The sequence below is a fragment of the Ammospiza nelsoni genome, chromosome Z, assembly GCF_027579445.1.
Source record: "Ammospiza nelsoni isolate bAmmNel1 chromosome Z, bAmmNel1.pri, whole genome shotgun sequence".
Lineage (NCBI taxonomy): Eukaryota > Metazoa > Chordata > Aves > Passeriformes > Passerellidae > Ammospiza > Ammospiza nelsoni.
In genome coordinates this window covers 28,545,849-28,605,110 of record NC_080669.1, presented here as the reverse complement: position 1 = coordinate 28,605,110, position 59,262 = coordinate 28,545,849, and the positions used below count along the sequence as shown (strand labels likewise).

The 59,262-nt window shown below is 39.4% G+C and overlaps 2 protein-coding genes across 7 annotated transcripts; both read left to right on the top strand.

Annotated features, from left to right (window-relative positions):
- Positions 1–29,456: 29,456 nt before the first annotated feature.
- CKS2 (CDC28 protein kinase regulatory subunit 2) lies at positions 29,457–31,957 on the top strand. The gene is made up of 3 exons (XM_059492529.1): positions 29,457–29,634; positions 30,443–30,570; positions 31,521–31,957. The coding sequence occupies exons 1-3, from the start codon at positions 29,576–29,578 to the stop codon at positions 31,571–31,573; spliced, it is 240 nt and encodes a 79-aa protein (XP_059348512.1). The 5' UTR covers positions 29,457–29,575; the 3' UTR covers positions 31,574–31,957.
- A 792-nt stretch (positions 31,958–32,749) lies between these two features.
- Positions 32,750–58,610, top strand: SECISBP2 (SECIS binding protein 2). Of its 6 annotated transcripts, none has more exons than XM_059492412.1 (18): positions 32,761–32,822; positions 33,954–34,099; positions 35,950–36,142; positions 38,134–38,260; positions 38,702–38,856; positions 39,969–40,056; positions 42,925–43,058; positions 43,589–43,747; positions 46,459–46,560; positions 47,881–48,000; positions 49,182–49,314; positions 51,737–51,906; positions 52,620–52,758; positions 53,202–53,331; positions 55,069–55,289; positions 56,011–56,165; positions 56,619–56,820; positions 57,550–58,610. In XM_059492412.1, the coding sequence occupies exons 1-18, from the start codon at positions 32,781–32,783 to the stop codon at positions 57,657–57,659; spliced, it is 2,526 nt and encodes an 841-aa protein (XP_059348395.1). In that variant the 5' UTR covers positions 32,761–32,780; the 3' UTR covers positions 57,660–58,610. The 6 variants fall into 6 exon arrangements, with proteins under 6 accessions (XP_059348398.1, XP_059348400.1, XP_059348399.1 ...); XM_059492413.1 differs by having other exon boundaries at positions 38,131–38,260; positions 39,969–40,050; XM_059492411.1 differs by having other exon boundaries at positions 38,131–38,260.
- The last annotated feature ends 652 nt before the right edge of the window (positions 58,611–59,262 follow it).

Sequence of the window (59,262 nt, the reverse complement as noted above, 5' to 3'; positions counted from 1 at the left end):
ATACATCCCAGTCACGTTTCCTTTTTGGTCCACAAACTGTGGCATGGTGTACAAAATGTACTGCATTGTGAATAATGTAATGAGAGGCCCATAACATGGTTCCATGATCCATTCATACTGATGGAAATGATGCTTCTTCTGGGCATATAGGCATCACCTTTTTGGTTCATTCATTAATGAACCATCAATACATTAATGAAATTTATTTAATAATTCAATAGTTTTCTTTTCTACATTGCAACAAGGTGTCTGTTTTTTAAGTTTTGATAGGTTTTTTGAGTATTTTATTTTTATTTTGTTCATATCTTATTTTCCTAGGAGTGGTTTGCAAAGTTGATTTTTAAAACCCCCTGTATATAAAATCTGACTTCACAAATTTCCTATTGATTCCAAGAGGAGTCAAATTTCATTCTCAATTTCCAAATCCAAATGGAAGCCAGAATTTTAACTGTGTCTGACTTTTTGTACAAGATTTCTTAGGTTTTTTGCCACTCATAAAGTATGTTTACTTTTATGAAAATGCAAATTATGGCTTTATTTATATTTTGCTTTTAAAAAACATTAAATTATTATTAATTACTTATACAGTATATATATATGAATATGTTCCTTACCACCACAAGAAAATGATGCTCTAGTATCTACTGATTTGTTAGGATGGCTAAATACTGGCAAGAAGGGCAGCACTGAAAAGGATATGTAAAAAAAGCATAGTGCACTTTGTTGCAACTCTTGGCATCAGGAAGTGCTAACTAGACCTCGTCTGAGCAGACAGCAGTCTATTAACAAAACGCAGACTTTCCCAAACACATTAGTTTCCCCTCCCCTAATTAAAAGGTTATCATCAAAACTGTAAGAACCAAACACCAACAGAGAGTATAAGTTACCATCTTTGTCTTAGGTCACACATCAGACCAAAATTCTGGCAGCATGTGTAGAGATCTAGGGACAGCAGTGCTGCTCAGACTCCATCACCTTTGCCACATTGCCACAAAGTGCACACTGTGTGTAGCACCTGGCAGAAGAATAACACAGAAAAAGCTGCTGGAGAGTTTTGGGGGTTACTTTCAGCTAGATCAGTTCTAGACTCCAAATCACTTCAGCGATGAACAGTGAAGAGGGGGACGAAATGAACTGCACAGGGCAGCACAAGTGTCTAATACCCACTCGGATCCACTTCACCCCGAAACAGAACCCATTAACTTGTGTCACCAAACAATACAGATGCTCTTGGCAAACATGGAGCTACTCACAGAGCTGCTATTGATCAGCTTCAGTACTAAAAAATTCTGGCAGTTCTGCAGTAGTGGATAACAGCACCAGTGGAGGGTTATTCACAGCAGCACTCACAGCACTCATTCCCAGTGAATTAAAAACAAGGACTATTTCTGCATATCATAGATTATATGAACCACCATACCTGTTTATGCCCATGCTACTTGTTATCTGACCTGAAGTAATGGTTCACTTCTTTCTGGGCACAGTCAAATGAAAGAGGCATCTGCAGACAAGTGTATATGTGCAGGTATGCCCACATGCCTGCATGTGTTAAGGATGCATTCTTTTCTTAATCGGGTTGCTTTTCTTCTTTGCATTTGAGTTGGCCTACCTTAGATACAACAATACATATGGAAAGCAGGATGGCAAATCTGTGAAAGACATGATAATGAGGCAGGGCTGGATGGAGGGATTTACATTTGTTTACATGTTCACTTAAATGTATTGAAGTTTACAAATTACATTGCTAGTAATGTAAGGAAAGGCACTAAATGAAATGGCTGCAGATGTGAAGCCTGAGAAATTCTGTTTTAAGCTCCATGAACTGAAGCAGAGCAGTAGGGAGGCAAGCATCCTGAACTCTAAAAGGGTCTCCAAGATTTAAAAAATGTTTAGAATGGCAGAGAAATGGAGATAAACGTGTTTAGCACCCTATTGTCATACACAGCAGCCTGTATATTTCTTTGTTGTAGCAAAAGTATATTTTTGTTGTAGCAAAAGTAACTTTCTCTAGGTACCCTCAGAAAATGTGTTTTGTTTGCTCAAGCAGGGCAAGCCCCTGACAAGCTTCAGTACAATTAAGGCTGAGGTGGCATGAAAACTGTTGGTATTCCATGGGTCAGCAGTTCTCCAAAGATCTTTGGGCATATGCACTAAGACCAGATTCCAGTAACAGCAAATACATGTAGCAAGGACATGCAGCAGAAAGGCTGGGGCAAAAACATGGTAAGTGCTTGCACAGACAAGCAGAAATCAAAGCCACTGGCCAAGCAAAAGGCAATTGATGGGTATCCAGGTCAGAGGAGATATTGGAATGGGGAAAAATAGTCAGCTATGACGGTCTGTGGAGAAATCTTACATCAACAGCCCAATCTCAGAACTGCCCAGTGCTCACTTTGAATTGGGTTTCAATGAAACCCTGGTGCCAGGATGAAGAGGTAGATGAGAAATGCCACTGGCAGAGACAAACACAGCTCACAGCTCCAGAACAGAGAGAGGAAAAAGGGATGCTGAAGCCACCAGGCAGCCTGAGGTATGCAGTAACAGTAAGTAAAGCAGAAGGAAAAATCCTACCAAGTGCATAGAGAACAGCCTCTGCACTACCCAGTAGCAACAGTAGTGCTGTTGTTGCCAGTTAGCTCAAGCTTAAGCAGCAGCACATCTGAGACTGACTGCACTCTGCCATTACAGTCAACTTTAGCAGGGCATAGATGTTGATTGTCTGCTGTTATTATTCACTTTGACTAGGATATGGAAGAGTAAGGATCCATACTGTTACGAAATCATCATGTGCCACTGAAGCAACATGTTACACATCTATTCTAACAGTTGTTACTGACCACAATGAACTGCAATTATCCTTAAACTAAGACTTTATTTTGAAAACTAGCATCACTTTATCTGTCTAGGACTACCAAGACATTGTCATAGCAATGCTTTGTCCTACTAAAACTGCTCCTCTAACCAAGTGCAAGAAACTTTACCAGTAAAAACACAGCTTTGCACCCAACAGTGTGCAAATACTAAGCCTGCTTTTGAACAGCACCTTACCAACATATGCTTGATTGGAATATCTAAACCAGAAGAAATCTGTTGTTTAGCTAAAAGCATGAGGACTTCATGAAGCAAAAAAATCTTTAACTGCAATTAAATTGAAAACTCAACAATTAAGGCAAAAGTAAGTCTGCTACATAAAATTTTGTACCAGAATACATATGTATTCTGTAATGGAATACACATACAGACCACCATGATGAGAGTCAAGTGACCGAACAGGAGGATATTGGGAGGTTTCAATATAGTGATGCAAAAATGGTAATGTTCCTGGACTGATACTCTTTCTTACCTTGCCAACACCATTTTAATTTTGTGTTTACCTTTTTTTGGCCAAAACAATAGTTGGGTTTTTTAAGAAAAAGCAAAATAATATTCTGCTAAAAAACCACTTCCTATATACACAAAAAAGCATAATATCTATTTAATTGCTCTATACTACATCTTCCTAACCCTTTCTAGTATGCAGATGGAAATGTGCACACACAACCATTCCACACGAGCTTTCAGTCACACAAAACTAACACCTGCCCTCTGCTGTCCAAGATGCAAACAAAGCTGGAAGGAACTCTTCCTTTCTACAGAGCACATTAATTCTCTCTAGAGCAATAGCATCTCCAGGTAGCTACACAACCTCCCAGTGCATCACACTCACAAATGGAATAAGTAGAATGAAAAACTTTAAAAAGTTTCTGCAAGGTCACATGTGCTGGTTTTGGCTGGGGTAGAGTAAATTTTCACCACAATGTCTAGTACGGGGCTGTGTTTTGGAGTTGTGCTGAACACAGGGTTGATAATGGAGAGATGTTTTTGTTACTGCTGAGCAGGGCTCACACAGAGCCAAGGCCTTTTCTGCTTTTCCTATGGCCATGCTGCTGAGGAGACTGGGGAGGGGCTGGGAGGAGACACAGCCAGGACAGGTGACCAAAGGGATATTCCAGGCCATGTGGCATCATGCTCAGGATATAAAGTGGAACAGAAGGGAAAAGGGGGGGATACTTGCCGTGATGGTGTCTGTCTTCCCAAGTAACCATTAAATTTAATGGGGCCCTGCTCTTCTGGAAATGGCTGAACACCTGCCCGCCCACGGGAAGCATTGAATTAATTGCTTGTTTTTAATTGCTTTGCTTTTGTGCACAGTTTTTGCCTTCCCCTACCTTTTGCCTTACCAGTTCTCCCTGATCCCACTTCTGGGGGAGCAAGCAAGCAGTGCTTGGTAGCTGCTGGGGCTAAACCACAACACCATGTTACACCAGCAAGAAGTGAGTGTGGTATCTCACCAAAAAGTAAGACCACAGTTTAAAAGGGCAGAAATGTCCTGCCTGTCTCATCTGTTCAGAAACACAGAGTAATGACCAGCAACCCAACTGTTCAGAAACACAGAGTAATGACCAGCAACACAATTTCTATTGCTGCTTCAGCTTTTTGTGCTCATGAAAGAAAGCAGTCTATAAAATTTCATCAGTTGATAAACCGTCTTCACTCACCTTTGGGGTGGCCCTTTGCAGCAGAAATTACCTCTCCATCACTTAAGGAAAAGAAGCGATATATACTGCCAGGAAAGGTGATGCACATGAAATATCAGCAGTGTGGGGAGGATCATATGGGTGGTCTTTCTGTAATTATGCCTAAAAAAACATCTTGTAGTCAGAAAACTGCAAATAGATCAAAAGGATGACTGAAAAACCCCTCAGGTAAATTCCTGTAGCATAGATAACCAAAAATAAAGAGGCTGTTTCAGGTTTTCCTTTTTATCATTAAATTTTTACTTCAAGATTAAAAAAACCTGAAACTTCTCAGTACCGTAGATGCCCATAATCCTATTGATACATAAGCACTGGGTTAAACCAGCAGAATATTCATCTGGCATCACTAGAGATGTAACTGAACTTCACCAAATGAAAATACTTTTTAACAGCTGTTAAGTGTTTTTTGGGAAAGATATTGATTTTCTAAATTATCATTAATTTGTTCATTTTGAATAGAACTTTGGCCAAAGAATATTAAAATTAGTTCCTACCATAAAAAACATCTACCATAAAAGCCTCTTTTACATATACACCATGACTAAGAGATTAATGACCCTTTAGCCTCTTTTCCATTCCTTGGTTACCTCTGCAGCTGCTCAGTATCCTCTATCTAGATACCATTGTTAGATTGACAGCCAATGAAACCACTGATCAAATTCAGCCAAAAACTACAAAGAAGGGGAGGTTTGGAAGATGGTTAATAACAATGCACTCATGGGATAAGCAGGAAGAGGAAAAGGTAAAATTATACTGATGTCTCCAGAGAGGAAGGCATCATAGTATTATCCTGTATTTCTTAAAGTCTAATGTTTTTAATAAACATGCTTTACATATTATCTGAGGTATTACCAGTATCACAAAACTTCATAGATAAATGTCAAGACACTGGCAGTATAAGCCACGTGGTTAGCAGGAGTTGTTTTGCTATCATTTAACTGGAGGAAAAAGATTTTGTATATGCCACAGAGAAGTGTTTACATTTGTGATTAGGAATCATAAACTCAATAATGATTTTATAATAAAAGTTTGAAATTTTACACATTTTCCTTTCTCTGAAATCCTAAGATTGTTCATAATGCCCTTAATCTACCTCACAAAGTATTTGAAGCTGCTTGTCACCCATATCTTCATGCAGTCTGGGATAAACCTATTACAAGTTCTTAAAAGAGGCACTTGAGAGTACCTTGGCACATCACTATACTTCAGCACACTTGCTTTTATTATGGTTATCTCATCTAGTAACTCTCAAGCTAACACTCAAAAATTTTAAATCCGAGTTTGCCAAGTTCCACATACAAAAGCAATTAGAACGAATTCAGTTAATCCTTCAGACATTCATCTCATCATGATCATGATTATTGCTCCTAGACAGAATACACACCACATGATTTCTCACTAGTTAGGCAAACCTCAACCACTGGTCCAGATGTTCAGCTGCACATTCAATTCAATAGAACTAAATATGATACTGTGCAATTTGCAGTTTACCAACTGGCTTGAAGTAAGCTTAACAGTTAACAATTCCTAGAACAAAAGGTAAAAAGGAGCTGCTGTTAGTGTCTCCTCTCTTCTTTTGTTTAACATAAGGAACATGTCTTCTGCGAGTGAATTCTTCATTAAACTAGTCAGTTACTTTCAAGGAAAATAGCTGGTGTTTATTAAAACTTCAGAGAGGCTGTCACAACTCTGGGAGAACTGCTGCTGTTATCAGTCACCCAGTTGCTTACTGTTTGTAGCAAAAGAAAACCACTGCACATTACACATTTGAGTCTGTTCCTAGCATGGGGAGATAAGGTCAGTATTAGGTATAGTTCTTCTGGGTAATTCTTAAGGCTGAAATCAATCATTAGTAGCTACCAGTGCTCAGCATACTCCTACATTATGCAGTCTGATGATGCAGACAGATTTGCTCCCACCTGCTGTGATTCATGCAGTCCAGTCAGATAATACAGTAGTGTTATTCAACAAGCTGCAGCAAGGTGGTCTAATATTGGCCTTTCTGGAATTGCCTTCTAAAATACAGCCACATCATATTTTTAGCATTAAAAAAAGTCACAGGAAAAATAATCTTACTGTTTCTTTGGTGATCTTCTTGCACTCAAAGCAAGGAGACAAGTATGTTTATAGATTTAATTTTATATATATATATATATATATATGCATACACACACACATGCATACGTATGCTTTTCTCCGTTTCTCTGTCCCTAGCTAGTATAAAGAAGTTACAGTCTATTTCCTAAAAGGCTGTTTCTCCTTTTAGTGTACATAGCTATACTGACTCCTACTATGCCTGTAGTTTTGCTTTAATTTTGAGCATATTTGGTAAAGATTAAGTAGCAAATGCTGCAGGTATCTTATGTAATTCATTTTTTCCTCATCACTATGCAATACTGCATGAAGGGAAACCATGCACATATTTTGGCTTATTAATTAATGTTGCTTTCCCCAATGCTCTCCTGAAAATATACTTCCATTGCAGAATGCCTGTGTCAGTATTTAGAGCATATCACACACTTCAGAATACCTCTTGAAATTAGCAAGAATATTAAACCAACTTTAATTTAATTAAAGACAATGTTAGATTAAAATATATACAGCAGTTAGGGATGCCAATTTTTTCCCTCTTAATTTGGAGTCACATCACTTCAAAATCAACATTTGATTCCATGAGACATTCGAGTGTACTTGACATAGAGATTGGTTCTGGTGTTTGTATGGTTAATCTGCTGAGTCGTGACTACTTGTAACTGTCAAATTCTCTCCAAGGATAAATAATTAAAGCTTCTGGAAGAATAAGCACACAGGAAGCAGTGGAGATTGGATATACGTAGGTGTTGAGGGCATTAATTTTTATCCAATCGCTGAATAAAAAGCACATTATTCATGCAACCTTGTTCATTCACTGCTACGTGACCTGCACCACAATAGAAGACTGCAGCATCCAGTGCTGAATTCAAGGCATTCAAGGCAATGAGGAAAGGACTCCAACAGTACCAGCACAGAAGAGCAAAATGCTACACTGTAGGTGTAGCATGCAGCCTTTGGTTAATGCTTTAGCTCTTATGACTAATGCTAGAGTGACACAAAAATACTTTTTCTCACAGAATATTTTTCTTTGGGTGCAGTAAAAGTAGCAAATATTAGCCTTAAGGTAGAAAGACCTTTTCACTTTCTTTTCAGCATGTATCTCCCACATGTTGATGACAACTACCAGATTAAAAATCCAAATTCATAGTAGCCAACAAACAAAAGAATTCATTAATTGGTGAAGCAAAACAAATGCAATGCCTTGTAGTATCTGTGGTACAAAACTTTTGACACCAAGTATCTCAATAAAGTGAGTACTGAAAGGTGTAAAATCTACAAAGCAATTTTAGCTGTGAAGCTCCAAAAAGCCTATTATAAGTTCCTGAAGGTTTTTAAAGCACAAGAACAACTCCCTGTTCCAAAATAGATTCCTCCACCTTCGCATTGCTATTCCTGTACCATGTTAACTCACTACAAATTCTATCTTTGGCTTGATGCCTCATATGCCTGTTAACTAACTACTTTCACATGTAATTGTTTATTTCCTTGAATATTTGTATACCACATACAAAGGTGAAACTCAAACAAGATTCTAGTGAAAAAAAAACAACACATAAATGCTAAAAATTCGAGTATCTATAAACATTCATTAAGGTCCATGGTTACTGGAAAGCAAGGCACCTGCTAAAAGTGTTCATATCATCTCCCACAACTGCCTACTCACTCTGGCATTTTTAAATACCAGATCAGTTACATCATTCTTAGTAGCAGATGCAACAGCTTCAAATCTTATATCCAAGCATAGGCACAAAAGATTTTAACTCTCATTTATAATGAAAAATAATGGTCTTTCAGAAAGGCTTGAAAGCTGCAGAATTCTCTAATGACAAATTTGGGGGTTTGAAATGTTATCAGAATAACATTTTATTTTTACACAAAAACAGAACTCTCCACAGATTTCAACCATACAGGAATGAGGGAAATTAATTAGTTTCTTATCACAAACCAAAAAAGAAACTGAAAAACAACCAAAAGTGATTTAAAAACTAAAACCCCTATAATTTAAATATATAAATAAGGTAATTTAAAAATATATATATATTTTATATATAAAATTCTTCAGAAAGAAATCTGCAGAGAAAAATGGATGCATGTGAGAAAAAGAATTAAGGCCCTCCCAGTACGAAAAGAGAAAATTGTATCTAGGCAGTCATGAAGAAGAAGAAAATGAAAACAGAAATTTGTACATATATATTAATGGTTGTAATAGGACAAATTTAATTCAGAAATAATCAATAAATTTGAAAATAGCTAAGTCCTCAAGAACACACATAAAGCATTTTGTTGAAAAACATGAAGTGTTTTATCCTACTGCCAGACTTAGAGAGGTTGGATAAGCTCTCAGAGTTGAGAAAAGTCTTTTCAAAAGCACTGCTATCAGACACACTCAGGAAACAGCATGGAAGTTTGGATAGCAGGTCACTCCTCCTCTCCTCTACCTTCATTAAAGCTAAGGAGAGCACTGCAGAGCACATGAAGTAGGAAATTGAAAATGGCAAAGATTGTTCTTTGTGCTCTTCATTGGTCACCCTCTTCACTGAAACTCCAGTACAAAAATATATTGCTACAGGACAGGACAACATGAGATGTAATTAATCAAAAGAGCATAAAATTGTCCTGTGTCCCAATGATGTAGTACTAATGGTTACCATTGTTGTAAAACATTTGCCTTACATTTTGAAGGAAATTAATCAACATTGCAATAAATCATATTATATAATTAAACACTATTAATGCTAGGAACCAAGATTACTGAGCTCCTAGGTAACGTCACATTTGTATGATGTTAAGGACTGTGTGACATTACTCAGGAGAAAATAGCTTTCCTAATGTCAATAAAGAATGTAATATAATCTCCCTCTGCCGTTTCAAAATTGAAAAATTATTAACTGAATAGAAGAGTAACACAGGACTAATTCTCCATTTATCATGGCCAGGTCATAAAATGCTGGTCATATCCATGATAGGTTCATTTCAGGGCTTAGCTCAGGAAAGGTTAGTTACTTGGGAAAAGGGCATTGCTGATACTGCTGTGAGACAGATTTTTTACTGCATATTTTATGGAAAAGAGAATATTCTCTCAATGTTCATGGCATAGATTAAAAAAAAAAGAAATATAAATATTTCAATTTTTAAAAACTGGTTAAGATCATATGGCTTTTATAATTCACTATTGTCATTTGTAGTATTTGTGAAAATTCAGTTCCTAGATATCTAGAGGTAGACCAACATAAGCTTTTTCTCGGCAACAAATAAAGGTGATGAATGAAATCTATGAATGTTTGCTTGTAAAGTTCAGACATGCCAATGAGAATTCAATGTGTTTAAAACAGCCACAGAAAGCTATCTCAAGTATTATTATGGAATCTCAGCAGAAATGCAACGTGTCCATAAACAGTACAACTGTTTTTATCCCGCCCATATATAGCACATGTTTCTGACACGTTAATATGCAGATTGCAGGTGGGAGTTTCCAGGTTCAAAGCTAATTTTTCCACTGAGTGGCATGTTCCCAAAATTCATTTTCAACCCACCTAATTTTAGACACTTAGTAGAGGGGCTAAAGTTAGAAACCAAGTCATCCTAAACTCTCTCTACAGGCTATGGAAAGATAGTGATAAAGGGCTGGTAAGATTTTACTGCAGCTGAATTACATCTAGTGAATGCCTGTTCAGTATTCAGACTGAAGCTATCTGCTTAGCAGATCAAATGTTTGAATATTGTTCAGAACAAACAAATCCCATCTAATCATTAAATAAGCTGCACACTTTCTCCCCTTACTCAATCTCCTCAATAGTTACTTCTGTGCACAGCAACTTGCTGGCCTTTTGATCATCATTCTTTCTCTGTTTATTATCTTTCTAAACAGATAATTCCTCCTCCTTTCTCCTCTTGTTTCCTTAGGTAGCAAATAAGTAAAAACTACTCTAAAAGAGTAGCACAACAGTGTTGGGTTATTTTTATAACTACAGGTGAATGAGCAACTTGTCCACCTAATGGCTTAGATTACTTTATTGCCTGTAAAATTACCCGTAGCTCCCAAATACTTTGATCAGTGTTCAATAATTTTCTATTCTCACAGCCAAAACCTCTGCTGGAAGTCTGGGAAGGTATCATTATTTATCAATTTTACTCCAAAAAGCAAAATCTATGCCAAAGAACGTGTTGACAGTCACAGTTAAACAATTTTACAGGATGAAACAGTAAGTATTGGAAAATGGTAATAGGAAAAGTAAGGGCATTTATTGCCTTTTGCATTTCAACAACTTAAAAATATGAACATAGGAAACCATACAGTCAGTGTACATAATGTAACGATACATTTTCCAAGCCAAATATAGTTAACTAAATCAAGGCAGAAACATGGGCTGCAACTGCAAAAATAGAACACAGGAAATGTGGGGGAAAAAAACTCAACAAACTCAAACCGACTTGAATTTTAAATGTCTTTATATATAATTATCTTCTGATTACTAAGTTTCAATACATACTTATTAAAACATTTGTTTCAGAAAAATTTTTAAAAACCCAAAAGGACATATATCCTGAGATTTAAAAAAATTACTCCTACAGTTTCAGTTCTACTTGCCATCATAGCCACTCAGAAGCCTACTGGTAGAGCCTTCCTTGTTACCAATTTTGATATTCTAGGAAGCCCATACATAAGATACTCCAGGTATTTGCCTTGCATATTAAAGTATTTGTCATACATGCAACACACTGCTTTCATTTGGGGAAAAAAAATAATGAAACTTCTCCTTCTTTATTGCATCCTATGAGAATCTGAGAGGGACCTCCACAGTCAGTTATTCAGCAGACCTTGTTTTTAACCTGTGCAGGGGCCCACCACATTTACCAGAACTAACTGTGGATGTATACAGATACCATAATCACTATTACAAATACTGCAGAAGAGGTACTATATTTTCTTACTTATATTGTGAGAAGAAAGCAAAGCTTTTGGACATGAAGTAATACATAAATGAATAAACTGATTTATAAAAATACATTTAATACAATTATAAAATGTAATATTTCTTAGGAAACTTGTACTTTCACTATTCCCTAGGACAGGATATGCTTTGTAGAATTATCTAAGACAAAGATGAGAACTAAGTAAATGCATGCTTCTCTAATTTACAATGTTTTTAAGGAGTAAGTTAAGTTCAGTGAAGCCCATTAATTAATAATATGGAAACAGAGCAAGATTACAGGACTTTTTCTCACCTGCTTTTAAATTCAGCAAAGCAAAATGTCTAGATTCATTTAAAACCAAACTGAAATCCTATTGCCATTATCTTCCTTCTAATTCTATCATCCTCATTTTCTTATTTCAGTGACATATGCCATGCACAATAATAACAGTGTAAAAGACACAGCATGAAAACAGAAAGAAAAAAAGGAAACACCCACACACACAAAACCGAAAAAAAACCATGCAAAAAAAAAAACAAAAAACCACCATAGAAACTTTGCCCTCAAAGAAAATCCCATGCAGCTAAAACCTCTTGAAAGGATACCTGGAATGTACAGAAAGCAATGAGGAAGTAAATGCACATTTTGACCTATAGGCTAAAAAAACAAACATATTCTTATTCAGCCTTATGATGTGTACATACTCTTTAGCATACCATTGAGAGAAATTCACTGACATCTAAGAATGGAAGGAATTTATGCATATAACCTGTCTCAAATCATGAATCTTCTTTCCACACTAGGAAAAGTATGCTAATATTTCATACAGGCACCAAAGCTGGGACTTAATACTCTACTCAATACTGTGTATAACAGGAGAACACAGAGTATCTGCAGGAACAGAATTAAAGCTGTGTTTTTCCTGATATTAAAAGGCAGAGGAAAATTTCATTCAAAAAGCCTTTTCTCTCCCTGGCAATTATTTGCACTGGGAAAGTACTAGACAGTTGCCTTTCCAACTAATAGGTCCTGAGAATATGGTTGCATGTGTGATTGCACTGGAGCACTCCTGATTGAATGACTAAAGAGAACTTGACCTCCTCCCCACTCATATTTTCAAGCTGCAGAAAGAGGCATCCTCCAATTATAAACAGGGCAGATTGAGATGCAACAATTGAATGGTAAGGAACAATCAGCCATAGATCTCACTCAGAGTGCCACAAATATGACATTCAACCATCTCAAAGAAACTGTGTTCATGCTTACCAGATGCTAACACATCCATTTCATTTAGTTTTGCCTTCTGCACAGTGAAAAATATTGTAATTTTGTAGTAATTACTGTCAAACTCACAGCTCTAATTATATTCTGCCATTTTAAAGTGCTTGCATATGCATTTAATGCTTCCAAAGATGTCACCCTAAATACTGACATTTTCTGTTCATTCACAGAAGATATACAGCACTATTAGCCAATGCAACAGCACTTCCATGTAAAACAAATCACCAAGGAAAGTAGGGCTCAGGCAAACATTTTTGCACTTTGAAATCTGAGGTACATTTACGTATTTATATTTGCATTGTTGCAAAATACCCAGCTTCTTCCTTTGAATCTGCTTCATGCAGCAGGAAGAACTCTGACGGCACCAAAATGCATATTGAAGAACTGCTGAGTTTATGTTAAGCTTCAGGCTCTTCCCTTCCATATTTTGGTCACCATTAAAGTGAGGCAAACACAAGGGCAAAAATAATTTGATCCTCTTACTGTCAAAATTCTCTTGTGCTTTGAATTGCCATAGTAGAGTAGGTTTAACATTTGGTTGCTGGATTGTACAATCCGTACTGCAATTTATATTCTCTTTAAAAACTTCATCTTGAACAACAGTTGGAGCAAAACACATCCTTATCCTGTAACAAGTTGAAACTGGAATATACAAAACATTCCCTACTGATAAAACCATATGTCTTCAACTAACATGTTGTATTTATAAAAGCTCAATGACACGATTGACTGTATTTTAAAAAAGCAACATATTTAAACATATTTAAAGCCTTACCACCTAACTTATCTCCTGGAAGCTTCACAAAACTCACATTTTGTAAGGTACTCGGAAGGAGGGCAAAGTACTATATTTTGGCAGTCACAAGAAATATGTGCTTCTGAAAATATGGGTGAACTATGGATTTTTAAACAACTCTTTCAGTCTTCAACTGATTTGTGAGGAGCCTTGCTACCACTTAATACCATTCAGGAAAACCTTTTTGCTCTTGCATCCCACCACATCTTCAGGAAGGAGCTGACTGCATTGGCAAACTAGTTCTATGACAATATTAAATTGTATATAAATTCCTAATTCCTACATTCAGTCCAGCGTCTCCATTTTAGTTGTACCGTTTGAGAAAGTACAATATTGAACAACCTGAAGGTTAATTTTTTCCACTTTTCCAGATATTGGATTGAAGGCTTAAATAAGGGGATATAGCTTCAAGTTAATTAAAGGCTGTCATTTGTTGTTGCTAATTTGTAGTAATTGGCTTTGGTTATGTACTGATTAGATAAATGAGAGCACATGTTTAACTAACAGATGATACATTACAGGACTGTTTCCTTTAATTTATCGTCAATCATATGGAGCATTTTTTATAACGGGTTTATTTTAGCATTATGCCATTCCAAAATTCTTCTCTCAAGTCTTTTTTCTCCCCTTGTGGCTCCATATGCTGATTGAAAAAATGTTAAAAGGTACCATGGTAACGCTTGCTATGCTTTAAGACATATTGAAGAAAGTTTTCAGACTCCTCAGGCATAACTAAGACATTTAAAAATGCACAATAATGTCAGAAAAATACTCCAGAGATACTGTGCTAGTATCCAGAGATACTATTTTCAGATTTCATACACTTGTTAATTATATATATATTTCACATTAAGAAATTATAATACACAGAGAGTGGGAAAAGTGTCCCTTCTGAAAAGAAATTTGGTATTTCACAGATGAAACATATTTTGTGGTTTAAAATACAATTCAAGCGCTCTCAAAGTATGAATGGGCAATCCTGAAGTCTAAGCTTCACTACATAGCATCCAACTACTGACATCAATGATCAATGTCATCAAAAAACAAATGATACACATACAGATTAATTTTGAGGGACAACAGGTTGAAAATTCAAAAGCACCTAGTGTTTTTGTCTTTATGAAAGTCCACCTCTGTCATCAAAAACCTGGATGACCAGCTACACTATTTAGATTCCTGTTGTACCCTTAAAAATCAAACTAACACTTATCTTCACTGGGGGCTCCCTTGCAGCAGCACAGGTTGGTAGCTGATATCAAGCAGCAGAAAACAGCATGATCAAGCCAGAGCACTAATCCCACAGGCAGCCTTTCATCTCACAAGAAAAAGAACACATCTAAATCCATACTGTGCTTGCACACTTCTGTGAGATGGAGCCCACGGAGAAAGAACTCCATCTCCTGTGTTCAGGCAGGATAATGAGTCTGACTTCACACATTATTTAATCTTCTTTCAATTGCAAACCCACCCCACACATAATAGTAATATATAACAGTAATAACACAACATTTTTCCCATGGGGCTAATTTCAGATTTGTTTTATGCATATGTAAAAAATGGTAGACCTCACAACACAAGGTCTCTGAAATCCACTTCTTGCTAAATTAAATGAAATGTCTCCTATCTATCACAACCCAAACTCCAAACACAATACTATCTACCCAAAGCAGAGTAATTTTTGTAAGCACACTGTGTAACACTGAGCCAAAATAATAAAGTGACTTCATCTTAATCAACAATTAGTTTACTCAGTGTCCTGAAACACACCCCCCCTTATTCACATTTTTATTTCTTGCATCTTCCCAAAACAGATTTTTAAGTCCAAAACCAAAGTACATTCTCAAAGCTGTATACATTTTATGGCTTCTTTAAAGAGTACTGTTCCAGAATTATAGCCTTACCCTACTGCAGTTGAAAACCAAGAGCAGTTACAAAACCTAACCCAGTTCTTTCTGCATACAGCTGCATGATTTGATAGTGAACTTATACTCTACTGGAAGGCTACATATACCAAAGACTTAGCAATAATCTTAATATATCAATTTATGAGGTAATTTATTTACCTTATGTGAAGTAGATAAATAAGATAATTTATGAAGAGCGCAAAAGTGGAAGCTCTGACCAGATTTTTATGAGTATGGCAACTGTTGCAAATCACAGTTCAGTAAAAATGTGCCTGCCATTTCCACACCCACTGTCATTTCCAAGAAGAAAAATTTATGACACATTTTGGCCAGTCCTTGGTCTGTGCCATACCAGAATGGAGAGCCCAGGATGCATTCTGGCAGGCACATCCCACGGACATAGATGTACACACAGCTCCACAGTGCAGATTCAGTTGAAAATGTGAATCAAGTTTACACATCCCCACCCCTCCGCCTGTCAAACACTTGCGCTGCAGTGGTTATGTTACTAAGTACCTCATTCCAGAAGGCATGTAAAGAGACAAATTAACAGTGGTTTTTTGTATCTTCACAAAGAATCAAGCTATTGTTTCCCATAGCCTTTAATGTTTCATCTAAAATTAAAATCAACATGCCCAACAGCAACTAAAGGGTTCTTTTTTTGGGTTTTTTTTTGGTTGTTTGTTTGTTTTGTTTTGTTTTGTTTTAATAGAGAATTCATGAAATGTGAACTACCAGCAGCATTTTGAGAACCAGTGCATCATATAACCCCTGTCCTGAGCCTGAAGCAAGAGTCATGAGGGTCCTAGCTCTGTGCGGTACAGATGGTAGAATGAGTGGGACCAGTGGGTCAAAAGTGGCATTGCTGTGCCAGAAATGCAGGTGATTCCAGCATCACAAAAGGGAGGTTGAGTTGGAAAACAGGCTGGGGGAGAAGGGAAACTGAAATGCCTCTAGTTCCCTCTGTAAGCTGGTAGAAAGTTCTTGCAGGGTTTGAATTTCTAGTAAAACACAAAAAAAGGAGATATTACAGACATGACAGTTCTAAGATACAGCTGAAAAAGGTTAGGGAAAAGCACCTGAAAAAGGCCAGGGAAAAGCAAGGAGCAGCAGCTGCCTATGGGAAGGAGTGCTGGGAGTGCAGTGTGGTGACACAGACAGCAGGTTTAGGGTCCTGGGCCAGGCACAAGCATGCCTGCGACACCGAGGGAGCTGCAGCTCAGGCCAGACCACGCTTAAAGCAGCTCCTGCAGGCTAGGCCTGACCCATTCTCCCCATGGTGCTCCCTGGGATGGGGGCCTCTTCCCAGCACTGTCACCAGTGGGAAGGGGTCACCAGCAGCTGCACTGACTCAGCCACCACAGCCAAGTCTCCACCCTAAGGGAGGCACATACCCATGACTCACAGACCACAATAAAGACGCCAGAAAACACCACTGTATACAGGAATGGTTTCCAAATCTGCACTCAGTCCCTACCTTGAACCTCTGATTACAAGATAATGCCCGAAAACAAAAGTTTTAAAAAATTATTTTCAAAAAACCAGTAGCCCTAAGGCCTAATATTTTGAGCCTGCATGCCTCTCTTAAAGTGATGACAGGTTCCTGGGAGGAACACCAAGGTGCAGGAGCTGCACTACCAGACTAAGCCAGCAGAAGCTTGCAGTTTGGGGTGCCCTAGCATGAGGGAAGGCACACAACATGCATCTAATTTTCAACAATGAAATGAGATGTAAAAATAATTGAAAAATATTATGAAATAAAACCTGTGCTGACATTCTATTGTTCCCTTACATCTTAGTCCAAGATCTGCTGAGATGGCTAAAGACTTTTCACTGATTTCAAGCAAGTTCATATGAATAGTTAAGAGGTGGGAAGTGAAAATCCCATTTTTAGCACATCTGCAAGATGGCAAAACAGGATATCCATGACAACACCACTAATATTCCACTAAAAACATGAAAAGGCATTAAGTTTTAATATCTGTAAAGCAAGATGAATCAGTTTGCCTGTTTCTCTTCTGTGAATTGGCTGATTTTTTTCCTTTTTTTTAAAGGTAAGCCTGCAAATGCATGGATGTAATGACTAATATTCAAGTACAGCCGAGGAAAACTTCAGTCAAGGATAGTCTTAGGAAAACTAATAGTTTAGAGCAGAGGCAATCCATTCATTACATAAAGGGATATGTCTGTAAAAACAGGAAAATGTTTCAAACTAAGCATATTTCCAATATATGCCGTGCTTAGAGGTGAAGTTATCTGAAAAAGGCTTGTTTTGTATCAAATTTTTAAGATGGCCCCATGTACACATGTCCTGAATGAATGCAGAAGTGAATTTGACAAATGTTTTTACTCTGAGAAGAAGGAAAGACAGATTTGGACAAAATGTATTTCCAGGCAGAATCTTCTTCCCATCTATGTTATAACTGGTAAATTATTTTCTGTACAGCTACTGCATGATAATGTATAATGGAAGAGTTTAATTGATGGATGTTTTTCTTTACATGAATAATTAAAAGGATGATGGAAGGTGGAAGGAAGATGTGTTAAGAACTAAGAAACCAAAAATACCTAATATTTACTTAACTGTGAATTATAAAAGAGGTTTACCTGCCAGAACAAAATCAAAATTTTGTGTATCCCCTGCAATAGATTACTTTTTAGTATCTAAAATAAAGGAAGAGGGGAGTCATGAGGAATACTCAAATTGGACACATATAAGCAGGGAAAAATAAAATAAATACAGAATTAGTTTGCAAAATGCAGGATCCAAAATCATGGGAAAGAATTCAAACAGCTACTCAGTTCAAGGCAAATATTTTGAAATAGGTTGCAAATGATCACTGGAAAACAACAAATTAGATGAGTTTCCTTAAATTAAAGCAACACACTGAGTGAAATTCTGGTATAATATACTCCCACAGGAACAGAAAGAATAAGATAACCACAAATTACTAGCAAAATCACTTCAGGAGCAGTGCATTTCATAGAGCACATGTATATCCCACAGAAAAGTGGTGAGTACTGCGGTGAACTTGAAGCTGTTCATAATACATATAAATCATTTAGCTCCATTCATTTTGTCAGTGATAGGACAACACAGTGCATATCCAAGAAGAATACTTAAAACCCAAAGAGACAAAGGAAAGATTCAGGCTGGGAAAAATACAAAAATATTATTGAATGTAAGCAGAACTAATTGTTCCCAAAGTTTCTGAAAACTAAGTTCTGTTTAACTCCAATTAAATAAAGGCTTGATTAAAAATGTCAGGAGAAACTGACACCAATTAAATGTGTTGCATTTGATCCCAGTTCTACCAGTGGTCCAAAAAGACCACTGCCCTAGGCCTGACTCATCACTGAAGCTTAGGTGCCACACATAATGGAGAAGCAAAGGGAAAATCTGTCATGCGTGTAGGTGGCTCCTCAAAATGGGGAAACCCTGCTGTTTGACAGGAAGAAATGTTACATTTCTTATGGTAAGAGAGTGGGAGCTCTGGTCCTTTATGTTCATTTTCAGGCATCTAGATCCTCCTGCCTTACAAACCTTTGTAAATGTTCCCACAGTGTGACACAGGTAACAAGCACAAGGATTGTTATTCTTTGAGATGAAAATGTAGATGTTCCCTGTCCATTATCCTCAAAAATTCTTTTATCATCCAGTCTTCTTCAAACAAGAGCACACCTATAATACTGCCTTAACCAAAACTCACAAGTACTGTCTTTGAAAGAAAAACTTGTCATTTACCATAAGATCAGTGAGCCCTCCAGTGGCTACTTTAAACCTTAAATTGTAACAATAACCACAAGAAAAAATATTTGTATATATATGGTTTACTCAGATTACACTTGATTTCATTTGTATTTTGTCATCTTTTACCACTTCAACTAAACAACACTTAAGGCAACCTTTATAATACTTGCAAACAGATGTATTTTCAGTTCACATACACTCTCTTTTACTCCTGTGTATCTACAAAATTTTTAAGTTATATATTTTAAACATTTGAGTAATGTCACAGAAGTCAATGAGCAATATTTATGTAAGGGAGGTGGGGAAATATCAATACAAAATCAAAATCCCAGCCTATAATCCTGTAGGATATATACCCTATCTCTTGGAACTACAAACATCTGGGACAATGAATAAACATTCACAGACTTTTTCAATGTAAAACCTAGCATGTGGCAGATTTAACATAAATAAAAAAATACCTCTTCTCATAAAGGAACCTGTTTTTCAGCCATGGAACCCCTTGCAACAAGATACTGTGGAGAGAACACATTTTGCCCAAAGACGACCTAAACATTCATGAAGCAAGAATCCATATGGGCAAAGAAATACCTCTAGAATCTAGACTAAACTAGGAATGCATCATCACAATACTCTTCCAACTCTTACACTGTGCCATTACAGAAGGTAACCACTTGAGAAAGATGCAAAGATAAGTTTGGCTGAAAGTATCTTTTTTCAGGTCTAGCACTGACATATTCCAGTTTAAATAAAACCTTACTAAAGTATTTAAACACTGTATGAAAAATATCCAGTAACTGAAGAACTCTCCCCTACAGATTCTTTACCCTAGATCCACTCCAAGACACTGTCATGGTGCCCTCCATGCAATCTCCATGAAAAATCTGAGCAGGACTGTGCCTCATCGTCATTTGACAGAATCTTCTTCTGCTTGATTCTCCAGTTATTATACAGTATCATCCTGAATGTGTTTTATGAGCATTGGTTGCTATGGAAATCATCTGCTAAATTCTGCATTATTGATTTTGTTTAACAGGAGAATTGAATCATAGAACCATTAAGGCTGGAAAAGACCTTCAAGATCATTGAGTCTGACCTTTGACAGAAGTTGATGTTGTCAACTAAACCACAGAACTAAGCACCATGTCCAGTTGTTTCTCAAACAGCTCCAGGGTTGGTGACTTCACGACCTCCCTGAATTATGATTTTTAAAATTTAAGATTTTAGCTGAGGGTTAGAACCAATTCATACTGAAGTTAGATACACCAATGATAAGTTAATGATTATTAGATGCTTAAGTTAAAGCTAATTGTTATATTATGAGCCTATTTACAGAAGGAAGCGGAGCAAGTAGACCATTACAGGAACATATTGAAACCAGTAGAACAATGCCCAGCACCAGGACTCTGTGTTAATCCATCACAAAGCAAAGGGCCTTTGATTGTGCCAGAGGGTTACAGAGACCTGACAAAGACATTCCTGACTTCATCCCCAGTCCCACTGGGTGGGACTGAATCTGGGACCAAATCCGAGACCACCAACCCAATTCAAGAGAACTGCACATGCATGAAGGACTAATAACCTCATTCTAATACAAAGCAGGGATGGGAGGTGCTGGGGTTATGCATATGTGTTATTTTGGGAAACAAATAGTAGGCGTGGTCCCGCCTTTTGGTAACACGCCCACCCCTCCCCCGCCCATGCCGCCCGCTGGCACAATAAACATACCACTTTCTAACTTTAACTAGTTAGAGAGTCTTTGTCCGTGATTTTTGGTGTTAACAATTCACTCCTGGGCAGAGCATTCCAACGGCTCAATAGCCCTTTTCATGAAGAAATTCTTACTGATGTCCAACATGAACCTCCCTGGGCACGCTTGGAGCCCATGTGCTCTTGTCCTGTCACTGGTTGCCTGGGAGGAGAGGCTGACCCTGAGCTAGCTACACCCTCCTGTTAGGCAGTTCCAGAGAAAAATAAGGCCTTCCCTGAACCTCCAGGTTAAACACCCGCAGTTCCCTCAGCTGCTCCTCACTTGTGCTTCAGTCCCTTTATGAGCTTCACTGTCCTTCCCTGAACATGCTCTAGCACCTCAATATCCTTCTTGCAGTGAGGGGCCCAGAAATGAACATACAATTCAAGGTGCAGCCTCACCAGTGCTGAGTACAGGGGACAATCACCACCCTGGTCCTGCTGGTCACGCTATTGCTGATACAGGCCAGGATGCCATTGGCCTTCTTGACAGCCTGGGCACAGCTGGCTCATGTTCAGCCACTGTCAACCAGTACCTGCAGGTCCTTTTCCAGCGAGCTGCTTTGCACTCTGACCCCAGCCAGTAGCACTGCCTGGAGCTGTGACACAAGGACCCATCACTTCACCTCACTGAACCTCATGGAATTGGCCTCTGCCTATCAATCCAGCCTATCCAGATCTCTCTGCAGAGCCTTCCTACCCTCCAGAAGATCAACTTACCTGCCCACCTTGGTGTCATCAAAAACTTACTGAGGGTGCATTCCATCTCCCCATCCAGATCATTGATAAAGATGTTAAATAGGAGATGCACCAATACTGAGACCTGGAGAACACTACTAAGTGACAGGCCACCAGCTGGGTGTTACTCCATTCACCACCACTCTTTGGGTTCAGTCTTTGCTTTAACTCAGCAAACAGAGCCCTTGTCCAAGCTGTGGGCTGCCAGGTTCTCCTGGAGAATGTTCTGGGAGACAGTATCAAAGGCTTTGCTGAAGCCCAGTAGACAACATCCACAGCCTTTCCCTCATCCACTGGGCAGATCACCTGGTCATAAAAGGAGATGAGGTTGGTCAAACAGGACTTACCTCTCCTAAACCTACACTGACTGGGTGGGCCCAATTCCCTAGCTGTCCTCTATGTGCTGTGTGATGGCACTCAAGATAATCTGTTTCATAACCTTCCCTGGCCTGTATTCCCTGGATCCTGCTTCCAACCCTTCCTGCAGATGGGCATCACACTGACCAGCCTCCAGGTGTCTGGGGCCTCCCTGGTTAACCAGGACAGAAGGCGAGCGATGGTGAGTGGCTGGGTGAGCTCCTCCTCCCTTCCCTCAGTGCTTGGAGAATCCCATCCAGTCCCATTCACTGTGAGTGTCCAAGGGGCACAGCAGGCCATTGACTGCTTCCTCCTGGACTGCAGGGGTCTGTTCTGCTCCCCATCCCTGTCTGCCAGGGCTGAGCAGGTTCTTATCACTACTTCCACAATAAGATCCATAAAAGCAGAGTGAGAGAATTAAATCTCAATGAAATGACACAGATCAACAATAGCCTCCAACCTCTGCAATGATCTGAATAGACCACAGACATTCTGTATTTCTACATTTATCCTGCAAGCTGGGCACTTCTTTGACTTGGGAATAATTTATTCAATAATCTATTCAAGAAGACCTTCAAAATGCAATTCTTGAACCAGCATAGGAACTGCATGGAGCATGCATCAAAATTGGCTCTATTTTTCAAGGGAGTTTATCCTCTCTCAGAGGACAACCCTCAGCAATTCAATTGGATTATTTTCAACATTTACATTGTTTTATTCACAGTCAACAAGAGAAGGATAAGGCCTCCCCTGAACCTCCAGGCTAAACACCCCCAGCTCCCTCAGCTGCTCCTCACAGGACTTGTGATTCAGTCCCTTCATCAGCTCCACTGTCCTTCCCTGAACATGCTCCAGCACCTCAATATCCTTCTTGCTCAGAGCTGAACACACAATTCAAGGTGTGGCCTCACCAGTGCTGAGTACCAAAGTCAAACCATATTATCATCAAACCATAGCATCATTCTTTAGTCTCTCCACAATTTTGTGCAGATCAAAACAAAAATAATCCATCTTCTGCATCTACTAAGGGAATGTTAATTAGCAAACAACTAAACACTTATGATAAAGTCCTTCAAATTAAGTAAGGCAGTAAATCCAAATTTAACTATCTAAATTGAGATAAATTCTGAAGATCAAACCTTCAGAGACATATATTGTTAAAACTACACACATAAGCAGCCTGAGAGTGCTTTGGGGACAACTAGTGTTGCTGAATACTAGGAAAACACTATATAAAGCCATCAAATAAAATCAAAAATAGAAAGTTACCTTACTGAGTATAAGAATTAAATGAGACTTGTTTTCTATGGACTCATGGTTTGTGGCTCTGCAGTCTCAGAAGGCATGTACACCAAATGCAAAAAGGTATTTACCCCGGAAGCATTTATGCAAAGCTTTTTGTCCCATCTCTACTAGATTCTCTGTCTAGTAAAGTGCAGTTTTAATTGTAACATCATGCCCCACCAGAGTTCTTCCGCTCAATTTGCCTGCCTGTTGTCATGAAACCTGCAATAATTTATCAGCATTTGTCTTAAGTTTGAGCCAATAGGTTCAAAAGCCAGTTGAGGATCAAAACTAATGAGAATTACAACTGTGTACACCTTGCTTCCATAAGAAACATTGAAAATATAAACCATACATAACAGTTCATCTATATGTGGTATGAATGTGATTCACATTCAAATTACTCAAAAGTTATTAACTGTGTATATGATTATGACTCATGAAGAGAATACAAAAGGTTCCTTCACTCTGATCTTGCTATTCTATTCAGAAAAATACTTACAAGCATCTGACATTAGTGTTTAGTGTTTTATAAGGACATGTTTGAAAACTGAAGCACAGTAAAAGTACATAAAACTTTTCTTTTTTAAAATATCTCACAGAACTAAACAGGAAAAGCTGCAGAGACTTTTAATTAGAGACTGCTATGCACAACACAGATAGGAATTTTTTCATCTCCCCCTTCTAACAAAAAGTACAGAAAATATTTCTATATACCATAACTTACATCCTGAACTTTCCATATGCAATAGTTAAGGTGCCCTTCATTGCAACACTACCCACCTATCTCTGTGGATGGCCTTAGTAACAAGCAAACAGGTCACACAGAGGATTTAAACCTGTTCCTCTCTAGATACACAAAATCACCCCCCACAAAAAAGTTCATAGTCCATCTTTAGCTCTGAAGAGCCTCTATGCTACAGTCATGCTGTTCACATTCAGAGTGCAGAATAATAGTGCTCCATTTTATACGTACTTGTGTTACAGCTACAGAAGGGAGGCATGCTCTAGAATATTCTCTTTGTGTTCTGCCACTTTATCTTGTGTTTCAACAGCAATGTAATCACAGCTGCTGCCCTAATCAGACAGGTCTCTGAGCAGGAGCTTACATTCCAGTTGCACAGCTCGCTCACGTTTCTCCTAACAAACATATACTCCAAGGCTATGTGGGATACTTTTTAATCTGTGCTATGGCAAACTTCTTTCATAAATGCTTTAGTACACGCCTTCAACATGCTGAGGCAAAAGTGTATGATAAAGCTTCTGAGCAGCTTTTTGCTTTAATAAATATGGGTATTTGTGGTCTCACTCTCTTTCGACCTGGTTCAGAATCTTTGGAGTGAGGATTCAAGTCACCACTTGATAATCTTAATTCCAGAAACTAACTTCTTCAAATATGAAAGCATATAACAATTAAAATTAAAAGGTCATTCTAAAGCACAGGAGAGAAAAAAATTACTTTTCTTGTACACTCTGTATTTGCAAAAGTTGCAGTGGGAAAGCATAACTGACACAAACCTAGAAAGCAGGCCTCAAAGAAAGAGACAGGATGAGTTTGACCTAAAACATTACTGCAGAAAGCATTTTTTTTCCGGAAATGTTCTAAGACATTAAAATTATGTACTGGTAAGAAATGTTTCCTTAGGTGTAGACAAAGCTGCCTTGACAAAGTTCAAGCATTTTTGTTCTCTCCAAACTGTAGAGAACAGTTTATTTCCTTCTTTGCAATGTGACTGACACAGCCTTTGTGAGTAACAGTATCGTGAAGACAGTGATGAAGCTCCTGTTTCATGCAGTACCACACAGCGTGGCTGAGGCCGGACCTCTGGAGGTCATGGGGTCTGACATCCCTGCTCAAGCAGGGTCACTTACAGCCCATTATTACCGCGCCTGAGTGGGCGCAGCTGGTGAGAGAGAGACGGTGAATCTTGTTTCTTGAATCAGAAGGCTTGATTTATTAATGTAAGATATAATACATTATAGTTATACTAGAAAGAATAAGGAGAGAGGTTTTGCAGAGCAGCTAGGCTAGCTAGGAATAGATAGAAAAGAATCCACAACAAAGCTGTGGCCAAGGACTCAGTCCCCTGGCTTGCACTGGTGATTGGCCCTTAATTATAAACATAAAACATGAACCAATCACCAATCAAAATAGGTGCCCCTGCTGCATTCCCCAGCAGCTGATAATAATTGTTTACCTTCTCTTCGGGGGCCTCTGGCCTCCCGAAGACACAGAAATCCGAAAGAAAGGATTTCTGTGGAGAAATGTTTGCGACATCTCACCTTTCTAAATTGTATAAAAATAAAAGAAAAATGCTGATGTGGAATGAACAGGAAATTCCTTCACCTATAAAATATAGAAGACTAATAAATCACTAAAACAATCCTACAATATAAGAAAATTGCGAAATACAATGTAAAGAGAATTTGAGTCCATGTAGCTGAGTTTCAGGAACAGTCCATCAGCTGAAGTTGTTTCTTTTGGACATCTGAGAGTCCTTTTTGTCCTGAAATCAGCATAACACAATTTTAAACAATTTAAAACAATTTAAAACAATTTGAACAATTTTGGAATGTCCTTTCTGGCCCTTCAATGCTTCAGCGCTTCAGAGCTGCTGCCCGCTATTTTCAATCTTTTTTATTTAATTTTTAATTTTTTTTTTCTTGAATCAGAAGGCTTGATTTATTAATATAAGATATAATACATTATAGTTATACTAGAAAGAATAAGGAGAGAGGTTTTGCAGAGCAGCTAGGCTAGCTAGGAATAGATAGAAAAGAATCTACAACAAAGCTGTGGCCAAGGACTCAGTCCCCTGGCTTGCACTGGTGATTGGCCCTTAATTATAAACATAAAACATGAACCAATCACCAATCAAAATAGGTGCCCCTGCTGCATTCCCCAGCAGCTGATAATAATTGTTTACCTTGTCTTTGGAGGCCTCTGGCCTCCCGAAGACACAGAAATCCAAAATAAAGGATTTCTGTGGAGAAATGTCTACAACAGCCCATTGTTCAGAATCATGTCCAGATGGCTTTGGAAGGTCTCCAAAGCTGGAGACTCCAGCAGCTCTGTGCCAGTGTCCCATCTGCCTCACAGTAAAAAAGGCTTCCTGACGTTCATAAGTAACATCCCATGTTTCAGTTTGTGCACACTACCTCTGGGCCTGCCAGTGGGCACCACCTGGTTCTGGTCTTCTTTGCTTCCTGCCTTCAGGTTTTCACACACAGGTTTTCATCTTTGTAGCCCTTCATTGAACTCTCTCCAGCAGCTTCACCTTTGTCTTGCAGTCAGGAGCACAAAGCTGGGCACCAGCAGAGGCCTCACTTGTGCTCTATGGAGGGGCAGGATGACCTCCCTCAACCTGCTGGCAACACTTGGCCTTACTGCAGCCCAGGGCACTGCCAGCTATCCTTACTGGAAGGACACAGTGCTGGGTCACATTCAGATCAGGGCTCATCAGAATTCCCTGGTTCCTTTTCTGAAAAACACATCTCCAGCTGGGGAGTTCCCACCGTGTACTGGTGCCTAATGCCTATGGTTGTTCCTCCACAGGTGCAGGACTTCGCTCTTCACCTTGTTCCATCTGTTCCCCTCAACTTCATGAAGGTCCTCTCAGCCTATTTCTGCAGTTCCTTGACTGGGCAGCACGACCCTGTGGTTTCTCAGTTACCCATCCCAGCTAGGTGTCACCTGCAAACTTGTCAGGAGTACACTCTGCCCTACCATGCAGTCATTAATGAAGATGTTAAAAACTGGGCTCAGGCCCAGTTTTGACCCCTGGGACACTTCCTGGTCTCCAAACAGACTTGTGTCATGTGTCACCATCCTCTGGGCCTGGCCATTCACCTGAGGTCACCGTCTGCACACCCAGTCCACACATTAACTGCTTCTCTTTCAAGGTAGAGCCTGGAGCCAAAAGTTGCTGAAGTTCTGCAAAAACTGGTCTCTCCCTCGCTCTCTATCAGGTTGGTCAAGAGCATGATGTCCCCTTTCACTTCTGAACAAACTCAAAGGAGAAAGGCTTACACGCAGCCTTATATAAAGACCAATTTTCTCTCACGTTCAGTATGCATGAGATAAGCAGAAAGCTTATAAAAGAAGACACAGAGGGGAAATGTCCTTCATCCACCATCACGGTGGTTTGATCTTTCTTCCTCATCATTACACAGTGATATTCCTAACAGAAATCATTGTGTACATTCTGCCTCAAGTATATAAAAATAACAGTTGTGCTGCCTGAAATTACAATAAAAATCTCCAAACCTGTCTATTTTGAATAACCTAATCAAAACTTCAGAAAACTTGCAGGTGGTTTGTACTTTTACAATTATACTGAAATATAAATTCCTTTGTTATGTAGATTTCACACATTCAGCTATACCAGTTCAAAAACAGAGACTTCATTTTTCCTGTAAATGACCTGTGCCTAACAAGCTCTAATATGCAGTCAAATTAAGAGAAAAATATTACTGCTAGATTATGAGAAGCACTTCTTTTAATGGTTGCACGGTGTGATACTGGCTTAAACTTTTTTTGTTTAAGGCAAGCTGGAGTGCCAGTAGAAACAATGCTACTAAAAAAATCATACCTATTACCCACGCATGTGTATCAGCAGTCATGCATCACATGGATTTGCTTGGTTTTTTTCCTACATCAGAACTGTTTTCAGACAGATGCATTACATAACCACGGGCAGTACCCACGTTTCTGGCAGCACCAAGGAAGCAAAAACTTCTTTAAAGACTTAGCTCCTTTTTTCTGCAGAGGCCCAGCAAGGAGAGGAGAGGAGAGAGGAGTACACCACGGGCAGGGGGCATGGAGAGTGGGAGGAATTTAGACATTAATAAACTCTTTACTGCAAGGGCGTGAAGCTCTGAAGAGACTGCCCAGGCCAGCCGTGGGTGCCGCATCCCGGGGCTGTTCACAGCCAGGTATTCAACGTGAGCAACCTGACCTGGAGAAAGGAGTGCCTAGGTATCCATGGTTTGTGCCTGGAACGACGTGATCCTTCAGGCCCCTTCCAACCACTCCATGGTTCCATGATTCTATGAAAGCGACGGCGGGATCGCTCTTTCTGGCTGATCTCTCCCACCGTGCTTATCTCATCCCACAGGGCAGAAGTGGCACGGCTTATCTGGGGAGCCACAGCACCTCCCAGCAAACCCTGGCAGCCTGCTATGCGCGCATTCCCAGGGAAGCATTCCATGGTTTGTTCCTCTGGTTAAGGATGCTTGTAACATCCTTAATGCTGAAACTGCTGTAACTGAAATGCTGCCCGCAGTTCTGGGCACACCTGCACCCCGCGTTTTATCTGGGTCACGCTGACCAAATAGGACTGACGGTGCAGCCATTCCCGACAGCTGCGCCCCAGGACACCACGGGCTTACAGCAGCTACCCGGCAGCGAGGGGACAGCACCATTTTAAAGTGAACACGACGCTCAGTTAAAAGGACGAAGGCATGACTTTTTCACTACTCTGAAATAAGCAGGCTCTCTGTACACCGGGGACTGGACCGAGCCGAGCCGAGCCCGGCCAAGTCGGGAAGGGAAGGGCAAGGCAAGTCACGGCAAGGCAAGGCTGAGCCGGGCCGGGCCGAGTGCAGCAGCGCAAAGCAATGGCGCAGAGCGGCAGGTCGAGCTGCGCATGTGCGACGTGGGCGCAGCGGCCCCACCCCGGCCGCCCCGCCGTAGGCTGAAAGGGCCCGCGCCTGCCCCGGCCGCCGCTGGCCAATCATCAGCCGCGCCTGCCCAGGCCGCCGCTGACCAATCATCAACCGCGCCCCTTCCCCCGCTAGCCCCGTTTCGGGCCCGCGCTGCCGTCTGCCCGACCGCTACCGCCTGTTACGTAACGCTCCCCCGCCCGCCGCAACCGCCGGGGATTGGTTGGGAGCGGTGAGCGCGCGAGTCACGCGGCGGCGGGCTCGGGTGGGGCGCGCCAGCGCGGCACGCGATTGGCCGGCTCCGGCGAGAGCCAATGGGAGTCGAGCCGCTGGATTCAAACGGTGCGGGGCGCGGAAGGGGGCAGTTAGTGCGCGAGGCGTCCGTGAGGGAGTACTCTGAGGCCGCTGCTCGTCCCGCTGCTCGTCGTTGCTCGTCCCGCTGCTCCAGCCTGCGCTGCCGCCCGCCATGGCCCACAAGCAGATCTACTATTCCGATAAGTACTCTGATGAGGAGTACGAGTACCGGTAAGAACCTGTAGGAGGGTGCCTGAGGGCCAGCTGGAGCGGTTAGGAGGAGCTGGTCCGTAGGCAGGCAGCTCGGGCAGGCGCCTCGGTTGAGGTGTGCGGGCTGCTCTCAGGGAATGAGGCGTCTCCGCCGGCAGAATAGAGCCAGAGAGGGCGCAAGGCCAGCGGGAAGGGGCTGTGCCGAACCCCTCCGTGGGGGCTTTCCGCGTGGCTTTGGACTGGTGGGACGAAGGGGACGAGTGACCGAATGCCTTTACCGGTTGGCGCAGACCGCTCGGTGAGCGGCCCCCACAAGCCCTGGCCACAGGGTGAGGGCGGAGGGGCGATACCCGCTGCGCCAGCTCCAGGGAAGAGGTTGTGGCAGAGCCTGGGATGGGGCAGCCTCGTCCCCTGCCGACGGGGAACTGTTGGAGTTTAACTCTTCTAGACTTGAAATCGGTATTACAAATACTTTAGAAGTCCAAAGTTCTTATTTTTCAAGTAGCTGATATATCAGCCTGTTGCCAGGAGCGCATGTTTCTCTGAGTATATAGTCATTGGAGTCTGAAGGGGTCTAAATCTCATCTAGAAGATAGTTTGGCTCCCAATTTGCAGTTGCTTTACAGATGTAACGTTTAATAGTGGTAAGTGACTTTAGACTGGGTTCTGGGACGTCTTTCATAATCAAATTCATGCCAAAATTCAGTACTCTTGTTTTTTTTTATAGGCCAAGTGAGTGTTCATAACGTGGTAACTGTCAGTGCAGGTATCTTCCAATTTTCTAGTGTATAGTATTTTGTGTATGCGTTTAATAATTAAACCTCTACAGACATGTGATGCTGCCACGAGAACTTTCAAAACAAGTGCCAAAATCTCATCTGATGTCTGAAGAAGAGTGGAGACGACTTGGTGTTCAGCAGAGTCTTGGCTGGGTTCACTATATGATCCATGAGCCAGGTGAGCACATCTGAACAGAATTAGGCAAAGGAAAAAGTCAAATATCAGACTGGAGATGTTCCTGCCTCTGCCCATAGAAACAGGCTTTTTGTGAGCTCTTAAATAACATGAGTATGCAGTGACTGAACCAAATTTAATAGAGCAGCATATCTTTAAGTCATAAAGCTGACTTTATGCCACCTACTTTTTTGTACAACAACTTAATAGATGCTCATGTGGACAAGGTCCTGTATTAATCCTCTGAAAATTCTAGAGGATAGTTTTAACTCTAGTTGTGGAGCCTCCTGAAAAATCAGTATTTCAGTTAATGGGCTGTGAAGGCCTAAGACCCTTACTAACTAGGATGTTGGTATTACGGGATCAGCCATTCCAGGCTTGTGCCATTGACTAGCTTGACTAAAAAGTAACAGGTTGATTGATAAATTGCAGCAGCATGAAGTTCCAAGTTTCTGAAGACTCAGGTGATAAAATAAGCATAGCCTTCCAGTGTTTCCCTTATTTGGGTACCTTTGATATTTTAGACTTTTTTGGAGGCATTTAAAATTAAGAAGACTGATTATAAGGTGAGCAGGCTGTATTAGCCAAGGTGGATTTTGTTGGTGTTTGATATGTGCCCAACAGACAGTATCAGCAGTTTGTCAAAGTTACAGTAACAGTGTTTATCAAGTAGCCCAATGTGAGGAGACATTATAAAATACTCTGGATTTTCCTAGCATTTCCCTCCTGTAAGGCTCTTAAACTTAAGATATTGCCAGCATTGGGTATAAAAATAAAAATTTGAGTGTTGTAAAAGTACTGCGTACTTGGTCTGTTAATATTACACGTGGGGCTATACTTAGACTTTCTAATTATTTATTTGAAACTAAGCCTCAACTATTGTTCAAGATTACAGAAATCGCTTTAATCAAAATCTGTACAAACTCACACTTTGTTCAATTTTCTTTCCGCAGAACCACATATTCTGCTCTTCAGAAGACCGCTTCCAAAGGATGAGCAGAAATAAGCCATGGCCTTTGAACCTTCTGGAACTATGTATATGAGTGTATATATGTTGGTAGTATTCAGTGAATACTTTAAGTTTACAAAACATACATCCGAACCTGTGCATGAGCTGTATTATTCACAGCAACAAAGCTCAGTCAAATGCAATTCCAAGCAGGCTGCTATGATGTTCAAAGAGTGATGAGTTTATCTTTTAATGTTAATGTAAGTGCCTCTCTGACTTAAATTTTGTTTGTGCTGCATGTTCTAATTAGCTCATCACTTGTTAGTGTTCTGTAACTTTTGCACTCAAATTTTCTGCTGTAGTCTAGTATGTTCAAATCCAGTAGTTCAACTGTTTAGTAGTCAGTAGGTTTAAGAAATAAACTTTAAATGCCTTATGAAACCTCAGTGTCTGGAGTTGTGATTTAATGTTTTTAACACTGCCTGCTTCAAAAAACAAAACTCATTTGATGAACCTGGTATTACTATGTATAAACTTAGGGTTGAGTAGTACTCAGTATTTTGAAGAGCTTCTAAGGCTCCTTTGTTCAACTTTGCCAATGCCAATTATTTTTTACTCTGGGGTTGTAGCCGCTCTTCCTGTCTTGCATCCACATTATCACTGAGCCTTTGCGGGAGGTGGTTCTGTATACTGAGTAACTCTCAAGAGAAACGGGTTCATTTCACAGGCTAATTGTGTTGTGGTTGTGCACAATTTGGAAGGCCAACAGAAGCTGTAAGAGGGTGTGGGAGGGCCAGCACACAGGGTGAAGTGTGTGCTCTGTCTCTGTAATGTGAGCTCTAATGGAGCAGACGAAGTAATCTGGAAAGTTTGGTGAGGAAAAGAACCAGAGATGTCTGCCTCAAGTGCTGGTCTGGACCAGGCTGGTTAGAGCAGGTCTGTCCAAGTCTGAACCAAGCGCCTTCACTAATCTGCGTAAGTGGTGTTTTTCGCTAGAATGTCACCACCGAGGCCTGGGTGCCGGTCACGGGTGCGTGCGTGCCTGTGTTCCGTGCCGTCCTTTCTCCTATGGCACCGGAGGGGCCGTGCCTGTCTCAGGGCGGCTCGGCCGAGCCCCGGGCGCTGCCGGCGCCGCTCCCGCACGGGGCCCGCTCGCGGCGCCGGGAGCGGCCGCGCGCACGGCAGCGGGGGCGGGGCCGTGGCGTCATCGCGGCGCGCCCTGCGCTGGGCCGGGCGGCGGGAGCGGGGCCGCGCCCCCCGCGCCATGTCGGCCGAGAGGCGGCCGCGCTCAGGCCGCGGCGGCGAGGTAAGGGCGGCGGCGGCACCTGCAGTCCCCTGCCCCTTCCCTGGCTCTTCCCAGCACGGAGTCGCTCTCCAGGAGCCGTCTGGGGGCGGGTCGCTTCGGGCCGCACCTCCGTGCCGCTGCCCGCCCGGGGGCCGCTCGCCAACCTGGGCCGAGCGCTCCGGCTGCCCATATGCTTCTCCGGGCAGGGTGACTCCCGCCGCTCCTTGGATCAGGCTTTGGTTCAGGACTGGGCAAAGGGTCCTTCTGGAAGGTCAAATCCGGGGGGCAGGGTCGCTCAGGTTGGAGCACAACGAGTCGTTTCCCACCGTTTGGTATGGGCAGCTCCAGACATTAACTTCCAGCGAGCTCAAGTGTGGAAACCTTTTCTCACTGAGGGTCTGTTGCAAAGACAGGTGTGCATCCCAGACACTAAGGCTGGGTGACCAGATTCTAGCTTGTAGTGGCAGTGCTACGCACACGGACCTATGACCTAGTCAGGTTCGGGAGTCTTAGTGATGAGGCTACAGTCGCCGTTGCTTCCTGCCATGTGTTTTGATGACATGGCAGTAAATACTCAGAGATTCATTTAATTGTCCTTCCATATATACATACCCAGTTTAAGTCGATGGTAATTCAGAACAAATGGAAACCTTGTCTTAATAAATTTGTGTTGTGCTAGAATCAAGAAGGCTATAAAATTATCATTTCAGCCTTCAAATACAGATGTGCACAAAGTCATTATTGTTACATACATACATGTTATGGAGCTTGATTAACAGTAGTGTTAGCATATTTATGAATTTTAGTTTTTACTGTTCAAATATGAAGTAAGAATTCATATATTTGCATTTATTGCATTTTGTTCTAAGCAGGCTTCTGTCCTTTACATAACTGACTGTTTGTGACTGTTTCATGATGAATGAGGGTATTAAGTGACTTTACAGAGCAGCCAGATGTTTCTTTGAATTCCTTAGTTTTATTTTCACTTTGTTTTTCCATTTCCTTTTGATGAGCTTTGTTGTTTTGCATGTTTTGATAGAAGAGAGCAAACTAACACTTTCCAATGAGAGTTAAGCTCACGAAACTGAGTGTTTTTCACATAATAACATTAATCTCCAAATGCATGTAGCCAAAAAACGTTTTGTTTCTCAGGGCATCAAGTTGTCAGCAGAGGTCAAACCATTTGTTCCAAAGCATGCGGCGGTAACTGTGGCATGGTCAGAACCCTCAGAAGCATGTGTCTTTCCTAGGTACTTAACTACATGCTACCCATTTGTTCAGGAACCATCTTTGGATAAGTATGTATATTTTCTGAATCTTATTTATTGGTCTTATTTAACCATCTGGTTTTAGATGTTGAGTACTCTTAAAAAGTCACGGTTCCAATATATTGCTAGTCCAACTGTAGAAATGCTTCTGCATTATCTTCATGATTTAGTTTTTTACATTTATGTTCTCTGGGTGTATACCAGGTACCTGGTCTTTGTTCACAAGGCCCTGTATTGTTACAGAGTGTTAAGGAGAATGTGGTGTTCTGTAATGATTGGTCTGTTTTTCGTGTGTTTTGGAAGGAGCTGAATTCAGTCCTTGAATGAAAGAATGGTTGTGTTGTGACCAGGCTGAGGTAGATGTAGTTCTACACAAGGAAAATGATTCTTCAAGAAGATTTCTCTTCCTGTAAAATATTTAGTATATGGGGCCTCTTCTAGATCTCCTCTCCACAACCTGTGCATCTCCAGAAAGGCAGTTTTACTAGAAATGCTACAGGTTTCTGAAAGTTTTGGGATTTTTCTATTAAAGTCCAGGAATGGTATTTGTGGTAGACTTATAAAAGTATTTTATAAGGAGCAAACTAGAAAAAAACCTACGTAGCAGAATAGGAAATAATTGAGTCTTGTAAGAATCTGATATGTTACATAGTTCTCTCATTGCTTCTTAGGGCCTTAAGCATTGGATTGATTATACAATTACTGCAAAGTTAATGGTGTTTCTTTAAAAATTCAGAGCATTAGTGAACACAATCATCGTAGGCCATTGTTTTGTCCTACAGGAAATCTTAGTATTTTCAAACTATTTTCATTCTACTAGAAATTTCACTCTGAGGTGAGTATGGCCTGTTCTATGCATTAGAGAAAGCTCACAGCATTAGCATCGAATCAATTACTAAAAAAACCCACAACCCAGACAAGAGTAGCCTTCTAATGAATGTTCTGCCTTGTTGGGACTGAGACATGGTTATATTTGAGTCTCACTTGGTATATTTCTTCTTGGTCTGTGAACTGATTGTAAGCATTGTTTTAACAACATTCTGCCAGAATTGCAACAGGTAGTATGAAATGTGTTGCCCAAGGTCTTTTGTACCAATGGGAAGGTTTCTCTGTCATTATCTTCAAAAAATTCTGAGGCTGGCAGCTTCATGAAGAGCAGCTTTAAAAACTGAGTGCAGCTTTCTGAAACTGAGAAATTTGTATTCTCTCTAATCAAATCTGGACTCTTGTGTATTTTCTGGACAAAGTATAGAAGGAAATTGAAAGAGAATTTTTGAGCATACATTGAAAGAAAGAGGCATGCCCCAGACATGCTGTGTTTTCATAAATTGTGATGGTTACATGCAGATCAGTTAATTATTGTTTTATAGTTCTACATTGTATTTCATACATGTTTTATACTCCATAAAATGTTATACTTCCACTTTGTTATTGTCATTTTAGGACAGGTTTTAATGTTTGGGTTTTTTTTTGCAGTCAAGTAGGTGATGCATGTCATGTCCTTACACTGTGTTTTTGGTTTGTTTCACAAGAAAAAGCCTACTGAAAATAAGCATGAAGAATATCAGTAACCTTAAACAGGCATGAGAACTGTAACTGCAAAGCAGACTAGCTTTGAAACTTGGAAATGGATAACGTGTGTGTTTTAAGATGTTTGCTTAACTACATGTTTTCCCAAAACAAAATTAATTGCTTTTAAAGAAGTCTGTAGCAGTAAGTAAATGCTTAATTGAAATAGCATGGAGTAGTTTCCTTTTGAAATAGAGCTTTCTTGTTAAACAAATTCTTTAGACAAGGAATATCTTTGTCGAGGCAACAAGTAGGTGCTGAAGACTTGCCCTAGGATGACTTTCATTTCTTTCTCAATATCCATCACATAGTGTTCTGGGAGATGCTGCCTTCCGTGAATACTCCAGCTGCTCTCACTCACCTGATGTTGTTGCAAATGTGTATCCAGTAGCTGGCTCACAGTATCAGTCTAACAACTCAACACACTATAATGGTTCAGGAGTAGTCAGTGAATCTGCTGAACAAGCATATCCAGTCAGACAAGAAAGTAAGAGTCTTTCAAAGGTGAGCAAAATCATGTTTTCTTAAAAATTAATATTAAATTCTTACTTTAAATCAATCTTTATAAATGTTTCGTTCATATTTTTAATGTGAGTCATCACTCTTTCTTGTGATCATCAATGACTTTAGAAAAGGATAGTAGTGCAGTGTGCCCAGCTTCAGAATACTGAAAAGTTTGCAGAATTGTACACTTGAGATTAATACAATTTTTCAAGCAGCATTTTTGGAACATGAGGGGAAAGAAGGGTCCAAAGTTGGTGGGGAGGAGGTGGGGAACACCCTTCCTTTGTGAGCTGTGCATTCGTTTTTTACTCTTTGGGCTTGGGGGGAGGGGAGAAGGGCTATTTTTTTTTAAGCCCTGTGGCAGCTTCCATTAACTTGACTTAAGACAAACCTGGTATCTGTAGTCATCCGTTTGACTGACAAGTCAAAGACCACATCTCTTTGGTCATCTGAAATAATTTCCAAGACTTGCTGCAGGTTGAAGACAATCCACAAGAAAGGGGGAACTTGTGCTGCTGGGGAGAGGGAAGAGAGTGTCGTGTTAGAAATGTAGTCTTTCTCAGTCAGAAATATATTGAGGTTCTGTAAGCAATGTAAAGAGTCATTTTTGTCTCTCTCTGTTTGGGATAAATTTCCTGAAACTTGTGAAATATTTGCAAACAAAAAATAGACAATCCTCTCAAAATATAAAAGGAAAAAAACCTCAGTGTATTATAATCTCATTTCTCTTGGGGATTAGACATTGTGTTTCTTAGATTTGTACAACTGCTTTTGTTTCCGGCAGTTTCATATTATATGTTCTGCAGTCACATCCTTTTGCTGCACCTTACTCCCTAGGTAGAGACCTAAGTAACTTCACTGCGATCAAGCCTTTCTAGAGGAGTTGTAAGGTCTAGGTCCTAAGCATCCTTTATTACACATAAGGTACATAGTCTAGACACCTAAAATTATTCATTTTCTTGCTGAGAGGAGGATTATGGGCTGAAAGTGTCTGAGGAGAGGATGACCTCAGCATTAGCACAAGTGATGTAATATGAAAAAACTTAGTTAAGCTTCTGGGAGGAGTTCTGTGATCTTTGTAGGGGCCTTGTACTGTTAATTATAGTCTTTTTGTCATTTTCCCCTGTCATATATTTTGTGAACTTCAGAGAAGTGATGTATATTTGCAGCCTTGAATTAATTTGATCATGTGTCCTAACACTTTAATAATTTGCCTTTGGAGATCAAGAAATACCTTTTCCTCCCACCCAAGTAAACACTTTTGCTGCCAAACGTAGTCTGAATTTAGTCCAGCATCCTGTGATTAGAGTTAAGCCATTTATCTAGGCTGGTATAGTACAGTTTGCATAGATGCAAACCTGGTGCTTGTTCCTTGCTTGCTGGTTTCTAAGCTCATCTCTGCCAAACTGTATTTTCTGGAAGAATTGTAAGATTTTGATGACTCTGTAGAATGGGTGAGTCTGTATCCTTTACAGGGATCATGTAGGTGTATCTTCTCTAACTACTTTACTCCAAGTTTTTTGGATGTTCTGACATCAGTCTTGAACAGTTTGCCTATGATATGTAGTTTAGTCAAAAAATGGCATGCTGTCAAGATTTTAGCCCTGTTCTAGAAAAAACTTTGGTTTAGAGACTCAGACTGGATGATTTAAAACCAAACAATTTTAAACCATTGAAAATGCTCTGATTAATGAGATCACAAAAATGCAGTTGTCTAGAAGCATATGTATATATCCGTCTTACTTGGGCTATTAATGTATGCTAAAAATGGCACAGGGAACAAGGTAGATGAAATTAAATGCCATTTGTCTAAATGGCTGTTCCTATTTTTATTGGTTACTTGTGGTAATGATATACTAACTATTTGTTTTCTATTAACTTGATGGTCAAACTCCAGATGCGGAGGTGGTTAACTGTAACTCACAGCAATCTTGCTATCTTTATGAAGTTTCAGTAAAACTTACTGAATGTGTCACAAATACTTGCAGCAGAGAAGATCAAAAGACGGTGAGAAAAAGCTGGACAAGAAAAGACATGATGGAGGTGAAGCTTCTGTCAGAATTGGGAACAGGACTTCATTCCAGAGTTCTACATGCAGCAGAGATTCCGTCAAGCCAGGTACAAACGTGTTGTTCAGTTATAAGTACATGGAATAGATATGGAATGGGTGTCTGTGCAATAAGCTGCAGTTTGTGACTATGTTTCTAAATCTAGAATATTTAAGGAAAAAGATACCCTTTTCTGTGTGACTCTCTTAAGAAGGAATGGTGACCTGTCCTTTCCTGATTGAACAAATTCATGCAAACTGATATTAAAAAATTCTAAAAGAGCATCTGAATTTATACTTGTTTATTCAGTCAGCGCTCTGTTTGCATGTTGATTATAATTGCTAGGTTTTTTATTTAATATGAGCTGTGCATAGCAACAGTCCTGGTTGCTATGCACAGCTCATATTGGTCCTGGTGACGATTGCTGTAGTTATGTTAACTAGTGTATAAAACATACTTAGAAGTGATCACAAGCAAGCTTAATTACTCAGGTTTTACATGCTTTATTTAGACAGGTTCAGTAAAGCTACAAACAAGAAGTCAACTGAAACTCCAAAAGCAGAATCTCATCCTGTACCCACATTTGAAGCTAGCATTCTGGATTTCCACGAGTCACAGAGTTTGGGAAGCAGTGAGATACTGAATGTACAGCATAAAAATACACCAGTAAGTTTGGTGGAAAGTAACACTATGTCCCTAGTCAACTTCACATGTCTCTTCTACTGGACACCAAGGATAGCCCATGCTAACCCACGTTGCAGAACTTGTAAAAATAAAACTTGTCAAAAGTACAAAGCATTATTAATTCAAGTGTTTTGCATTCAGTATGGCAGTTTAAGATCTATTTAAATACCTTGTGAGCAAGGGAGTTCACAGCTAGAGGTTTTAGGGCACTTCTTCTATGTGGTGGTGTCAGTGCTTGCGCTTACTCTTTCTTAATGTTCTTTCCTTGTCTGTGCTGCCCACAGATAGAGGAAAGCCAGGTACCACCAGAAATAAATGTAATATGTACTGGTATGGTCTAGATTGCTCGTAGGGACCACGTATGTTGCTGTACTTAGCAAGCTTACTGTTTTCTCTTTCACCTGGAAATAATAATAAGCGGTCACTTATCCAACAGTTTCCGCACATTTAAAAAAAAGTCTGCGTTGTTGTACTTAATTGCTTTCTGCTAAAGGTTAAAAATAAGCAACTGAATTCCAGAAGGAGAATAAATATTGTTGAATCTTATTCTTTATTTCTTTGGGTCCATGTTTGTTAGTAAATAAAATACTGAAGTATTCAACAGTGTATCACATATATTGAATCAAAGTTTTCAGTAGTGATTAATGATTAATAGTTCTGAAGGATCCAAACAGAATATTTCTGATGCTTTTGAGTAGAAAACTGTCTGCAATGAAAAAAGACCTTTCTGCTAACCCTTGAGTGTCATTTTTCATTATTTGTTTTAGTTTGATGATAGAATTTATTTTTAGCATACATGAATATAAAAAGATCTTTTTGTTTATTGTTAGATCATTATTTTGATGCTTTTGTAAAATACAAGAAAGAATAATCTTGCTTCTATACCTGTGAAGAGACACCTGCTCAAATTTTGTAATACCTTAGGGCTGAAATGATAGTTCCACAAGGTCAAGTGGTAAAAAGGCCAGGAAGGTCCTTATGCTCTTATCTGTAGGTGCGTTGAGAATTTTTAGTTTATGGTGATTTATTGTGTTTAGCTGTGTTTAGGTCAGTGATTTTAATCCTTTTATGCTACCTTACTGTCCATTTTGTAGGAAGATACTTCTGCAAAAAGCAAAGTTTCACCAAAAGCTTCAGATGAAGCAGGAGCCAATTTAATTCCATCTTCTCTTGATGGTAGGGGTAAGTTCTTTAAACAAAAATTATTTGCCTGCATTTCTAACTGCTTGTATCTCAGCAGTTTGGAATACTAAAGTGTGCTGAGGAGCTGTTGATATGTAAACTATAAAAAAAATTTATGAGCAAGCTCATAATAAAAGAAGAAAACCCAGAAATAACACTATATCATATTCTTTCAAATGAGATGACCACTTATCACTCATTCTTGCTCATATTTCATCAGCTGAGAATTGAAGAATGATTTAGTTTGAAAGAAATCATAACTAACACTGCCAAGTCCACCACTGAACCATGTCCTTAAGTGCCAAGTCTCCACATGTTTTAAATACCTCCTGGAACAATGAATCAATTACTACACTGGGCTGCCCATCCAGTGTCTGATAATGCTTTTGGTAAAGGAATTTTTCCAAATGTCCAATCTGAAACCACCTTGATACAACTTCAGGCCATTTCCTCTTATCCTGTCTCTTATTACTTGGGAGAAGAGGCCAACCCCCACCTGGCTAAACGCTCCTTTCAGATGGTTGTGGAGAGTGATAAGGTCTCCTCTGAGCCTTTTCTCCCAGCTAAACACCCCCAGCTCCCTCAGCTGCTCCTCACAGGTCTTGTGCTCCAGACCCTTCACCAGCTCCATTGCCTTTCTCTGGACTTGCTGCAGCTCCTCCATGTCCGGAGCCCAGAACTGGACACATTCGAGGTGTGGCCTCACCAGTGCCCACTACCAATGCCCTGCTCCTGCTGGCCACACTCTTGCTGGTACCGGCCAGGATGCCATTGGCCTTCTTGGCTCCTGGGTGCACTCTGGCTCATGTTCAGTTGCTGTTCACCAGCATTCCCAGGTTCTTTTCCTCTGGGCAGCTTTCCTGCTGCTCTTCCCTAAGTTATAGAACCGGATGAGATTGTTGTGACAATTTGAAGGACAGAACCTATCATTTCAGCTTGATGAACCTCGTGCAGTTGGCCTCTGTCCATCAATACCATCTGTCCGGATCCCTCTGCAGAGCCTTCCTACCTTCCTAACAGATAACACTCCTCTTTGGTTTGGTGTCATCTGTGAACTTGTTGACTTGATCCTGGTCATTGATACATTACACAGGACTGGCCCCAACACTGAGCACAGGTGAAAGTGAAGAACACTGGCTTCAATGTTGAGTCCCATTTTGTTGTGTCATTGATGCTCAAGGGAAGATATTTCTGTAGTTGACTTATGTTGTGTCAGGTGAGAAAAGGAACATGTTTGGTTATTGTAAGTCTGTTTAGTCATTTGCAGGTTTTTTCCAAGAATAAATGGTACAAGCTATCACATGGCTAGTTTCATGTGAAAAGAGTTCTGCTTATCAGGATTGTCTTGGAGGCATCACATACATTAAGATTGAATTTTCTGAGTGCCTCTCACTGGATTTCTGTGTGTACACAGACCTGCACCAGTTTGAACAGTTTGGTCCTTATTGGCCTGTAACTTCAGTAAGGATTCAGAGAGGACAGATTTATCTGCTGAAATGCCTTGAAGAGCCTTCTAAAGATAAAGTCATCTGATAATGGGAGTTTCTGGTTAAATACTATAGTCAATTCCTATCCCTGAGAAAAAAATAGCAGTGGGTGGGTTGACCATGGCAGGCAGTTAGACTTCCACACAATTGTTCTCTGACTCTCCCTCTTCAGCAGCACAGGAGAAGAAAATAAGATAAAAACATTTGTGAACCAATAAAATGACAGGCATTTTGCTTGCCAGGCAAAACAGACTCAGTTTGATGAAGATTGACAATTTATTGACAATTAAAATAGAGTCAGATGGTGAGAAGCAAAAACAAAAATAAAGCCACTTTCCTCCAACCCTCTCTTCTTCCTAATATCTCCTCCCTGCTCTGAGTGACACAGAGAAACAAGGGCCACTCTGCCACTTCTTTCCTAGTACGGTTGCAGAGGCACAGCTGCCTCACCATGGTCTGCACCAGGGACTGTAGGGGAATCTCTGTTCCAGTGCCTGAGCACCTCCTGCCCCTCCTTCTGCACTGACCTTGCTGTTTGCTGGGCTGCTGCATTCACAGTTTTTCTCACCATTCCGCCTTCCAACTCCTGCACATGTTTTTCACTCTTTATAACAGAGGCACCATCAGCACGGCTGATGGGCCCAGCTGAGGCTGGCCATGGGTCTGTGTTGGAGCTGTCTGGGGCTGGCCATGTCCATCTCATCACAGCAGCTACTGCAAACACCCTGCTACCAAAATTTAGCCATTTAAACCCATTATGCTATTTTATTGTCAAGGGAAGTTTTTCTCATTCTTAAGAAAAATCTAGATCGTTCTATCTTTGCTTCATGTTAGGAATATTTACAAAATTAATTCTATTTTTCAAAATGTCTTTCAAAACACTGATACATCTTAGTGGTAGGGAGTGACATTCTTGTACACTGAGGCACACTAGTAAGTATTTCAGCTGCTTTGTATGCCTGTAACACCAGAAAGTTTTCAAAAGTGAAAAGTACCAGTGTGGTCTTGTGCATTTAAGCTACATGACGGCTAGGAGGAATATTAAAGGAGTTTTGTATATAAACATAGCCAAATTTTCAGTATTTTGAAGATGAGCATGGGAGTGTGGAGTTAGTATGATACAGTATAGATTTACAAATACCACTTAATTTTGTTTGTGTGTATAGTGTTGGACAGTATATGGAGTAGTTAAAGTTCAGGAAAGCTTGCTGGAGAAATGAAATGTGCGTTTTATTCAAGTCCTTTCTCAGAAAGAATATGGCTCTGCTTTATTTGCTAAGCCTGGACTAATTAATTACCGATTCTTTTTCTTTTGAGTGTTTAAGGCCGAATTTTAAGACATCTTTGTGTTTACATTTTTCCCAACTGTCATTTGCTGAAGCCCCTGCAGATGGCTCTGCTCAGCCACATGTGTCTTGGGCCTCGGTACTTTTGCAGCCCCCAAAGAAAATTGTTTCATCACCAGCGTCTGAAAGTCTTTCCAGAGGCAAAGGGAAGCAGGAGAGTGAACCAAAGGTACTTGAGAATTCTCTGCTCTCAACTAATGCCTGTCAGTGTGTTGTGTCTCTTTATTGCAAAGTTCTCCCTGGGATCTCTGCAGTGTCCACTTTTAAAAGGAGATGATAGGAAGTCAGCTTGTTCTTATTAGAATTTTTCTTGTTGTGGAAAGGAATCACAGGACATCAAAAAGATAGTGCTAGCCTAGGAATAAGAACTTTCAGCTTTGAGGCTGTTTTTTTTTTTTCAGATTCCTGATCCTCAGAATAAGACATGAAACACAGAACTCTTGCCTTATTTGGCTTAATATTTCCTAATTAAATCCCAGTAGTCCCAATACATTCTGCTAACAATGCAGTATGCTGCAACTGAAGAATTCTTGTTGTAGCTGTGAATTTTTAAGAGATACTGAATTTTCCTTGTCCCCTTAATGTCCCAGCCTGGATTGATTAAGATATCCTTTAGTAGTGTAAGGCTAGTCATTGCATATATTTTGGTAGGTGATACTGAAAAATATTTTAAAGGCTGTGCCTCATGGTCTTTTGCAGCAGTCAGAAACAAAAAATATTGCAAGTGAAACTGAGCCTGAAGAAGGATCAGAAAAGAAGAAAAAAAAGAAGAAAAAGAAGAAGAAACTGAAGTCAACCACTGATGTAGAAAGACCTCAAAGTGAATCTAACACAGTACAGGAACCACCAAAGATTGAGGTAAACTGAATAAGGTTTTGTTGCTGTTCTTTTAAGTGTTATGAATGTACTAGAGGACAAAGTTTTAACACAGCTTTGTACAAACTTAAGTTCAAATCCTAATTGTAGAGGATGTTAGTACAGTTGGTTTTTTTTTTTCAATTGAGATGTTTGTCTGAGGTTACTGGTAGAAACTGTTGTAGTTTTTAAATTACCACATGTTTGGTGAGCACAATTTCCTAAATTAGAAATATTCTGTAGCAACTGTTGCTTGGGCTGTGGGGAACATATGCTGGGTGCTACAGTGTACCACGGTTTTAATGATTCTGGTACAGTATTACAGTTCTAGTTGTCTCTCAGCTGGAAGCAATTTCTGTGTAACACAGTTGACAGTGTTTACATTTCTAATTTTTAATTTCAGTTTCCTCCAAATTCATGTAACTGTAATAAGCATGTTGATGTTTTGATACTTTTGTATATCAGTGTTTCGAAGGCATGAGTCTCTCCCACGTTAGAGGAGTGTTGCTGGTATGTGGTTGAACAGTGCTTCATTGTAGGCCTAATATTGTACAGCATGTGCATGTGTTGATTTACATGTTTGATCTGGTGTACCTAAAACTCAGAGTAATTTCAATACTCTAAAATGACAGCAGAAAGAGGCTTTCCTGGCTGGCTTCTGTTCTGTACCTTTCAATGTGGAGCATGAAGCAGAACTGTGTCTATGTGATTTCATTATGTGGTTCCTTGTCCAGGAATGGCACAAGAAATGAGTATTAACAGACCTCTTTGTTAGAGGATTATGGGTAAAACCAAAGATCTGCTAGTTCTTTTCTTCAGGAGAATATCCCCATTTTGCTATATGCTACCATAAATGTTATATGCTATGAATGGGCATTCTAAACTGAAAGAAGTCATGGAAAATAGCAGAATGGTACTGGGGCTGTTGGAAGTCAAAATTTGAAAAAAATTGCATAGAACCATGGAACAAGACATCCACATTGTACTAAAATCTGTGATGTGGATGCAGTATCTGTTGTGGCAGTGGGGGAAAGCTTTCTGACTCTCCTGGTTTGCTGGGAATGCTTGTGTCCTCATCAGTTTGAAAAATGGATGAGATGCTTGTGTGATGCTCTTGAAATAATAAACCATGACGAGATGACACACATGGAGCTGCTGGGCACCCAGGAGGTTTAAGAAGGTGCTGTTTGTGTGCCGCAGCTCAACAGAGCCATATATTGGATTGCTCTCTGGTTTTATATAGGTCAGTCATTTTTAAACATGGCTAATAGACGTAAATGGATACATCTGGAGAAAACCAATCTGTCATTTCATACACATTGGTAGGTCCTGACCTCAATATCTTCCTTGAGTTAATATTGAAGCTGCTATTGATAATCAGGTCAGTGCTAGGAGTACTGGTCAGACATGTAAATGGTGCTGGGAATTACTAGGAAAGAAAAACAGAAAATGGGTTATGACAATACAGAATTTCAGGGCATATCTGATCTAAATATAGTGTGAATTTTGTTTTCATTTGTTCCCCGCATTACTTAAAAAGTACACGTATTTAAACTAAAAAAGATAGACAAAACTCTCCAAAAATAATCAAAGGTATGAAGCAATTTCTGTGGGAGGCAAGACTGAACAAAATTAGGACTCCTCAGTATGCACAAGAGATGGCAATATAGCAGTGGCAAGAAAATAAAAAGGAAGTTGCTTGACCTTTCTCCTAGTGTTTGATGTTCTTACAGATGGTAAGAACAAATTCAGGGAGGTGTAGCCTCTCATTGAGTGCTACGTTTTAATTATTCAGTTTGCTACAGGATGTTGCAAATGTCAGAAATCTGTTTGCATTTCAGAAGCAATTGGACAGACTTATTTAAATCTTCTAAGCTGAAAAGAATGTATTCATGAAATATTTTATCACTTCCTTGCAGTTGCTTTTTGGCTTACTTGCAAGCTTCTTGAAAATTATTTCATTGGTTGAAGGGTGTCACTCCTTGTGCTAGAGCTTCCTAGCTTGGGGTGTTTAAATAAAGCCTTTCAGGCTGGAAAAAGTCTTGGTGTGTTCAGTGGTGCTGTGTCAAAGCTAAAAAGGCCTCTCAGAAAGTGGGAGGAGAAGCAAAAACCTTGCTGATGGATTGGGATCATTGTGATGGAGGGAATGGGTATAGGGTGGCGAGTATAGGCCAAGCTTCAGCCTGTCTACACTTGATAATCCAGGTTCTGCACAATGGGTCCTCTGCTAATAAAACTTCCTCTTATGTGTAAGCCATAATCATTTGAGTAATTTCTGTGTTTATTTCAGTACTCTGGTTCATGCTGCCTGTTCTGTTCTTCACCACTCACATGTTTAAGACAGAGTTGCACAGCTGGAGACTGAGTGGAAGAAGAGGGAAGTTGTTTGCAAGGCTTTGAAATTAGTTGAAAACCACTCCTTTACGAGCTGTTTACCTCTAATGATTACTATCAGCTGACAACCATAACAAGCTGCTTTTGGAAGCGTTTCTGTTACAAGCTGTTTCAGCCCTGAATTAACTGCTGCATAGAAGATTTAACCATTGTTGTACTTGTCATAGTTGGTGGCACTACCCTTGGCTTCTGAATTTTTGTACAGTGAAATTATGATAAATATTTGATAAGCAGGGAGAAAATTGTTGGAGTGCAGGAAAAGGTTTTGAAATACGGACTTGATTGTTCTTATGAAATCATAATCTGATTTATTTGTTTAGGATGTTGAGGAGTTTCCTCATCTGGCAGCTGCTTCTGATAGGAGAAACAGAGTAGGACCTCAGAAACCATCCTTTACATCTGCAGTCAGAAAGCAGTCTGAAGTAAGTAATCTTGCAACATTATGTGAATCAAATGTCAATTATGAATCCAAGTTGCTTGGATTTTTTGAGGGTTTTTTTACATGAGTGAAATAAATCTCAAGAATTAATTTGGAACTGCATTCAGTATGCGGATGAACCCTAAGCATAAATGACAAGGATTGAAAATGTGATTTCAAAGCAAGTGCCATAAATAATAATAATACCATAAATAAAATTTTAGGTTTCAGTTGCTTTGAAATTAGTTTTGCTTCTAAAAATTTTGGTCCTTGGCTTTATTTCCCTGTGAATTTTAGTGGTTTAAAAAACACCAAAACACAAGAAAACAAAACCATTGTTTGCTTTGTTTGAGGCAGTAAATAGCTTTGACAAGGAGGAGTGAGTAGCAAAAGGCACAACAGTTGCTTTAAAAAGATTTATTACACAAAAGGGTGCTGTACACTCATGCAACTCAGATGAAAGCAGCCCTTGGCTTTGTAGACATAAGTAGGATATAACCCCTCAAAGCTTACATAAACTCTAGAGACGTGATCATTAGGCTGTTCATATGCCTGTAACAAATACTTGAAATTGAGGCTGCCGTGCTAGTTTTTTCTTCAAAATCTGAAAAACCCCATGAATGTGATTAGGTGGTATGGCAGCCAATAAATGGTCATTCTTCTAGAAGGCCACATATGGTCTTTCCAGAGCCTTCTCTTTTCCAGGCTGAACAACCTCACCTCCAGCTTTTATTGTAAGAGAGGTGTTCCAGCCCTCTGATCATTTCTGTGGCCCTCCTCTGGCCCTGCTGTAACATGTCCATGTATTTTTTGTGCTGGGTCTCCCAAAACTGGACACAGTACTCCAGGTGGGGGCATAACAGAGGGAGAGAATTACTCCTCTCAGTTCATGGGCCATGCTTCTTTATACACAGCCCAGGACACGTTTGGCTCTCTGGGCTGGGAGTGCCCATGGCTGGCTCATGTCCAGCCTCTCACCCACCAGCACCCCCAAGCCCTTCTCACAGGGCTGCTCTCCCTCTGCTCATCCCCAGCCTGTGCCAGTACTGGGGGTTGCCCTGACCCAGTACAGCACCTTGCACTTGGCCTTGCTGAACTTCATGAGTTTCACACAGGCACACTCCTCAAGCCTGTCAAGAATACCATCCATCATTCTGGATGGCATCTCTTCCTTGAAAGAATTCCCTAAAGCCAGCTGAGCTTGGTGTCATTCACAGACATGCTGAAGGTGCACTTGCTTTGAATTTAATATCATCTTCACCCTTTTCCATGTGTCTCGTTTTTATATATCTTTTCTTCCTCCCTGTCACCTTTTGTCTTAAAGATCCATCTCTCCGAAGAGCCTTGTGATAGTCAGTCTCCCTCTCTGGATGAAACTCCCAAGGTGGAGGGACTGTCAGGGAAACAAGCTTCATCTTCTGTATTAGAAAGAAAGAAAACTCAGGTAAGTGAATTCATGTTGAAGAGAAGTTCACAACTCAAAGGAGACAAAGGAAATGAGCCTATTTAAATGTAAGACTCATGACCCACGCTCATCTGGGATTCTGTATTCATACTTTGAGATAAGTGACATGGTCACTCTTCTAATCTCTAATTAGAAGTAATCACTGGTAGTAATTGCCAACCTCCAGGGTTTGATACAGTGTTTAAGGAAAAATAAAAACTTTTCATTATTATCTGTGGGTTTCAGATATCAGGAATTTTTCTTTCACCTGTTTTACTTGATCATAGCATAAATCCAGTGCAGATTGTCATAAGGAACTGGGAATCTTCTTAAAGTGGTTCTGACACTTTAAGGCAAGGAGATCCCCTTATCTTGGGGAAAGGTAGAGAAACATGGAGAAACAAGTGAGGTCAGGAAGTAGTTTTGTGTTGGTGAGTAGTTCTGGCACAGCTCTCTTGCAAGGTGAGATCTCAGTTAAAGACTGTGGAGGTCTTTAAACATGTTCTGTAAACGTGTTGTAACAGAAATTACAATGAATTGATTCCCCCAGATAAGACTTCTAAAAGTCCCAAATCTGGTGGTCATTTCCTTTGCATGTTTTGCTGTGGTAGTTTGTTCATAGTCTTCACCACACTATTCATTTTTATTCTTTTTATTTTCTGCTGTATTAAATATGTAGCACGGCTTTTGCCTTCTGTTCAAAGCAGAGAGAAAGATGAGTGCTTATGAGGAGCTGGTGCAAAGATGATGACCTTTCTTTTTAGTGAGATATTGGAGATAATGATTTGTGTATTGCAGTGACATACTCTGAAAGAATCACAGTAGTTTTTCTGTACTTTTAAGAAAACTTTAAATTCTGATAAGCCTTTTGTCTCTTTCAAAGATAGATGACAGTCTGACCAAAGTGAGACCCTGACATAAAGGCCTTCCTTAATTGAAGACGTTATTCTTTCATGCTTTGTTGCAGTAGCATTTCTAAAAGTTACCAGAACTTCTTAAAGTTTCTGATTTTTTAATATTTTTTGACATTAAAGTTGATGTTTATTTGAAGGTCACTGAGTGGCATTAAAGATCAGAAGTATTGTGGATAAGGATGTTAAAAGAGTGTATTATACCATAAAAAATGAGGTTCTTTACAGTCTGAAGTGGAGGGCTGTCTAACTGTTGCTGAACTTTTTCAGGAAACATCCAGGAGCAGTGGTAAGAAGAGTCAAATTCCAGTGCAGTTGGATTTGGGTGGCATGCTTGCAGTCTTGGAGCAGAAGCAGCAAACAGAGAAGGCAAAACAGTCTCCTAAACCTGTGGTATTTTCAGGTATTGGTTACTATGAAATTTCCTTTTTTTCACCTTAGACTGTTTTTAAGTATTCAGACATTAAATGTAGCCTGATTTCTGATCTGTGATGATCTCTGTGCAGGCAAGAGCACAGTTCACCAGATAAAAGAGAAAATGAAGGTTCTTTAAAAAGAAATTTAAAAAGTATGGCAGTCTGAATTGTTTGATGGAAGACTTATGGAAAGAAATATCTTAAGGACACTGATTTGTGAAAGAGTGCGTTGTATAAATAAGAGTTGTGATTGAAATGTTGCTTTGACAGAAATACCAATGTTTGTGGAGGTTTTTGCTTTCCCTTATGTAAGTGTGTTATTGTTCTGATCTGAACAGGCAGGAAGGGGCTACACAGTAACAAAGGTTTTCTTAAATCTTCTCTCATGCTAGAAATCATGCAGCTGAGGCTTGATTGAAAAAGCCCCTTTGCAAGCACAGAGGTTATATGAGAGTCAGGCAGACCAAGCCAAAGGATGACTTCTGATATACCTCTTAATTGTGAAATAATTGATGTTTACAAAATGCTAGGTTTTCTAATGGAAAAGAACTTTCAGTCCTTTATGATGTATAACCAGGAAGCAGAAAAAGGCAGCTCATTGCCTTTTTATTGTTACAGGTCAAAATTTAATCTTAATTATGCTGGTGTAGTATATTTTGCAGAAGGAACCACAATATTTGGTAGCATTCAGTGACAGTAAAATTTCTCTTATTTCAGCAAAGATTTTTTTTTGTAATTATTTCATAAAGAGATCTAATCACAAGAGATTTCATCTCACAGTACTTCATGTGATAGCTGAGATTTTAAATCCGAAGCTCAAGATGGTAAGCATTGGTGAGATTTTCCTTCACTAAGCTGAGGAAAGTTATAAGATGCTTTTTCAAAGTATTTTTTTCAGTTGATCTCTTTTTTTTTTTCATTTGGGTCAATCAGACTTAATGCTGCAGAGGTACTCATAACCAGTTTTGTTTCTGTAAAACTATACAGTGCATGGATTGATGTAGATGGTGGGCCACAAAGGTATGGGCCAAAATACCTGTTTTCTAGTACTAAGTTTCCTGTGCCTGAATCTCCTGCAGAAGAGAAATTGTTGTGTCATGTTTGTATCGTGGAAGCATAATGTTACTTTAACTTTATATTGTTTTAATGTTTTAAGAATGGAGAGGAGTGTGACCACAGACAGTTGTTTTTATTCCAGTTACTACTTCACATTATAGGCAATGCTCGTAGTGTCATCAAATTTAGGAACATGAAAATGGTGAACTTGAAATAGTGATGTACACATTAAGGGAATATGTATCTGCAGGGTATATACTTATTTATTACTACAAATCCAGCTTCAATTTTTGTAGCCACCTATGCTGCACATTTTTGGCAGTGTTCTCAGTTTGCCTTTGACACACAGAGATGAAAAAGAAACATCAGTGTAGCAGTTTTATGATGTAAACTGTTTATGGTAAGAGTACTGCATGTGATGTGGGAGGATCTGCATATAAATACTGTGGAAGCAGTAAATGAAGATGGCTTAAGAGAGCTGCCAGAATATTTTCTGTACTTAGAGGAGAGAGGTTGCCTTTGCCTGAGTCACAGAGGGAAGTGTCAAGCTGGTTCCACTGATACTTACTTAGTCATCCTCTCCATTGACTTGCTAATGTGAACTGCTTTATATTGCAGATAACTGAAGTTTGACAAAGTCCTCTACAGGATGCAGCAGTTCCTACTGATAGGGAGGAAGAGTAGTTTATTTGGTGTGAGGTCATTGTGTGGAAGATCCGGGTTTAGTAATTTGTCCAATCATTTAAAGCTCCTATGCTCTAAACCCTCTGAAAAAATGCAAGTAATGTGGACATCTTCAGCGAGCTTTGCAGGTTAAGCAAAAGAGACTTAGCTGTAGCTTTGCATTACTCATGACCCATTTGCAAGTGAATTTCATCTAGCTTCCTTAAGGTGTAAGGAAAGGTAGGCGTAAATGCTTATGTTTATTTACAGCAAGTAAATCTAAAATCTGTAATACTGCAACTCAGTATTTATCTTAACTCAGTACGGAATCTGTGGTGGAGGAAGTGCCACCACCATGAAACACAGAAATTCCTGAAGGTTTACCAGGCTGGCATGGCATGGTGTTGAAGGTGGCTTGGACTGCAGTGTTTGATCAAATTCTGCTTTTGAGGTTGTGATTCCAGAGGCTGTGATTCCAGAGGTATAACAGAAGTAGGGGGACACAGCAGTCTTTTGTAAGGAGTATCTTTTAAAAATAACATTGTTCAATGATACAGGATTGCCTGTAAATATTCTTAATAGCAACACAACATGATTTTAATATGTGCATACCAGTCTTAAACTTGAAATTGGATTCTAGTTCAGGTATTCATTTTAGTTGTCTGATGCAAATTTCTTCTTTATTCTCAGTTGGTGGTGCTGTACCATTGCTATCTAAAGACCCTGCCACCGCCACGAGAAGTCACCGTTTAAACCAAGGAAAGATGCCTCATAATCCCTTGGATTCCAGTGCTCCTTTGGTAAAGAAAGGGAAACAGAGAGAAGTACCTAAAGCAAAGAGACCAACTCCCCTTAAAAAGGTCCTCTTTTTTTTTTTTTTTACCTTAAATAGTAAAACTATAGGATAGTATATTACTCTGGGAGTCTGTTAAGCCCTCTCATATGGAGATCTGCATCTCAGTGTCGACTTGCCTGAATTCAGTTTAATTTTTGCTTGGTTTCAAAGAGGGTTGGGTAGAAGAGGGTAATTTTGCTAAATGGTGTATACAAATTCCCAAAAAATACACTTTTTCCATTGAATCAATTGATAAAGTGCCACTGCAAAAGTGTCCACTCTTGGTTTGGTAAAGATGACCTTATTTGCAGGATCAAACAGAGGTCGTATTTAATGTTTCTATGCTCTTCCAAGCCAGAACTCCAGCTGATTCTGCAGCAACAGGTGTTGGGCCCAGCTGGTGATGTCTGTTGTGTCTTCCCTCTTTGCCCATTCATTTTGCTTCCTGTCACATCTTCTTTACAGAGGACTTTTTTAACTTTAGTTCTGTCCTTGTAGTTTGTTCCTAGTAAATATTTTCTCCACCCACATACTGGTAGTCAAGGTAAAAGTCCTTTCCTATGTAAATTCGAGAATTGTCTTTCCTTCTTTTTATGTGCAAATAGAAAGTAAGGGTTGTAAACTTCAGATGCTAGTGCTGAACCTCTTTATAAATGGTTTTTGTGTAAATATGTGGTAAGAATAATGTTTGTTATCTGCATGACATCACATTAGTTTGGTTTTTATACATATTTTTAGATTATTCTGAAAGAAAGAGAACAAAGAAAACTGCAGCACCTGTTAGAACAGAAAGCAGCACCAAAAGATGAAGATAACATTTGTCAGACAGAAGGAAATGTTACTGAAAATGCAACACTTCTACAGGATAATCAAGCAGGTATCTTTTGAGGGAACCTGTAATACAGTATGTAGCAGGAAATTTGAGCACATTTAGTACTTCAGAAAACAAGTACTACAAACTGCCAAATGAAGGCTGCAGCCTCAGAGTTTTCTGGGATTCACCTCAGGCTTATCTTGACTGTAACGTGGGCTAAAGCTGGAAGTCAGTAATAGGGATCTAATTACTGTTCCACACTTCTCTGCCTGGTGGTTTTATGGTATCTTGTAAGGAAAGTTCCCGCCTACCTCTGGCAATTAATGAGAAACAAGAAAATGAGAAAAAACCCTATGAGATTAAAAAAAAAGTTACACCTGTTTCCCTACTATCACAGACTGTTCTAGTACTAAAGTAGTGACTTCCATACATGCTTGACAGATTAATTTCTTCACAAGGCTTTTTGGGCTGTCTTTTCAATGAAAGTATCTTGATTTACATGATAGCTCTTCCAGAAACTCAAGTTGCTGAAGGGTTTCCAGAGCACACGGGGATCAAGGAATCTAAAGAAGGTTCTGTGACTACAAAGCAGCTAACTGCCACTCTTCCAAAAATCCACAGCAGGAATTTTAGAGAGTAAGTATTGATTGTGTTTATTAATGGCTCATTTTGCACAGTACCACCAATATGGCATTTTTCAAACAAGGTAATCCAGTTGCATTCTCTGCAAAACTAACTGGAGTTTAGACTGAAGGCTCTAAATATTTTTCTTTCAGTCTTTCAGTCTGTAAGCTGACACATAAAGAAATTACAAACTTAATGTGCGATTCTCACTTGAAAATGTTTATTCCTTGAAGGAAAAAAAACCCAAGTTCGCTAGAAGCTAAGGAAAGAAAACAAGCTGCTGTTAAAATATAAGTACTTTATGTTAAATAATGGGGTAACAGCTCAAATAAAGTGTGCTACTTTATTTCTTAACTAGTATTTTTAGTTGTAGTTTGGTTTCTACTGCCATACCAGATGGCAAAAATGTAAAGAAACTAGATGACATTTTATGTCAAGGCTGGGCAAAGAAATAAAGGTAATATTAATGAGGTATTGTGTGCAGTTTCAGCTAAAAATTTAAGATGATGAGTATACACATTTCTTTATAAAAAAGAAATAGTGATTACAGTATGTGAAGAGGTCAGAGATCCAGTCATGAGAGCTTGAAACAATTTCTTGAGGAAAGCAGTGTCTTAATTTTTAGTTCCCCTCCCATAAAGCAAATCCACCACTAGCAGTTTTTTTGCATTTCATGTCATAGCAATGGTTAATAGTGATACAAACATTCCTGCTGTGTTAATTATTAATTTAACTTCTAATTGAAATAACAAATAACAATTAGCTTAATTTGTGCTAATGTAACAGTGTTTTACTGAGAGCACAGTTTGGGTTGAGTATGTGAAGGACAACTCAGTTTACAGGATGGAGAGCATTCAGCAAACCTGATCTTTAGATGAGGTTTTTTAGTGTTTCAGTAGATCTGTCTTCAAGACTTAGGGAAACAAATAGGAAACAGTAAGTAAAAATTCTTGAAACCTAAATAAAATTCAGAAATAATTGTATCTAGAAGATCCAGGATAGATGTTGTGATCTTGTCTCTTTATCTTATGCAAATTTGCCCCTGGCAAATCTTTCTGTTGACAATGCAGCTGATCTTTAGTTTTTCTTTTTGATACCCTTCTTCACTGGAAAATTCTTTGTGTAAAAGTGGGGTGGGGTGAAATAATTTTTAATCCTGATCTTCCCCAGAGTGTATTAGGAGAGTGAATTATGTTGTTTTGTGTCCTTTTTCCTTATGAACACCACAAAGCCATAGTCAGAAAAGTGAAAAAGGACGACAGACATGAATGTAGGGAGCAGGAATGTGATCCAGTTTCCACGGTTGGTACACATAGCCTTGAACTTACAGAAATAAGCCAGAATTTTGTACTTTGGTTGCTGTACTTTATGTATGTCAAAATAAATGCTCTCAGAAAAATGTTTCACTAGAAAAATATATGTGCATACCTATTTCTTGGAATAATATATATCTATATATAGATACAGATGTATAGGTTTATTGTACATGTATATATGTATTTTTAATATAGTTTGATTAGGAAGCCAGGTAACACAAGGAACAAAACTTCTTCCTCTCAAGTTTTCAGACACCAAAAAGAAGAAAATTTTTGGGTTTGTGTATATATCAAGTGTGTTTGGAGCAGAAACAGAAAAAAATACAGAGACATAGAATAGAATTTTAAATGTATATTTAATGTATTACAGATTTAAGTGTTACATATTAGTAATTCTAGTGAATGTAACTGTTTTATTGCTCCTTTCTTCCAGTTACTGCAGCCAGGTACTTAGTAAAGAAGTTGACAGTTGTGTGACAGATCTCTTGAAAGAACTGGTTCGTTTCCAAGATCGCTTGTATCAGAAAGACCCAGTGAAGGCCAAGATAAAACGCAGGCTTGTTATGGGTCTTAGAGAAGTCCTGAAACATCTGAAGCTGAAAAAACTGAAGTGTGTAATCATCTCTCCTAACTGTGAAAAGATTCAGTCAAAGGGTAAGTAAGTTCTTAATGAAAAAAATCTGTTTAATAAAATAAATGCAAAAAATAAGGTTCAGTATATTGACAGCAATATTGTTATTATTGGAGGAATTTATTTGAATACCCTTTGAAAGCCAGCCATATAAAGTTGCCCTCCTTGCTCAGATTGTTTACTGCTGTGCAGCTGAACTGTGAGCTGAGTCAAGACTATCTGGGGCGGGAGAAGTTACCTGAGATTAGGGTCTTTAGTTACTGATTTGCTGTGCTGCTACACAAAAAATTGCACTGCACAGCTGAGACAGTCCAAAGGCTGCTGATGGCCAGCTGTGCCATCACAAGGAGTCCACTGTATCAATCTCTTTTAGAACGTGGACTGACAGTAAATCACTAGTGATAGTTTCCTAAAAGTTACCATTATTGGCATTAAGTTATTGTAATTTTTGTAATTGATGTCATTTAAAGAATTCTTTAGCAGCTGGGTCTTTTTTGATACTAGATTAGAGTGTACTACATATATAGGAAAATGCGGAATAGAAGCAGTCTAAAATTAATGCTAACTAGGAATTAAGAAAAAAATGTCCTTTAAAAATGGATATTCAACTTTACTGTTGTGATCTCTGTTTTTTCCTATAAGGTGTAGTTTCAGAATGCACCCATAATCTTGGGATGTTTTTTGCCATGTGTTAACAGTATGGTTCTTTAGCTCCAGTCAGCCTGATTGTGTTGTCTGCTGCAGGTGGGCTGGACGAGACCCTACACAACATTATTGATTGTGCCTGTGAGCAGAACATCCCCTTTGTTTTTGCCCTAAATCGCAAGGCCCTGGGCCGCTGTGTGAACAAAGCAGTGCCTGTCAGCGTGGTGGGAATTTTCAGTTATGATGGGGCTCAGGTAAGCTGACATAAGTCACCTCATGTGTTTGTTCAAAAAGCTTCACTTTTTACTTGGAAGAGGAGATGAAAATACTGTGATTTTTAAAGGGTTTGTTGTTTGTTTTGCTTTTGCAGGCTTAGACTCTTCATCGCAGGTCATATACATAGCTTATATGAAAAAACTGATTTTAGAAGTACAGGCAGTCAGCTCTGTTAAAAAATTAAAAAGTACTCTTGCTGTCTTTTCCTGACATCCTCTTCCTCTTTATCTCCCTTGATGATTTTTTTCAAGAGAACTGTTGTTTTTATAAATCCTGATAAATGCTGTGTCTTTCATGTCTTCATACGTAGTAAGCTGCTCAACTTTTATACATGAACCTACACATTCTGAAAGAGGAATACTCATTAGATTTCCAAGGAGATGTTAAAACTTGCTGCATTATTTAAGTTCTTGTATTTTATACTGCCATAGGACCATTTTCACAGAATGGTACAGCTGACAACAGAGGCTAGGAAGGCCTACAAAGATATGATAGCAGCTTTAGAGGAAGAAGCTAAAGCAGGACTAAGAGAAACCCAACCTAGCATCTTAACTCCTGAATCTGAAAAAAATGGCTTGTTAGAAACTAGTAAAACATCTTCCAAGGACTCAGATGAGGATGTACCAAATTACAGTAAGTATTTACTGACTTGCATTTAGTTCCATTTTCGTTCATAGTGTTCATCAGTTCTGTGGTTTTCACTGAAGCAAATGACATCTACTGTAGTCATTAGTAAGGAGGGAAAGTGGGGGTGAATTCTCGGATTTTTTGTAAATCTGAAGTTTTTACTGAGAAAGTATTAAAGAAAGTTCCTCCCTGAAATCCACAAATGGCAGGCAGTACGCATTGCTTTGCTCAAGGAAGCTTAGCAGAGCTCCTACTTACATTTCTATTTGTTTAAAAAATCCTTTTAAGATTAATTGTGGATGTCCACATTCTATGACTATGGTAGACTAACTTTTGTATTGAAGCCTATTTGTGATGCATCTTCCTGTCCACAAGCACTCCTTTGTAGAAATATTTTCCTCCAGTGCTGCTCTTAAGTCAACAGACAATGCAATGTATTGCAGATAGAAAGTTTTTAAAACTTACTGTTTTTTTTAAAGTTGGAACCACCTTCAGGGTTAGCCTTACTTGAGTAGAGTGTTGGACACAAGGAGATCAGTGGACCCCATCACTCTTAAGTTATTCTTTTGTGTGTTATCTGATGTTGTATAAGGTAAATGTCAGCTGATCTCAGCACTTATTTTGAAGGGGAAGTAAAAAATCAGGGTTGACTTTTCATTTTAAGTTTTTCCTCAAGTATTATATGGTAACATGTTGGTTGTTGTTTTTCTTTATTTTTTTTCCAATATTCCCTAGTTAAAGTCTGGAAGAGAAAACTTGAAGAAGAATATAACCCATATGCACTAGAATTGGAAAAGAGTGCAGCTGCTGACATGGGGATACTGAATTTGGAAGACCATCAGTAAATCCAGATCCAGCTCTATTGGGCTTTTATTTTTTTCTGTTAGATCCCTAGGAAGAAGGTAGCAAAAATAACAATCTAAAGAAATATCGGAAGTTAGCTAAGCAAACTGTTCTGAATCCCTTAAAGCAAAATGTACACTGGAGCACTGGTACACATGAGGCACTGGTTAATGTTTTTATGTTGTGTGTGTTTCTCTGATTATTATAGCAGGTGACAACACCAAATTGTTGCAAGCCCAAACCACGTGAACTGGCTTAGCATACTTTAATGATTATATGGACTAGCATTGATTTCTTGGGGTAGACTATACCAAAAGAATCTGATAGAAAAATAAGTTTCTTCTGGAAGAGATTCCTTGAGCCAGGGGAGTTGCCCTGAATTTTTAACTCCGGCATAAAAAACTTCAGCTGTTGTTTGATTGTGGGTTTGTTCTTAGTTTTTCTTCTAAATAAGTCTGCTCAGAAGGGCAGGCTGCTATCAATGTCACTTTATTCTAGTCAGCAACAAATTAATTTGAGGCAGGTAGCTTGATGTAAACTAATTAAGGAAGGACATGATGACAGAGTTCCTTGTTGGCTCTTCTGTGTTGTTCTTTGGGGATCATACATCAGGTGTTGAAGGAGATAGCACAGACTACAAGGGTCTGAAATTCCTTAAGTGAATGTGCTCTGTTTAGACTTTTTATAAATTTGATGTTTCTCTTGCTAGTGAGAGTACTTTATCATACATCCTGCTTTGAAGTTAAAGGATATTGCAGGGCAGCAAATGTGCTAGCCTGCTTATCTGTACTTTCTCCTTGCTAAGACTCCTCGTTCCTTCAGTTTGGGGTTGTATTGGTATATACATCTATGAGTTTTTGAGCAATCCCAGTTTGTATCTAAATAGAAGAAAATTTATATCTTGTAAGAAATGAAGTTTGTATCCTAGAGAAAATAAAATTTTAAAAACAAAATGTGCTTATAGTAGTGGTGGAGCACCTTAGTGGGAATGGCCTATATACACACTGGTTTTTGAGGACAGGCCTAAAGAAGGTAATTGAAGGGATGCACATATAACTTGTGTCAGCTTTTCTGAAAGGTGATACAGATACACCTCAGAGATGCTCAGCATCTCTGAGGTGTTTCTGCAAGCACTTCACCATACTGAACATTTGTAGTGCAATACTTTGGAAAGTATCTGCCTTGTGATGATAGAAGTGATATAAAAAACTTTTTTGTAGACTGTAAATTGTATAAAATCTGTTACAATATATTGATTCTATAAAGAATGAGTGTGACTTAAGTAAGCTCGTCTTATGGGAATTTAGTGGTACCTGAAATGTTCTACTTTAAACTTTTGGGAAAGAATGTTGACAAGGGGAGCTGGCCTTATCTTGAAATGCACTAGTTATGATGATGATCTTTTTTGTATTAGTTCCTCCTAACCTTACATGGAAATTGGGGGTTAAAGGCCCCAGTGACAAAACATGCTTTTGGCCAGCATATACCCTTGATGCAAAGGTAAGTTGTGATTTATTCATTTGTACCTATGCCACTTGGATACACATTTAAAATTCTGGAACTGATAAACCCAGTCATTGCATGGAATGAGGATCAGTTGGTAAA

What these genes read in the sequence shown, in the direction of transcription:
- SECISBP2 (XM_059492411.1), top strand. Translation starts at nt 32,781, where the DNA reads ATGTCGGCCGAGAGGCGGCCGCGCTCAGGCCGCGGCGGCGAG. An exon ending in AGCAGGAGAGTGAACCAAAG is followed by an intron (nt 43,059 to 43,588) that starts GTACTTGAGAAT and finishes GGTCTTTTGCAG; the next exon opens with CAGTCAGAAACAAAAAATAT. An exon ending in TCTACAGGATAATCAAGCAG is followed by an intron (nt 52,759 to 53,201) that starts GTATCTTTTGAG and finishes TTTACATGATAG; the next exon opens with CTCTTCCAGAAACTCAAGTT.
- CKS2 (XM_059492529.1), top strand. Translation starts at nt 29,576, where the DNA reads ATGGCCCACAAGCAGATCTACTATTCCGATAAGTACTCTGATGAGGAG. An exon ending in GATGAGGAGTACGAGTACCG is followed by an intron (nt 29,635 to 30,442) that starts GTAAGAACCTGT and finishes AAACCTCTACAG; the next exon opens with ACATGTGATGCTGCCACGAG. An exon ending in CTATATGATCCATGAGCCAG is followed by an intron (nt 30,571 to 31,520) that starts GTGAGCACATCT and finishes TTCTTTCCGCAG; the next exon opens with AACCACATATTCTGCTCTTC.